The sequence below is a fragment of the Cucumis melo genome, chromosome 9 (assembly GCF_025177605.1).
Source record: "Cucumis melo cultivar AY chromosome 9, USDA_Cmelo_AY_1.0, whole genome shotgun sequence".
Taxonomy (NCBI): Eukaryota; Viridiplantae; Streptophyta; class Magnoliopsida; order Cucurbitales; family Cucurbitaceae; genus Cucumis; species Cucumis melo.
In genome coordinates this window covers 3,731,301-3,802,444 of record NC_066865.1, presented here as the reverse complement: position 1 = coordinate 3,802,444, position 71,144 = coordinate 3,731,301, and the positions used below count along the sequence as shown (strand labels likewise).

Genomic DNA, 71,144 nt, shown 5'->3' with positions numbered 1-71,144 from the left:
TATCCAAACTATAGATTGTTTTGAGCTTTCTCAATGAAAAACTAAATAAGATTTGGAAAAGATATACGATCATGGTTTTCATTAACCTAGACTCAACTGAGAAAGCTAAAAAAAATTGATGGTTCGAATATAAGATGAAAAGGTTAATTTATTTTGTATTCGAGTAAGATGGACCAAGGAAAACTGTTTTATCGAATTTTATAAAAGGATGAGAGTTGTGAAAGATGGAAACATCTTTAGGTTAGTTCAGACAATTTCACTAATTTCTTACTCTGTTTAGAATTTAGATTGAACTGTGTGACGAGTGAGTCTAAAATAACTTGATTTACCTTAAATAAACTATGAAAAAACAATTTGTGGTAACAGGTTGTGAGATTGATGATTAACGAGTCAAAAAATTGATCAATTTTTGTGCTGCATTCATACGCAGAGGCCCACTTTTTGGATTGTTTTTTCTCTGGTTCCAGTTGTAGGAGGAGTGGCACTCGCTTCTTTTACTGAAGCCTCATTTAATTGGTAAGATATAAGACCACACCTCATCTTACTTATTTTCACTGCATTCAATCTAAACAAATTGATTCTCGTTGTTTGGAAGGACTTTTTAAGTGTTTAAAAAATAATAACCTTAAAATAATGTGTAACAAGCCTCTGATTTTGGGTTACAGGATTGGCTTCAGCAGTGCCATGGCTTCAAATCTTACCAATCAATCACGTAATATCCTCAGCAAAAAGCTCATGGTCCACAAAGAGGTACGCTGAACTTTCTATACTTCAGAATTTTCAATAACACATAAATTTTCTCTGATTACTGAACTCTGTGCTAAGAAATTCCTTAGATAAAAATGACTGTATAAATTACTTTTCTTATTATGAATTTGTGTTTTGAGATGAAACATCATGATTAATTTTAAGGGGAAGATGCTTGAATTATCCCTCTCCCTGCGAAATTGTTTTGTGATGGAACTAATGTTTATCTAATATTGTATTGGAGCTGTACACCTTATGGTTTGCAGTTGAATGTCTTGTTTTATCTTATTTTATTTTTTTAATCTCTTGGACTTCAAATTATTGGGTGTTTGAGCAGGCATTGGACAACATCAATTTGTTCTCTGTAATTACCATCATTTCGTTTATCCTGCTGGTTCCCTCGGCTCTTCTCCTTGAAGGCACTAAATTTAGTCCTTCATACTTGAAATTAGCTGTAAGTGAAATGAAATATATACCTTAATACGTCCTGTATGGTAATTTGGTTTTTTCAGTTTTCTATTTTTAAAAATTAATCGTATAACCATCACTTCCATCCCTAAATTTTTTATTTTTCATCTACATTTTACGGATGTTTTCAATAATATTCAGACAAAATTTGAAAACTAACAAACTAGTTTTAAAAAATTTGGTGTTCTTTTTCAAATTTGGTTAAGAATTCAATGTTTTGATTGAAACCAAGTCAAGAGGAAGTTGCTTAATTTTCAAAAAAAGAAAAAGCAAAAACGCAACGGTTATCAAACAGGTTTAAGAATTTATTTGCTTCATTTACAATATTGCCACTAATGGGCCTGTCTCTAATCTTCTTAATTATTATTTCAGGCAAATCAAGGGTTGAATATTAGAGAACTATGCATTAGGTTGCTTCTATCTGGCATCTGTTTTCATAGTTATCAGCAGGTTACTCTAAGTTCTCATACATACATTCTTACATCTGTTTAGTTCCATACTTTTAAAAGTGTCTGGTAGAATTTTACACTGTAAATTTGATGTTTTAGTAATTTGAAAGTTCGAGGATCAATATGACCAACTAAGAGGTCCTGGATTTAATCTATGAGACAACCTATCTAGAAATTGAATTTTTTTACACTTAGATGTTGTAGGAACGAACAGATTGTTTCGTAAAATTAGTCGAAATATGCATAAATTGGCTTGAACATACACGAATATCAAAACAAGAAAAACTCAGATGACCAAATCTGTAATTTTGAGTTTTAATTTAATATTTGTTGGTTTTGTTGGTTGGGCAGGTTTCATATTCAATACTACAAGAAATTTCACCGGTGACCCATGCAGTAGGAAATTCTTTGAAGCGAGTGGTGGTTATAGTGTCTTCGGTTATTTTCTTCCAAACAACAGTCTCACCTCTAAACGCCTTCGGTATTTTTCTCACACCCTTTTCTATAATTTGCTTAATAGACTTATCTTACTTTTTAAGCTTTCTTCGATTTAAGGGAAAAAAAAAAGAAAGAAAAGAAAAGGAAAGACAAAGTCATTTGATAAATGTACAAATTTTAATAACAAATTTTTTTCGAAATTTGATACCGTTGTTATTTAAGGATCCTTGGGTAGAAAACTTGAAAACTAAATTTTGAAAAACAAGGAATTCAATAAAAGTAGAGTTGTATTTCATGTTTTCATACACATATTCGGTGGCAGATTAAAAATTGAATTCTAAGTGAAAAAAAGTTTAAATGTGTTTGATACTATATATTTATAAATAATAAAACTAGTCTTAACTATTCGTTAAGATTTAGTTCACAATAAGCTATTGTTAATTTATTCACAAATATAATCTATGTTTAAAAAAATTGGTTAAATTGCAATTCTAATCTCTATGATTTGATAAAACCTCAAATGTAGTTATGGTTTGAAAAACCTTCAAAAATAGTTCATACGAACGAGACTATTTTCTATGAGTTTATCAAATCCAAGAGTAAAGTCCAAATTATAAATATAAACCATCAAGACCGAAATCTTAATTTTAACATAAAAGATTATATATTTATTATTTTGCAATAATTATATAACTTAGAAGACATTTTTTAAAATAGTAAAATAAATTAAAATATTTACAAGTTATAGCAAAATTTTGGATTCTATCAATAATAAAAATAGATAGATTTTTATCACCGTCTATCAATACCACTAATAAAAGCATATTAGTGTTTATTAATGTTTATTATTGATAAAATCTAAAATTTTATTATATATTGTAAATATTTTGCCAGATTTACTATTTTTGACAATTTCCCTATAATTTATAATACATTGCATAATTGAAAATAACTCTATTAAAAACATAAAGAGGGCTCAATTAGCATCAGTTTGGAATAAACTGATGTATAAAAGAAAAGTTCAAGAAACAAAACCGATCAAAGTTGGTCTAAACATATCGTAATTAACTTAATACAAATTTGATCCGTGAAAAACCGATTCCAACCAACCGTTGCACACCATAATAAGAATCCTTACAACTGTGATTTTGGCACTGATTTTCTCCATTATAATAGAATAGCATCCAAAGGCTAATCAATAAAACATTTTTTGAAAAAAGAAGTAAAGAAGTTATATATAAATTTTAAATTTAAAAAAGAAATTGGAAGATTGGTGTCGTCTTTGCCAATATGTGGACAAATTTTGGTTGCAGGAACGGGCATAGCTCTAATGGGAGTATTCTTGTATTCAAGGGCTAAGCGTATGAACTCAAAACTCAAGTCTTTGTAAATTATTATTATTACTTTTTTTTTCTTTTCTTTTCTTTTTTCCTCTCTTCTTGGTCCTATAACCATATGTAACATACAACTAGTGTTTACTATACCACTAGAATTCGTAGTTATTGTGTTCTTTTTTCTGTCTCATAGTCACTATTTTTCTCTTTTTATTGTTCAAACAAGAATTATAAGTTAACAGCGTAAGCATGGTTTATCGGTAGTTGATGTATACTTTTTTTAAAAAAAAAAAAGATTGGAGATTTACATCCTTATTCCCTCTTTACACTAAATCCTAAATTCAAATTATCAATTTATATACCTGAATTGTGGATTTGTATCAATTAACTTCTAACTAATAGTTTTATCAATTTAAACTTTAAACTTTCATGAGTGTGTCTAAATAAAACATAATGAAACGCTTAAGTTTTTTGGGTTTTAAATTGGTATATTTATAAATATTCAAGATCTAAATTAATAGAAGTGTTAGTTTGAGTTTTATAAATTAATATAACTTCAAAGTCATAATTTTAAATTTTATAAATGTTCCAATTTTAATTCTTAATTCCAAATCTAAAAGTGAGGCTTGGGCTTTTTATTCTCTTCTTGAAAGAGTGGCTAGAAGTTATTAATCGGGGAATAGCAAAATATAAGGTTTATTTTGGATAAATTGCAATTTTATTTTTAAATTGGCAAAATAGCAAAACAGTTAATTTTTAAATAATAAATGGAAGGACTATGCTTTAAATACCTCTCCCTAATTGACTTCTAAATATAATGGTAACAAAAATTACAAATATCATATAATTAATACAAACTATGCACACTCTTGAATATTTTAATTTTTCCAAAAAAAAAATAATAAATCATCTCCTCGAAAACATCACATCTTCTAAATGCAACAACTTCACTTCTCTAAGAAAATCCTAGAATTTTTTTTAACCTTCTCTTTTCCTTCGAAAAATAAGATCGTTTTCTCCCTTCCTTTTTGAAACGCTTTCCACTGTCACTTAAAATATGTGTGGTCATCTCTGTTCTCTCATGTTGCGGTGACTTTTAGGATCGCTTTCCACCGGCCCTTTTTAGATCGCTCTCCACTTAAGATCGCTTTCCACCGTTCCCTTTTAAGATCGCTTTCCTCCTGCCTTCGTTCGTTTGTATTAAACCGACCCTCATTATCTGCTTCTTCAGCCGTATATGTACCTAAAAACAGTCAAATAAAACAATTTAGAATTACAGTGTATTTCTAGATTGATCGTGTGTTATTTGTTAAAATACAGAGTATTTGTTGTTTTTATACCTGGGTTGTTTCGGATCAATGCATCCAAAAATGCAGACAACATGGCGTACGAGTCTTTCGGAGTACCCCTAATGGAATTCAAAGCAATTCCACGTCCTCTCTCAAATACGGGGTATTTCCAATATCAGTAGCAGATACAGTGTCAACGACAACAAGTAGATCATTGTCGGAGAATTTCGATATGACTAACATAATCCAAAACATATGCTTATCATCAACAATCCGAATGAGGTTCAAATTGTTGCAATCAGTCCAGTAAACGGCCAACCTAGAGACAGAAAGTTATGAATTTGAAAAAAGTCTACGTTTGATGCAGTTTACAAATTCTTGAAACGACGATGAAACTGGAACATATAATTTAAGGACGCGATAGTCAATATATCGGGAGGACTCAATCCATCTACCATCGAATACAGTCTTCACTCGTTATAAAGCCATTGAAAAAATTCAAAGGGAACACGTTTATTGAGTAGTCCAAAAACTGGTAGATTCTATATAAGAGGGATGTATATTAAATTAAATTATTGTTTCATATATTATACAGACTCCATGGGTTCAATAATGGGTGTGTCTGTTTTTCTTTTTTATGTAGCCCTTACGTTTTAGTTTGATGTAGCGGTCGGGTATTAAGAAGATATAGTAGACTAGGGCGAAGGAAGAAGATGTATACGGCATTCTTAGGAATCTAATCTTAGGAAGGCAAAATTAATGATTTTTTTATAAATAATTTAGAAAATAAAAATGTTAAAATTAAGAGAATGTAAACTTAATTTATTATGTGTGTTTTTTTGGTAAATAATTTATAAAACAAAAAATGATGTTGTTCTTTCTTCCGTTGTTTTCTCTTAACAATATCCTTTACTCCGTTCTTTCCTCAAATTTTTGTTTATGCGGCCATCTGCATTCTTTCATTCGTTCCGGTTGATTGTGAATATCGTTTTCCACGCGTTGCTTTCCATCGAATCTTTTAATTTAGTTTCCTTAATTCCAGCATTTTTATCCTAGATAACTAATATTTGCATTGTATTTGGCATGATTTTAGAGAACGTGAATTTTGAATTTAAACTTAACTAATTTACCAAAAATAATTATTTGCATTATATTTGCCATGATTTTAGGGAAGGATTGGTATCTACTAGCATAAAAAATTGAATCTTTTAAATTATTTTGTTAATTTCTTAATGTTTATGCTAATAATTAATTATTGCATTATCTTTGCCATGATTTTAGGGAGGGATTCAATTTTGAATGTATAATTCCAAAAAGAAAAAAAAAATTGAATATTTGAAATTCTTTTTCGTTAATTTCTTAATTTTTATCTTAATAATTAATTATTACATTATATAATTTTGAATCTATAATTCGAAAGATAAAAAATTGAATATTTGAAGTTATTTTTCGTTAATTTGTTGATTTTTATCAAAATAATTAAGGCATATTGAAACCAATTGAATATGTTTAGGGATATATGAAGCAATATAATAATTTTTAATTTAGTTAATAATTATCATAAGTGGGTGTGTTTACAAATACACTATATTTGTATATAAACAATTGTCATCCACGGAGGGGTAATTTCGGGCCAAAAAAGTGAAAAATTGTTTATGGCGGTTAGTTTTGCCATAAATAAAAAAATAATTATAACAGTTTGCTATTTTTCTATTTTCTATTCTCATATTTGTTATTTCTGCATATTCCCCTTATTAATTAACCTTAAAAATGAAATATAATTTAAAAGGAGAAATTATCGTAAATTTAAGAAATTTTGGATGCATGGAAAATATAGAAAATATATCGAGGGTAGTTATGAAAAAAAATAATTAACAAAACTTGTTAAATATTTTTTCTATTTTTTTCTGCAATTTCTTTCCATCATCTTTCTTATTTTTCAATTCTTTATTTACGTCATTTAATCTTTCCATCGTTTTTTTTTTTGCTTTTCTATATTCTTTCTTCTTTTTTTCGCTAAGATTTCTTTCCATCGTCTTTCTTCTTTTTTCTTTTTTTTTACGTCGTGTACAAAAAATAGCAAAATTTAAAAGATCGTGGATAAAGAATCTTGAAAAAAAAATTATTTAGATTGGAGTAGCCAAATGTAAACGATCGTCTAAAAAAATAAAAGATTGTGTATAAAGAATCTTGAAAAAAAATCATTTGGATTGGAGTAGCCAAATGTAAACGATCGTGTAAACCAAGTAAACTATCGTGTAAAGCAATCTAAGCGATCGTATACCAAAAGAATTAAAAACATAGTGTACCAAATTTTGAAAAAAAAAATCATTTAGATTTGGGTCCCAAATCTAAACGATCAAATCTAAACGATCTTGTAACCAAATTTAAACGTAACAAAATTAAACGATGGAATTTAAAAGATAAATTGTAGTCGTATCTAAACAATGACGTATAAATTGTAGTCATATCTAAACGATCGCGTATATATTGAACCATATCTGAACGATCGCATATAAATTGTAGTCATATCTAAACGATCGCGTATCAAACAATAACCAAATCTAAACGATCGCAAATATATTACGAGTGCGACGACGTGGTTGGCGGGACATTTTTGGTATTTTACATGGTGGGCCTTTGGGCTTTTTCTGTTTTTGGAATTATTATATAGAGTGTAAATATTTTACCGTTTTTTTATATTTTTTAAAATATCCCTAAATTTAATCTTAGGGTTATTAATTTTATCAAATTAAATTCTAAATTTAAGTAAGTGAAAGTAATATTTTCATTTAGTTATATATTTTATTTATGGAGTTGTTTCAAATATAACAAAATATAATTGATAAATATTGATAAATTAATAGACTACTATCATATATTACTAATTGATGTTGATAGACACTAACATATGTTTATCTCTATCATTGATAGGTCATCTATATACTATAAAATTTTATTATATTTATAAATATTTTCAACAATTTTATTATTTAAAACAATTTTTTTTTATTTATATAACGAAAGGAAAAGTTAATGATCTTTGAAACAATGTTATCAAAGAAAGAAAGTGCACTTCAATCACTAGTGAATTTAGTATAGATTAAGAGTAGTTCGACCCCCTCAACATTATGTTTCTTATATATAACCGACATAATATCAAAATCATTAGTTAATTTAGTTGTAAATTGGTTTTTCAACCCCTCTAGATTCAAGTTTAAGCCTCATTTACTATATTGGTTTTTTTAAGTTATATTTATAGAATTGTAAATCCTCGTCAATAAAATTTTTAGATCGACCCTTAACTTGTGCTCATTTTAATTTGATGGCCGTATATATATATATATATAGACACACACATAAGGTTCATTTTTGTCTAAAAGGTTATTCATTCTTGAATGGTCAATATTATTGCAATAATAGTTTTAAAAAGATTAATAAATATGACAGAGAGAGAGAGAGAGAGAGAGAGAGAAATTGTGTCCAAATGAACTTAATTTTAAGATATATTTTCAAAAATGTTTTAAATAACTTGTAATTTATCTTGAGTTCGGCAAGTTTGAAGCATACAAAGAATGTATATTTTTAATTATCTTTTGTATAACAATCAATTGGAAAATTTCAAACACATTATATATTTTGTTTAATTTTTGGAAAAATTACAAAAATATCAATTTTTTTGGGAAAAATTCATCAAGGTAAAAAAAAATCAAATTATTTACGGCCCACGAAACAAAGCTTATAAAATTAGTCATTTTTTAAATATTTCAGGTTTGTCCTTCCGTCTTTCTCTTATTGCGATTTCTTTGGTCGTCTTCCTACTCATTGCGATTTCTTTCGTCGTCAACTTCTTCCTTTTTTCGCTGCGATTTCTTTCGTCGTCTTTCTTCTTCTTTTTTTCGCTGCGATTTCTTTCTATCGTCTTTCTTCTTTTCTTCTTTTTTTGCGTTGCGATTTATTTTCATTGTCTTTCTTCTTTTTCTCTTTTTTTATACGTCGTTTAATTTTTTCATCATCTTTTTTCTTTTCTTCTTCTTTTTTTTCTTCTATGATTTCTTTCCATCGTCTTTCTTCTTCTTATTTTTTACATCGTTTAAATTTTGGTAGCCAAATTTAAACTATTGTGTACAAAAAATAGCAGAATTTAAAAGATAGTGTATAAATTTGCATAACCAAATTTAAACTATAGTGTACAAAAAATAGCAGAATCTAAAAGATTGTGTATAAAGAATCTTGAAAAAAAAATAGATTGGAGTAGTTAAATGTAAACGATCGTATAAAAAAGTAAACAAAAAGTAAACGATTATGTAAAAAAAAACAAACCATCGTGTAGAAAAAATCTAAACGATCACGTACCAAAATAATTAAAAAAATCGTTTATCCAAATCTAAACGATCGTGTACTAAATAATCTTGAAAAAATAATCTATCGTGTAAAAAAAGTAAATGATCGTGTACCAAACGAAAAACGATTTGCTTACCCAAATCTAAATGATCCTGTAACCAATTTAAAATGTATCCAAATTAAACGATAAAATTAAAAAAATAATTGTTAAATTAAATGACCAAATCTAAACGACTACGTACCAAACAATAGTCAAATCTAAATGATTGTGTACAAATATATTACGCACGCATTGTTGACGGGACATTTTTAGTATTTTACACGGTCGGTCTATAGACTTTTTTCGTTTTCGAAATTATTCTATACAGTGTAAATATTTGGTCGTTTTGTTCTATTCGTAAAAAGACCCTTTTTTGAGTTAATTTTTGTATTATATTGTTTTTAAAATAAACAGTCAAATAATAAAATAAAAGTTTAATTATACATGCATATTACTTTCCATGTTTTTTAAAAATTCAACAACATTAATTACATACTTAAATTATTTATGGAATACTTTTTCCTTTTCACTAATTTCAGTATATTTTCTTTAATAATAGAGTGCAATATTGGAATGTCATTATATTATTTGAACAATTATATGAAAAATGCATAATTATTTTCGTGTCAGATTGTAAATAAGGAAGTTTTTAACATTAGTATGACATTGAGTTATATTTTGATCCATTTAAAAAATAAAAAATTTGTCAAAAATAAACATTATGACAAAATATACAAGGGTATTTTCAAAAATATAAAAAAGCGACAAAATATTTACACTCTATAGAACAATTCCAAAAACGGAAAAAGCCTAGAGGCCTACCGTGTAAAATATCAAAAATGCCCTGTCAACCATGTTGTCAATAACGCGGGCGTAATATATTTGCGATCGGTTAGATTTGGTTATTGTTTGATACGCGATCGTTTAGATATTGCTACAATTTATATGCGATCGTTTAGATATAGTTCAATATATACCCGATCGTTTAGATATGACTATAATTTATACGCGATCGTTTAGATATGGCTACAAGACGATCCTTTAGATATGGTTATAATTTATACGTGATCGTTTAGATATGACTACAACGCGATCGTTTGGATATGGCTACAATACGATCGTTTAGATATGACTACAATTTATCTTTTCAATTCCATCGTTTAATTTTGTTACACGATCGTTTAGATTTGCGGACCTAAATCTAAATGATTTTTTAAAAAAAAACTTTGGTACACGATTTTTTAATTCTTTTGGTACACGATCGTTTAGATTTCTTTACGCGATCATTTATTTTTTTTAGACGATCGTTTTCATTTGGTTACTTCGATCTAAATGATTTTTTTTTCAAGATTCTTTATACACAATCTTTTATTTTTTTTACACGATCGTTTACATTTAGCTACTCCGATTTAAATGATTTTTTTTCAAGAATCTTTATGCAGATTTTGCTATTTTGTTGTACACAGTTTTATACACAATCATTTAAATTTGGTTACCCAAATGTAAATGCGTAAAAAAAAAGAAGAAGAAAGAAGAAAGACGATGAAAAGAAATCCCAGCGAAAAAAAAAAGAGAAAAAGTAGGAAGACGATAGAAAGAAATCGAAGCAAAAAAAACGAAATAGAAAAGAAGAAAAATGATGGAAATTAGATTAAACAACATAAATAAATAATTGAAAAATAAGAAAGATGGTCGAAAGAAATCACAGAAAAGAAAAAAGAAAAGAAGAAAGACGAAATCGCAGGGGAAGACGGGGAAGATGAAATAACAGAAGCAAGACGAAATCGCAGGGGAAGACACGGGGAAGATGAAATAACAGAAGCAAGACGAATCACGAGGAAGAAAAGAAAGATGGAAAGACAAACTTAGAATATTTAAAAAATGGCTAACTTTTTGGGCTTTATTACATAAATAATTTACAGTTTTGTTACATTTATATAAGTTTTCAAAATATATATACTTCATAGGAAAATCATGTGTATTAGTGGTTTTTATTCTATAGAGTATAAATAGTTTGTTATTCTTTTTAAAAAAATTCCAATAAAAACTAAAAAAGAGTATGAGGTAATATTAAAGTTACTATACCCTTATTTCTTTTATGTTTAGTTATAGAAAAATGATTGTAAATGATAAAACTACTAAAATTATTTATAAATTTAAGAATTTATTAATGATGAACACGGATACACTTTTAAAATTTCAAGGTTGGTCTTTTATAAGAATCTCAATGCAGTTGATTGTATTTGTTTGAATGTTAGATAAAAATTAGGACCCAGAATAATGTGGATTTTAGATTATATATATATTTTGTCTTTTCTATTTTATGTGAGGAATTCTTTTGTTTGCAAAACAATCTCCACATGTTCTAATCTAAAAACGACTAGTTTAGATTGATTTTTAAAAATATGTAAAAAAAATTTATGAGTAAATAAACAAAGTCTTTTAAACACTTATAAATTAAGGTTGCTATGCGGCACGGGGAGACACTCTCCCCATCCTTGTCCCTGAGGGGAATCCCATTCTTGTTCCTACCCCATTTTTCGTTTCGGGGATCGGGTCTGTGGAGAAAAATTCACTATTTTTTTAATTACTATTTTTATTTAAAATAGATTAAAATTTACGATAACGATTGTTTCTAAAATTTAACAAAAAAAAAATCTAATTATTAATTAAAAGAAAAACAAAAAAAGCTAACAAAATCATAGCTAAGTTCAACTAAAAAAGTATATTATAAATAAATAAATATATATGTATATAATAAAAAACTATTCGAGACGGGGCAGGTATGGGGAGGGTATTCCTAACCCGTCCTCGATTGGGGGACCCAATTGGTATTCCCGATTTGACCTCATTTCTGTCGAATTGGAGATTCCTCTCTCTGAATGGGACGAGTGATTCAAAGAGATCCAAACTTGTACGAGCGAAATTTTGTATTTTTTATTATATAGTCAATATAAACCGTTAGTAGTTATATATACAGGTTTAAAAGCTTTTGTTTCTTAATGGATAAACAATTTACCGTCATGTTGGTCTTTTAACTTAATTTTAGCACAACAACTTAAGTAAAAGGATTGAATAGTTATTAGTAGTTGAGTAATTGAGCTAAGTTATTGTTAAAAAGATATTTCCTTTTGAAATTTCTAGACTAACTAGACACCTTTTGAGTGTATGTTGGAAAAAGAAAATTGAAACTATTTAAAAGACAGTAAAAATTAAGATGTTCTATAAAGAATTTGAAAGATTTTTTTATATTTTGTAAATAGCTTTTATTTTATGTTTTTATATATTTGAAAATACTCCTTAAGAAAATAGGCATTTTCAAATATAGTAAAATAAACTAAAATATTTACAAAATATATCAAAATTTTGGATTATATCAATAATAGAAATTCATAAATTTCTATCACTATCTATCAATGTCGCTTATAAAAGCACATCAGTGTCTATCAATATCTATTATATATAGAATTTGAAATTTTGCTATATTGTGTCAAATTAGTCGTTTTTTTTACAATTTCCCTTCAAAACTTGTTTTTTCTTTTGGAACTTGACCAAGAGTCCGTTAATCAATTTTTTTTAGAAAAGAATATGTTTAGATCAATAGGTGCACCCAACATCTCCACTAGGTGGTGACCCTTTTAATACTCTCATCATCCCCTTTAAATAAGAACGGAAGGGTACAAAGTTGATAGATACAAAAAAGGCTAGAGTTAAGCCCAATAAAGCAAGAAAGAAATCAAATAAAAGTACTTATATATGTTTAGTGCAACGACAGAAAGAGAATAATTGGAAAAAATCTTGCTTTTAGATGACCAAAACTCGATGAAGTTGCAAATGTCTTTCCAAGTGTTGATAGAGCTAGCATAGTTATTTTTGAAAATCCCTTTGTTTATCTCCAGCCAAATTCACCAAATGACAGCCACCAACAAATTAAAACGTATAATACCTTAATTCTTTGTCTTTGGTATTGATGGAGCAAATATATTCTTAGAGACTTATGAGGTTTTGATAGGAATAATTGGTCCAACCCGAAAGAGCAACAACCTTATTCCAAAAAAACCTAGCAGTGGGGCATGTGGAGAAGAGATGATCAGATGTTTAATTATCATTTTGGAACATCACACACCAATTTGGGTTGAGATAAAGATTCTTTAGTCTCCTTTGTAACACCCCATTATGCATAAGAGAACATAGGAATAATTTGCATTTTTTTGGGAATTTTTTATTTCCATGAATGATTAGTCTAAAATTATTTTTAAACCATAGTTATAAATAAATTGGTTTCTTTGTTTTGTTACATAGCTTCCTTTCTGTATTATTTTCACTAACTAAATTAAGTTTTGAAAACTAAATAAAGTATATTTCAAACTGCTTTATATATATATATATATATATATATATTTAGAATTGAAGAAAAAAAATACAAATGCTAATTAGTTATGAAGTATAAAAATGAAATATACTATAAAACATCCAAATATTAACTCAAAACTAAATAGTCAGATTTTGCAGACACACCATGAACATATCTTACACCAGTTTTGTCTTGCAAGCAGTCACATTTTCAATCTCATCCAACATTATATAGTTAAACATTAAGACAAAAAAGAAGAAACCATCATTGATCCATATCCATCGACCAACCATTTATCGAAATTAAACTTGAAATATAAAATCCTTAGGAAAGAAAAAGAAAAGAGGAGAGTTTCCCTTTCCATACGACGATGGGTTGAGTTTGAAGTTTTTGGTGTTTAAACCCTATTTTATTATGAAAGTTATGTATTGTATTATTGATTAAAGATTCCCCTGACAAATCAGCTCCAGCAGATCCATCTCCGATTTCATTGCATCGTTTTGTTGCAACAGATTCAAACACTCCAACTCCGATCCCGATCCAGATCCCATTCCGAACCCGAAGCAATATCCACCACCGTCGTCGGGGGCAGGGCTGTGTGTGTCCACCAGCTGCGGCAGCGAGTCCGGGATTTGGTTCGGTTCTTCGGCGGCGGTGAGGGTTTTAATGTAATTTTGAAGGATGGAGCCGCCGCCGCCGTTGGGATTGTTGTTGTTATTATTGATGGAATCGGCGTCTCTGGCTTTGAATTTCTTGGAATTTTGACGGCGTTTTGTGGCGTTCCAGTGGTTTTTGATGGTGTTCTCCGTGCGGCCGGGTAGCCTCCGGGCAATCTCCGCCCATCGATTTCCAATGTCTTTATGAGCTTCAATTAGTATTCTGTCTTCCTCTTCACTCCATGTGTCTTTCTGCATCCACACCGTTCATTCCATTTTTTATTTGGATATGAATGAGCATTATATTGTAGTAATAATTATAATGTATTACCATTGTAGAGGTCTAAAGTTGAAATGATCCTCATTACTTAAATAATAGTATAGTAATAGTAATAGTAATAATAATAATAAAATAGAACTTACCAAAAACCTACTCTAATAATAAATGGCTAGCTATTTTATCAATGAATATGTGATATACTGTGTTTTCACTATTACCACTCTATATATGTTTCCATTTCAAATAACAATAACAATAATAATAAATGGCTGTTTTATGGTAGGAAATGTTTGTTTAAGGTTTTTAACCCTAAGGATGAGTGTATATAATATGAGGTAATTTTAGAGATGTAATTAAATTACTTTTTTTCTTATTATTATTTTAGTTTATTATCTAAATGTATAAAATCCTAGCTTCAGGTTTTGAATTAAATTTCAAGTTTTAATCAAAGTATGAGGTAATTTTTAATCTCTCACTCCCATATTATCATGGAGAATTAAAATATTTACAAAAATATATAACAAAATTTCAAATTTTATCAATGTCTAACATTGAAATATGATTGATAGATATGTTGTAAATATTTTAATTTATTTTTACTATATTTTAAAATATTCCTATTATCATTCTAAAAAATATTAAAATGAGATTTCATTTAGAACAATATGAACATATCCCAACTCTCAATCACATATCATTTTCTCTTCTCTTACATTTCTAAATCAATCTCTGAAATGAGATTTAAATTTATTTGGATAGATAGGAGAAAACAATGTATTTATATTAAAACTCTTTTTAAAAACCATTTGAAATAAACTTTGAAAATTAAATCGATTTAAATTAAATAAATGTTTCCAAACCATTTATATTCATCCCCCCCCCCCCCCTCCCCAATCGATTTAAATTAAATCAACAACATCCTAAATGAAGGTATGTGGATGAGAATAATAGAATATCCAAACGTTAATTACTTTTCAAAACCATGCCACTAAATATATATGATAATGAGTTTGTTCATAGTTTAATAATTTGTAATTTTCCCAAAAAACTTTAGAACTATTTAAGCTTGTAATTGTTTTTTAAAAAAAGAAAATTAAAAGCTATTATAGCTTCTTTCTTTTCAATTTGACTAACATTTGACCACATTTAAAAAAGAAAAAATAGTTATTTGAGCGTTACTCTATTTGTGTTTAGAACAAAATTATGAATCCCCAAAAAGCCAAAAACCCAACTTCCCCTCATTAACAACCCTTTGATCTTTCATTTACAACAATTAACTAATGAAAGATGGATTCAAATGACTGTTACAAAAGAAAAATGCTCAAATAAAGGCAAACTTTTGGAAGGAAAATTAATTACAAAACACTTGGGTTTTTTACATCAAATCATCTCTAATTGGTTATTTTTCATCAACCTCACATAATGACTCATGAATACTCACACAAAAGGGAAAAACAATGACTCCAGTTATAATCACTAATATGGCCTTTCCTTGGAAACAATGGAAAGCTAATTTTCTTACTCATAAACCCTAAAAACAATTATGTTTGTTTCAATTTGTCCATGAGTTGTCAACTAGAAATAGACAAATGGTAGACATGGAAAGTATTTAAAACTCCATAAAATTGTGTCGAAAAAGATCATACGTCTTTTAATAAAAACCAAAACGTTCACGTCATATTTCGATACGACGTGCGACACGCGTTAAAATAGCGAATCATTCAATTTTAAATTCAAGAATTAAATGATATACTATATATTGTGTGTTGACATATATGCAAAATGTATGGTATGCCGGTACAAATATACACATGTAATGTGTGATAGACATGCATATATGTGTACGGAAATCAAATACAAGAAATCACTTATACATCTCCATGTATCTGTATGTATGTATATATGTATATATGTATGTATGTGTATTGGATGAGAAAAAGAGAGAAAGAAAACAAACCCTAATGTCTGGCCTCAGGTGGTTGTGCCATCTCTCTCTACACTGCTTCCCAACTCTTCCTTCCAGCATTTTTGCAATTTGTGACCATTTTTTTATGCCATATTCATCAACCAATTGGACCAACAATCTATAAAATTAAATAAAACACATAACTTCAATCACCATGATTTAAGTTTTCTGATCAAGAATAAAGAAACCCTAAATTGAAAAAAATTACAAAAATATTTATAAAAAACAATTAGACGAAAGGATTAGGAGGTACACCTGAACATTTCAACTGAGTCGACATATATATTCTTAGCACCTTCATCATACTCAAAGACCGAAACAAACAAATATATATATTTTCTTAAAATTGGACAAAAAGACTTAAGAGGTACCTCAAACATATCTCAAATAAGTTAGATACATTCTTAACAAGTTCATCCCATCGAAAATAAAACACATGAAAATATCAAAGAGTAAATAAATTTAGGTTAAATTATTGGTGTACCTGTCTTCTTGAGGAGTCCACTGTCCCTTAATTATGTTTGGAAGCTTCTTGGGAGGCTTGTTTTCTTTTCTAAGCTGAATTCTTTTTCTCTTCTTGTTGTGATCATACCCAATAAAACTGAAATTACCAGTACTGCTAGATGATGATGATCCCAACCCTAAATGGCTGTTTGGGAGCTGAGAAAATTGAGGCAAAAAGTTTCCAGGAAAATTTGTCCAAACATTATTCCCACACCCTAGAAAGCCATGCATGAACTTATTGGCCCCAATGTTTTCAAAGCTTTGATCTTTGGAGAATTCATTATTGGTGAAATCAGGTTCAATTTTTGGATCAAAATATTGGGTTGTAATTGGAATTTCAGAAAGAAGGTTTTGTAAGGACCCATGATCAATATTGGAGAAATGATTATTGTTATTGTTATTATTCATTGGATGATGATGATGATCAGATGATCCATTGATGGGGAAATATTGATGAAGATATTGATTATGGTTATGATTTTCAAAATTATTGTGGAGTTGTAAACTATGGAACAAACCCTTGGATGATGATGATGGGGAAGAAGAGCTGCCTAATTCCATGCCCGAAAAGTCGCCGTGATCGTTGTCGTTGTCGTCGAGTACTAGCTGTGGCTTCGACTCCGTTTTATCGGAGAAGAAGCTCGAAAAGAGGGGAAGATCATCTTTGAAGTTGGAATCGAACTCCATGCAAAAAAGCTTCTTCAACCAAAAAGAAAAAAAAGAAGAAGAAAAAAAAGCTTCAAGAAAGAAGAAAATAAGCAAAGGAGAGGGAATTCTTTTTTCTTTTTGATGGAGTGAAAATGAAAATGGCTGTCTTGTAATGTTATTACAAAGGGTTTTATTAGTGAGGAAAGGCAATGGGGTAGTGGACCCCATTGGATCTTAAACCGTTGGTTAATTTTTGATCCAACGGTTGATATTGTTTGTTGATTATGACTCTTGAGCTCTCTCACTTAAGTATTTTTAAGGGACAAAATAAATAAATAAATAATATATATATATATATATATATATGTATATATATATTTTTTAAATAATCATGATTAGGTCGTTATAAAGTCTTGTATTTTAGGAAAAAATATGGGATATGCATGTTGAAGGAGACGTGGAAGACATTGTTATGTTCTTCGTTAACTTTCATGATTTTTCTTTTTTAAAAAAAGGTTAATGTGTTTTAATTAATTAATTAAGAAAAATTATAGGTTTTGATAATGACCATAAAAAATTGGTAATGAAAACAGTTGGGTGATCGGAGGGTGGGGAGAGATTTGAGGGAGATGGATATGGTACAATGGAATGTAGCGAGAAACTTTTTTCTTTTCTTTTTCTTTTTCTTTTTGGTTTTAATTAATTAATTAATTAATTATTGCTTGTATAAATCAATGCCTTTTTTTCCCTTTCCATTTATTCTTTGTATTAATACCAAGTAATTAGAGGCATAAATCCCAACCTCATTTTTATCGGTTATTTTTAAAAAACCTTTATTGAGAGCTACAAGATTTAAAAAAAAAAGTCAGCATCTGAAAATTGGATTTAATTTTGTTTTTAAAATAAGGACATGTATTGTGAAAAAGAATGTGTTTGATGTATGATTCAAATAATGTAGTAGATAACTTTAGTATCCTACTCCAGCATTCTTCGACGTATAAAACTTGTATTATTAATTTTAAAGTCTAAAGTTTAATCTATTACGTGCTCGACCAAATTGTCATAAAAGAAAAAAGATAGTGCATATTGTAAATATAGTTGCCCTATATTTTCCCCCTTTTTCATTATTTTTTACGTATTATTATAGGGTGTGTTTAATATATTTAAGTCTTGGTCGTTTTTTAAAAAGTAGATCGAGCATAACATATTAATATAATTTTCACCTATTAGTTTCAATGTTTTTGTTCACCTAATTTTAGAAGTATTGTTTTTAAAATCAAAGTTAAATTCTAAAAAGTTAGAAAAATAAAATCATCTTGGATCGGCTCCGCGCTCAAGTACTCTTGTACCCTATTACTTGTCCATTTTCTTGGATGAATTATGATATCTCTCACTTTTGGCCTTGGAAAATGACGAACATACTAAACACGTTGTCAACCGTAGTTGAGATATAACCTAGGTACGCCTACTAACTCTACTAACTCGTTCTTTTATGATTTGTTAAAAACATCGTCTTTAAAAAGTTATTTTTATGTTTTAAAGATTGGCTAAAAATTCAAACACATAATTCGAGAAAACTAACAGTTACCAAAAGAAGGTAGTTCCACTTATTGGTAATTTGATGTATCAAATTCAGCTGTTTGTGAAAAAAAGAAAATGCTAGATGAGATTTATGGTTTTTATTACAATATGTCAGTCCAAAGTTAGAGTATATAAAGACATAGCCAAAATAAGACAATGGACAAAAGAACAAAAAGAAAAAGAAAGCATGTAACAACTCAGAATACATACAAAGAAACCCATGTAATTGGTTGGGAGACAGAGCTAGGCTTGTAAATGGTCAAGATCATCTTAATTTTCATTCTTTGGTCTCATTAATAATTAAATCAATGCAACTTTATTATTTATTATCCATCAATTTCTCAAACAAAAAATATAAATAATATAGTAGCAATATATTTCTACCCTCATTTTTGTAACTGTTCCCTTGGAAATGGTTCTATGTCAATTTAAACCCTAGTTTAAGAAATTAAATTGTTATAATAAGTGAATCCATTTACATCTTTTATTTTATTAACATTGTGATTGAAAATTCATTCAATTCTTATATATGCACAAAGATTTTAGAATTTCAAATATCGATTAATAAAATGGATGATTAGGATTGATGGGGAGGAAAAGGAAAGTTGCTTAGATTAGTTTAATCGAAAAATTATGTGTTTAAAAAAGGATGATTATCCAAAATAATATTTATAAGGCCGTGTCAATTGATATAATATATTATATTTCAATAATTTTTGTTTAATCAAGTTCATTTTTAAAATTAAAATCCATAATTTCTGTCCCATTTTACTTTTGCATGTTTAATTTCTTGCGCATTTATTTATTTATGTATTTTAAATTTAAGCTAAATATATACAATTTAAATTAATATGATTTATTGAATTTCATTAGAAAAGTTTAATCTTTTAAAGAGATATTAAATCACGTTCTTTAAATTATTTATAGGTTCAAAAAGGTTTCATACCTTTGATTTTTATTTCATTGTTACATTTTTAATTATCATTTGTTTTTTCAATTAAAAAAATATTATATTTTTATCCAATATCGTTCCTTGGGCCATAATTTATTTATCAAAAGCTTTTCAATTGGATTTTTTAAAAAAAAAAATCAACTATTGATCAATAAACCATATTTCTTTATATGAAATTTGCACGAAGCATCTCAGTGTGAATTTTGCTCACAACCTTTTCACGGTTTATGAATTCAATGGGTGCAAAGGAAGAGATGTCAACAATTGTATTTAATCTGTTCCTTGTGTAGAGATTGATAACTTTTTGCCCTAACCCTAGGTTGATAACTTTTCTAGGGATGTTTTTCTTAATCTGAGTCTCGCTACACCTCGTTGGTTCATCCTTCCTTTATTCAAATGACGTATTATAAAACTTTTTCAAAATAATAATTATATTGATAGACGATGTCAACTTTTGAGATAATAAAATCTAGTCTAATTTTGGGAGGAAGATACCACCTGAAAAATAGTAAAAATAACATACTAGTGTGGTGTTTGCCATACGTACTCTGATGCTTAAGTTAGATTTCAATACAAAGGTCGGAGCAAGTGGCTTTAGGAAATTAAAGAAGATTAACACATACTTCATATGAACTCACTGGTTTATTCCCCGCCAATTTTGGATCCGTTCTAAGATAAGATAACTCTCTTTCTTTAGTCTTTTTATCGGTCCAAAATTACCTACAACAACCTTTAAATGTCATATAATGATTTAGGTACCAAAGAAAAGAACTTTTTCCTTTATCTCAAATGCATAAAATATGTTTTTTTAGTAAATATCTAAAAATAGTTTTTTTAGAAACACATAAAAATAGTTGGTAGGAACAAATGTAATTAACAAGCAACTATTTAATAAAATATATTCTAAAATTAAAATAAAACCAAATAATAAAAAGGATTTTCCAATTTTACTCTTTACATATACATAAGAAATTTTGGTCAATTAAATCGCGTCACGTCATCACAACAAACTTATGATGATTATATTTTGATTGGATTTGGGTAGTTAAGTTTTCTCATTTTCAACCCAATTCAAGTACCTGATGAAAAATTGGGCTAAAGAAACAATGACCTAAGCCGCCAAATAAGTGGGTCCAAGCATGACGAGAAAATGGGCCCAAGCCCAAGTCGTCAGAAAAATGGGTTCAAGCTCAAGTCTGCCAAGAAAATGGGCCCAAGCCCACCTAAACCCCATGAAATTTCTCTATAAATAGAGATCTTTGCCATTCATTTGGGAATCTTTGGTTGAAGGAAGAACTTAAGCTCTGAAGAATCGAAGATCTGAAGAATTGAAGATTCAAACTTCAAAAAGCTTTTAAGAGTGCAAGTTCTTATCAACCTCGAGATCATCATCTTCTGAAAGATTGAAGACTTGGAAGATCAAACTTTCCTCGAACACTACAAGAAATCGAGGTTTTCCTGACGCACAAAAACGCGTCGGAAGAAATGACGTTGGAAAGTACGTCTTATCCTGATGACACTTTTTGCACGTTGAATAAAGGAACTTTTCGCGACGCCGTGATAGAGTCGCCGGAAAAGATGACAACATTTTCGACGTCTGGGTGAATAGCGTCGGGAATAATAACTTATCCCAACGTCCCCTGCACGCGTCGGGAATTGTCAGTCGAAAAAGTTTAAATTTTTTAAATATATTTGACTTTTTCCGGTGCAGTACATAACGGCGTCGGGAAAAGTTTATAATTTTTTTTAAATATATTTGACTTCTCCTGACGCTGTACATAACGGCGTTGGAAGAAGTTTATAATTTTTTTTAATATATTTAACTTCTCCCGATGCCATACATAATGACGTCGAAAAAAGTTTAGAATTTTTAAATATATTTAATTTCTCCCGACGCCATGCATAACGGCGTCGGGAGCTCCCCTTTAAAACCCATTTTTCAGATTTGTTTGACAGATCTAAAAGAAAACCGAAAAATGAGAGAGAGAGAGAGAGAGAGAGAGAGAGAGAGAGAGAGAGAGAGAGAGATTCCAAAGTTCCAAAATCTAAAACTGAAACTTTTTGCACGTCGGGTAAAGGAACTTTTCCTGACACCGTGATAGAGTCGTCGGGAAAGATGACAACATTTCTGACGTCAGGGTGAATAGCATCGGAAATAATAACTTATCATGACGCCCCCTGCACGCGTCGGGAATTATCAGTCGAAAAAGTTTAAAATTTTTAAATATATTTGACTTTTTCCAATATCGTACATAACGACGTTGGGAAAAGTTTAGAATTTTTTAAATATATTTGACTTCTCTAATTTTTTTTTAATATATTTAACTTCTCCAACGCTATACTAACAACGTCGGAAAAAGTTTGAATTTTAATTTTAAATATATTTGATTTCTCCCAACGCCGTTATGCATGGTGTCGGGAGCTCCCCTTTAAAACCCATTTTTCAGATCTGTTTGACAGATCTAAAAGAAAACTGAAAAATGAGAGAGAGAGAGAGAGATTCTAAAGTTCCAAAAGAGGAAGAAATGTCATCCACCATCCGGTCTTCACCGTCAATCTTCATCGTCCGATCTTCACATTCGCCCGCCTCCCCTCATCGTCGGTAAGTGAATCCCTTCTTTTTTTTTTCTTTATTTTGGTTTAGGTATTAGAAATATAATTAAATTTGTGATTGTCTTGTGGATTTGTATAAAAAATGTTTAAACTATGTTCATTTTGTTGTGGATTTGTTGTTGATTGTGTAAATTTTGCTCTTATTCTATTGATTTTTTGTTATTGTTCTTTATGTTCTCAATCCTCCCTTCCAGTGTAATTTTTTTGTTATTTTGTTGATTTTGTTATTGTTTTTATTGTTCTTTATGTCATTTATTATTCTTTATGTTTAAACTATGTATCAATAATGTTGATTGCTAAATTTTTCATTCGTTTGTTTAGATCTCATTCTCGGTTGTGCAAAAAAAAATAGTGGATCTCCCGACGCACAAATATAGCGTCGGGAGATCCCTTGACATCTTCCAACGCTATATTTGTGCGTTGGGAGATGTCAAGGGCTCTCTCGACGCTATATTTTGGTGCGCCGGGAGAGGCTCTCCCGACTCATTTCCCCCAATGCCGTTCCTGACGCAATTTATGCGTCGAAAAAGGATATTTCGACGTATATCACCTGACGCTTTTGTGCATCAGGAAACCTTCATTTTCTTATAGTAGAATTCCAAAAGAATGAAGCTCAGACTTGCAACCACAACTTCCTGAAGATCAAAGATCAAAAAGTTCTAAGTCTTAATTTGTATTTGAGAGAAAACATCAAAAGAGTAAATATTAGAGATTGTATCTTCAACACAACATAAATCAATATATAAAGTTCAATTCTACAAATTACATTTCTCCGAAAATCTTATGTGAACAGTTTGGCATGTCCAGTGGGACAGTCTCTACCTTTCATCTCTTTCTCTTTTTGAAGAACATCTAAAGAAATCATGACATCTCAAGGCAACATTTTCAAAGCTCTAAGCGATATCAGCAAGCGGCCAAATACTCGTAGCCACTCAAGGGAGACTCAATCATCTAATGATATGCCACCCTTTGAGGTCACCTAAGCCACCAAAAGGTGGAATTGTGTAATCAAGGAAAATTCTGTGATTGACGAACACAACTCGTCCTTTGAATGCTCAAATAAGGAAGTGTCTCATTCAAATATAATGTTAATTATGGTGACTGATATGGAAACAAGCGAAGACAGAATGACTGAGCTTGAAAAGAAGATCAACATGCTCATAAAGGCCGTTGAAGAAAGGGATTATGAGATTGCATCTCTCAAGAATCACATCAAGAGTCGTAATGTTGCTGAATCAAGTCATACACATACTGTCAAGAATATTGACAAAAGGAAGGCAGTTCTGCAAGAAAGACAACCACAAAATCCGACCTCAATCGCATCGCTGTCTGTTCAGCAGTTGTAAGAGATGATTGCAAACTCCATCAAAACTCAATGTGGTAGACCTACTCAAACTTTCTCTTGTATTCCAAGCCATATACGAAGAGGATCGATAATCTCAAAATGTCAAATGGATACCAGCCACCCAAGTTCCAACAGTTTGATGGAAAGGGTAACCCAAAACAGCATGTTGCTCATTTCATTGAAACATGTGAAACTGCTGGTATACGAAGGGATTTGTTCGTAAAACAGTTCGTTTGAACTCTCAAAGGAGATGCCTTTGACTGGTACACCGATCTCGAACCCAAATCCAGTGATAGTTGGGAGCAGCTTGTGAGAGACTTTCTTAACACTGCTTCTACAGCATTCGACATATCGTCAACATGATGAAGCTTACAAACACAAGACAACGAAAGGGAGAGCAAGTCATCGACTACATCAACCGATGGAGAGCTCTAAGTCTTGATTGTAAGGATCGACTCACTGAGCTCTGAGTCTTTATGATTTTTTAATTTTTTTTTAAATTAAGCCTATAAACTCTCAAATCACCTCTAAATTTTTTGTTTTATTATTTACTTTTTACCAATACCTTTAAAAACATGTCAAAATTTGGAAACAAAAATAACAATAATAATAAATTTTGTTTTTGTTTTGAAATTTGGCTAAAAATCTAACTTTTTGTTACTCGAGAAATATGCAATGAAATTGAAAGAAATTATGCTGAACTGAAAAGAAATAAACTATATACCCAATTTGTATCCATTTTGTTTTTTAGACAACAACATAAATAAAAAAAATTAGAGATAACACTTGGAAAAATAGCAAAATGTGGCAGGAATAAGAAAAATAGCAAATTCAAGGCGTGTCCATTTATTTAATTATATTAATCCCAACTCTGCCTCTCATTATAGGATAATTCGTAGATTCAAAGTACAATATGTTAATGGATCCAACATGAAGTAGGATAATTCATTAAATGTAATTTTCTTAGTACGAAATGAAGGTGAGAGATTTATTCCTCGAACCTCATGTTTTTTGTGGGGGTGTAAACAGGTTGAGGTTGGGTTAGGGGACATTTCCAATCCAACCCATATATTTTTGGGTTGGTTGGATTGCCAACCCGAATAACCCGGATAATATTCCTAACTCAACCCTTAAAATATGGGTTCGATTGTGTTGGGTTGTAATTTTTTTCTAATCCTAATGAATAATCACTAACATTCGAACGCTGGAGACTGAGAAGGAGACGATGAACGCCGGTGATGATAGGCGAGACGAGAGGGAGAGGGTGAGTCAGAGAGTTTGGACACAACGTGAAGATTGAAGTTGAACAACGAGGAAGAGCCTAAATTTGTGACCTACTTCTTTTTCCATTTACTAAATTAATAATATAAATATAAATATAAAATTAATTCAGGATGGATTGGGTTGAACCGAATTTTTCAACTTCTAACCTAACCCAAAAACAATCCAACTCAAATAAAAAACAAAGAAAATAACCCAACAACACCCAAATTTTAAATTGATTTGAGTAGAGGAAATTATAAAAGTAATTTTTGAAGTATATATGATAATGATGATGATTGAATATATATTTAATCATTAAAGATTACCGAAAGTTGTTTTAACAGAAGAGCTGAATAAAAGGGAAGAAAGTGAAAGCGTTAGAGCCATAAAACTCAGCTCCCTCATACTTTGTTTTACCCTTTTGCCCCTCTTCCTCTCATTCACGACCTTTGTTTCTTCATCATTCTCCACCTCCGCTATTCTTCCAATCCAAATCTCTCTTCACTTTTTCATATCTTCATTCAATCCATCCCTTCTCTTTTCTTATCGCTTCTGTAATCTCTTCAACTTTTCTTCTCATCTTTTACGGATTTTGTGATGGGGATCTCGATTTCCCGATTCTTCTAATTGATATTTGTTCATCTTTTCCTGATTTCTTGTTCTCTTTTGCTGTCTTTGTTGTTTGTTAGACTGCTTGATTTGATTACTTTTGTGGGTTTCTTTTTGTTTCCTATCAGGTTCTTAGACAAATTGAAAATAGCCTCCTAAGGGAAAGGAGAAATGGGATTGACCTTCACCAAGCTCTTCAGTAGGCTTTTTGCCAAGAAGGAGATGCGGATTTTGATGGTTGGTCTTGATGCTGCTGGAAAGACCACGATCTTGTACAAGCTCAAGCTCGGAGAAATTGTCACAACTATTCCTACAATTGGTGTGTTATTTGATTACCAACCCTTTTTTCATGAAATGTCGAGTTTTGATGGCTTAATTTGTATTATTGTTACTCATTTATGAAATTGCTTCACGTGGTACGCATTGGATTGGGAATTTTTTTTTCTTTTTTTAGTTTTGTACTTTTTTTAGAAAAATGAAAATTACTGAAGTTTTTCTCTATAACTTTGATTGTGTTCAAGGTGTCGATGGCTCTGTGCTTAGTATTAGGATATTAATTGCGCGCAACTTGATATATTCCTTGCATTATGTTGAAATACTATTTCAAATCATATAATATAGGCCATGGAGTTGCTGTGTTATTTATTTATTTATCAGGACTTTTTTTTTTTTTTTTTTTTTTTTGTTGAGAATAGTGTGTTTATTTATCAGGATTTAATGTGGAGACTGTGGAATATAAGAACATCAGCTTCACCGTATGGGATGTTGGTGGTCAGGACAAAGTATGCATCTCTCTCCTCTCTTCTTGCTTGTCATTCGTGTGTGTTTGTCAATTTTGTTGCTGGATTTGGCCTTTGGGAGCGGAATATATAACTTGGAAGACATTGCTGATTAAGCACCCAATATTTTGTAGTCAGCAGTCTGATTCTGCTGTCTAGATTTGAACACGACTTCTGAATATAATTTCGTAATTACATTTTTTTATCTTACAATGTTCTGTCCTTTTCTTCAAGTATGACTTAAGTTCATTTCAGAATAGTACATCACTTGTTAGTGGTAGAATTCCTACCTATGACCTTTTAAATGAAATAGAGATGCTTCCAAGATGCATCCATGTTGGTTTGAAGGAAGCTTTTTATTTTTGTTTTCTCTTGTCTTGTTTCTTAATTATTTATTATTATTTTAACCTCTAGATACCATATGGTTATCAAAAGATGCGCAAAGCAGGCATTCTTGATTATATGCTTTGGAGGTGTTTATTTGCTAGGAAAATTTGAAGTTTTTATTAGGTTTTCTGAATGGCTTTGGTCTTGAGAGACTCTATAGGAGATCTTGGTCATATGCTTTAGGTTTTTTTACCTTATGTTGAAAGTCGATAAGGCAACTTAAGTGTATTTCGATTGGTTAAACCATCATATCCCTGACTAAAATGTTAGTGGTTTGAATCTCCAACCTCAAATGTGAATGAAAAAAAATTACATAAAACAACAAGAGCATAAAAAAACCCGGCCTACAGAGGAAGTTTGGCCTCTAGCTTTAGAGGAGTCAACTCCAATCCAAAAGAATAAGACCTAGTTGATAATTTCAAATTCCTGAGAGACCAACGCCCACAAAAAAGATTTAAATCTAATAATATTCCACCCTCTAACTCTTCTAAGAAACATCCACACCTCTGAGCCCTCAAACCCTTTGAAAATTCTACCATTCCTCTCAATCCAAATGCCACAAGATAGCAGGGGAAAGAAAGGGAAAAAAAGCCAAAAAAAGAAACTTTGCTCTTATCAGAAGGAGAAAAACTCCTGCCATCACTGAATGACAATCTTATCTCTGGGAAGAATGCTTTGGAATGGGATCCAAGGTATTCACTCCATGATGCAAGACCTTTCATGCAAAGAATTTGACCTTCTTGATGACTATAACCTAGAGAGAGGATAAAGAAAGAACATTAGGGGGACCAAGGGACAAGTAGGAGATAGAAAAGTGAGCTACAATCAAGTTGCTTGCTAGTTGCCACCCCTGGGTCTAAAAGAGGAGAGAATTTTTTTAGGGAGGATGGTGTTTGGAGTTTTACTTCCTTTGATGGCTTCATTTGGGCTGTTGGGCCCCTATTTTTTACTGTGTGTGCGTGTTATTCCCGTGTTTTTGATACTCAATAGTTGGAAGTGCATACTGTAATTTTTGTTCAGTGGCCTGTTTCGCTCTTCACTATTGCTTGGAGTTTTTCTTTCTCGATGCCTGTGTCATGGACCAATTATGTCTCAGTTTCAAGGTGTCTAGCTTGCTGGGCAGAATCATAATTGAGATTTGGGAAGACTCTATTATTCATTACATGTTTGCTTTTTGACAACTGTGACGAGATATTGTTATGTACAGTGTATCTGGATAAGTTTGATGGTAACTGATTCATGTATTATTAATATTTACCAATTGAATAGATTCGTCCACTGTGGAGGCATTACTTCCAAAACACACAGGGTCTTATATTTGTTGTGGATAGCAATGACAGAGATCGTGTTGTTGAAGCAAGAGATGAATTGCACAGAATGTTGAACGAGGTGTGGCCCTGTTCTATTTTTCTTTCCATACAATTGAACTTGCTTTCTTTTTCGGAATAAAGCTTGTGACTGAAATTTCTTAGGTTGCTTCCTGCTCTATCATGTATATGCATATAAAGTGAGCAAGTGTGGCACTGTTCTATCATATCATAGTTCGCTTCCTGCTTGAAATTTCTTGGAACAGATTTGATGTTCATTATATTTAATTTATATTTTTATAAGAATATTAATTAGATTTATTGTTACACGCTTTTGATTCATTTGCTCACTTCAGATGCTAATGACAGGATGATTTAGAAATTACTGATCTGCATGTTTCTTACTTTGGTCTTAATATACATACCAAATGAAAAATTGGTGATGCAGTGTAAGGTTTCTTTTTCTCTATGTATTCCACTGCAGTCCTAACAATGCTTTTTTAATCCTAAGCTTCTTATTGAGGCAGCAATTATTTTTCCTTGTAATATCTGAAACTTCTCTGTTGCGTTAGCTGTATTCATAATTTGTTAGCTTCTGCCGGACCTAAAGAAAATAGACAATGAGTTTCCCAACTATTCTGGCTTCAGGATGAACTGAGAGATGCTGTGTTGCTCGTATTTGCCAACAAGCAAGACCTTCCAAATGCGATGAATGCTGCTGAAATTACCGACAAGCTTGGTCTCCATTCACTCCGTCAACGCCACTGGTAAAATATGTTTCTTCTTTTTTTTCCTGAAGTTATGATTTATTTCCTCAAGATATGGCATCTTAATGTGTCCATTTTCATTTTAGTGCTTTCTTAGATTTACATTTTGGGAGAAACCAGTTATACTAACTTTTGGTTCATGAATGAGTGGTTTAAGCCTGGGCCTATTGATTAAGTATCTATTATTCAAGTCAAAGATTACCTGAATGTATATTGTGGAAACTTACTTCTATGCTGTTAAAATTTAAGAACCATGGTCTACCGGATGTGTGCTAATATATACATTAACATTTCATTTCAGGTACATTCAGAGCACCTGTGCAACATCTGGAGAGGGTTTATATGAGGGTTTAGACTGGCTTTCCAATAATATTGCTAGCAAGGTCAGTCAGCACAAAAATCTATTTAGACCATCTTAAGTCTCATTTTTCCACAATATTTTAGTTAAAAATTCTGATTCATATTTGGATATTGGCCTTAATTTTAAATTGTGGGAACTGAATATTTACTTTCAAGATGGCAAAGAAAATCTCCACTTGTTTAAAAGACTTCTAATCTGAAAAAAGGATAACACACACTTGCACCAATAAAGAGGCATAAAAAGAACTGAATCTTGTAGTCCTTTTTGCTTGGAGAGCTCCATCTCTCCCTCTCTTTTGTATATGGTTATTTTATGAATAAAATATGTGCTTCTCTTCAGAAGAAATATTCATTTTGAAGATCATTTGTAAATCTAGTAGCCTCCCTTCCTTTTACAGGCATGAGGCAGTTGAGGTTTTTGGCTGTCGGACTCTGGACCGTGGGTGAAGTTTGGTGATGATAGGGGTATAGTTCGTTTTTTCTAAAGAAGTGTTGTTAGCAGCAGAACAGTTTGCCAGACTTCTATATGTACTCTCTGTTTGTATACTTGCGGCTTGATCTAAAATTATCTAACCTTGTTATAGTTTCTTTGGTGAAGTTAATCTTGTCATAATTTCCATCACTTTGCTTTAGAGATCTCCATTGTCTCTCTACCTTGGGTATGGAGTTCAGTGGGAGAATCTCGTCTGTGCCAATCTGGCTCATTAATTTCCTCTGTGGTACAAAATGTCGTGCGAGGTTAGCTGGCGGATGCTGGCTCACCAATACAGATCAGACCCCTCTTCCTAAATTTGGTGAAGTTCTAAAATCAAGTGCAATAGGTTTATCTTTATGAAGTTGCTTTCTCTTTTTGCTTGAAGGAATGTAGGCGGAACTTTCAAGAATCCATTAAAATCTGAATTGTCTCAATTCGATGTAAATGCCAATGCCCTCTTGCCTTTAACTTTAATAACATCGTTTTCTTTTAGGGTCTTGAAAAGATGGACACCACCCACACCCATTTACAAACCTGATCATAGGTTCCTTAAATTTGCTTATGAATAGTGTTGCCTCCATTTAACTTCAGCCATTGACTTTTGAAACTGCTTCATAGATGAGTAGTTTTTTTTTCCAAAATTATCAGAAATATTATCTACTTTATAATCTATGGACAGCGGAATTATTATTCATCCTTGTTCGGTTTTACTGCTGTGTTTCTGAATGATATGGGTTCAAGCCATCGACATTATGATTCTATATGCAGTTGTTAATCAGGTAGCACTCTGGAGACATATAACCAGTTGTATCTTTGCAACTCAAAGCCAGCCAACTACACGAATTTGTAATAGCTAAATTTCATACAAGTCGAAGTTCAGTTTATAGCCGGTTTGGTATGATTTTTTAAGTGCTTAATTGAAATTAAAGTGTTTTTTTAGTGAAAATAATGGTATTTTTAAGTACTTAATAAGTCGTTTCAAACGGAGAGTTAGTTGGATGGTTGATGTTTTTATGACATATTCAAATGCTTAATTTGATGTTGTCTTATGCATATAGGATTTTGGTTGTTCAAACTTTGGAATTTTTCCCCCCTTGGCTGTGTTGCGTTTAAAGTTTTGTAAGTAAATATATTAACCATAAGTCTATACTTTTAAGAATAACTTTATTTTTATATTAGTTACAACTTTTCTTTAAAAAGGAAATTTTATTTAAACCCATTTAAGGGGTTTTGTGTGTGTGTGCACGTTTTTTTAAGGTAAATGTACATTTGTTAGTGAAGATTATTCTAATTTGTTCATAGTTTTAAAAATTAACTTTCGAAAAACCTTGGGATTAGTACATCTCTTCAGTTGAAATTTATATTCATTGTTGGCAACAAATGAACACAAATTCTTCAAAATCTTTTTGTTTTCTGTTTTTTTTTTCTTCAAATGATGTAGATGAATCTTAAAAAAAAAAACATTTATTACCATTACAATATATCAATGTATTGAATACCATTATCCATTCATTAACACCATTGCCATCCTTTTTTCTTTTAATTCATAAACATCCAACATGATAAACGAGTGTTGAAAACGATTTCTGTAAACTTCTATTTAAAACCCTAGTGACCTAAAGCCTACTATATTGATTGATTACATAACTCTCTATATATATGTATATGCATAAAAAAAAAAGTCATATTTATCCTTTAAACTTTACCTCCTTTTTCTACTTACCTAAAAATTGCCTTCCCCATCATTTGACCAATTGATGTATGTCATGCACAGAATGGAAAATTGGAAAACATCATGTTATTCTATAGTGAATATTCATACATACATACATACAAATTGAGAGTTAGGTAAAATATTTTAAAAGGTTTTTAAAATTACATGAAAAAATGAACTGTTCTCTTCCTATGGTTTGGGTTGCCTTGTCTATATATAAGCCACTTAACCCCATCCCTACATCTTATTAGTAGCTTCCTACCACATCTCTCTCTCTCTTAAGGAAAAAGCAGAAGAAACTTTTGAGAATAGAGAAAATGGGTACAGAGAGATTAAGTTCTTCTCAGGATGATGATGAAGTGAGAAAGGGGCCATGGACAATGGAAGAAGACTTAATGCTGATGAATTACATTGCCAATCATGGTGAAGGTGTGTGGAATTCACTGGCCAAAGCTGCAGGTAAATTCTCTCTGTTTCTTGGCATAGCAATCTTTGCTTTCTTATTCTGAAGGGGAACTTTGTTGTTTTGAATTTGTAGGTCTTAAACGTACAGGGAAGAGTTGTCGTCTCCGGTGGCTGAACTATCTCCGGCCTGATGTTCGGAGAGGTAATATAACTCCTGAAGAACAGCTATTGATCATGGAGTTGCATTCTAAATGGGGTAACAGGTCAGTTTTCTTGATCGTGTGAGCTAAACTTGTAGAAGCCTATTATCAAAATAGTTTTTGTAACTTCATTTTTCTTATGTTCTTTCGAGTTAATGATGGTTATTGATTGTACACTTAAGAGGACGACGAGTATCTTCATTAGTTTTGAAAATTAAGTTATTTGTGAGAACAACTAAAGAAAAGTTTATGGTCGTCTGTTCTGATAATGCCTAGTTACCCGAACTTTTTATGGTCTTTCTGTTCTGAAAAACAGAGAAGAGTTTTGGAAAAACAGTTCCTAATTGACATATATCTGTCATGAACATAAATGGTTTTGTGAACATACAAATACAAGTTTTTAGGAATGTATGACATGGAAAGCAAGATCTTCTCTCTGTACAAAATACCATTTTGGATGGCTTTATTGCACGTTTTAAAAACCTTATAAAGGAAGAATAAAGTAATGAGAACTTTCCATTTTTAGCTGAACCCTCTGCTGTAGTTGGCATTTCCTTTTCACAAAAAGGAAAAAACAAAATGGCTTTTTGCTATTTTTATTTTTTATGTATTTCTTTATCAGAAGAATATGGGAAATAGTGAAGATAAATGTCATCAATAACAGTATTCAAAGCGTCAATGATTTCGTAATTGCTTTCCCAATGTGTTTAAAGCTAAATGTTGAAGATAATACAGGTGGTCAAAAATTGCAAGACACCTCCCTGGAAGAACAGATAACGAGATAAAGAACTATTGGAGGACGAGGATACAAAAGCATATCAAGCAGCAGGAGGAAGTTGAGAGAGTTCGTGACCAGATGATATCAATTGGTAACTGTTCAGAGACGAATGACGACTGTGCCATCAGTCCGTGCAGCCAAGTTTCGAGCTTTTGTAACGTTGCAGAGCCGATGGAGATCAGCCATGACTATTTCCCTTCATCTCAAGGGGATATGGAGGCCATGGCCTATCAACACACAACTTGGGATCGTGGGGATGGGGCAAATGACAACTACTGGAGCATGGAGGATCTTTGGTCAATGCAATTACTTGATTGAATGTTTGCAGAGAGGAACAACTTGAACTACCTAGTATTGGGTTTAAATCATGTATAGTTGAATCATGAATAAAAATTTTCCTTATGTATATGTGTGTGATCTTTTCATGGGACGTTTGACAGAAGCTCAACTGACAGCTAAACTTGATAAGGACAACAAAATCTCTTTGCTATCTCTGCCATAGTATAATATTGTCCACTTTTCGAACCACCCACAATCGTTCCATTCTCTAATTAATGTAAGATTTTGTTCGTATTCCAAATAAAATTGACAATTGAAATAGATCTTAAATACTTTTGAGTGATCTCTTACGACTTACTCAATACATCTAGTTTTGATTCCACTTGGCGGATTAATTATGAGCTACTTCGACGATTTTCTTTCACTTTTGATTATAAATCAATGATCAAACAACATATAGTAATTCCTTTTAGAATAACACAGATAAAGAAAACTGGACAACACTTAGGTCCATAAGTCGTTTTCGTGTATGAGCATAAGGAAGGGAGTAGTTGAGATGTTAGAATGGCATCTTTTGAGGAATTTCCTCACATGTTTTTATCATCAAAGTTTTGACAGCTCTTTTTGTAAATGTGATAAAGTCTACATGTGGTTCATTATGCCTAAGAGAGTTGGAGGATAATGTTTTTTCATGTTGAGCTTTAAATTTTGTAGCTTTTACTTTTAAATTAGCCTAATCTCATGTGTTGCTTTTAAAACATGATGCCATTTTCTTTTTCCTCTTTTAGTAGTAATTTTGAAATTATTTCCTCAAAATATGGAAAATTTTGAAAATAAAAACTCTATTGTGTGAAGAAAATAGTAAATGAATTTCCACATAAATGTTATTTCAACATTTCCTTTTCAATAGGTTAAAACAATTACAAATTAAGTAAAAGAAAGTATTCTCCTTGTACCTCTACTCTATACTACTTTGTATTCTCCTCAATTTATTTCCCAACTTTTTAAATACATTAAAAATTAACATTGTCTAGAGTGATTAATCCTGATATACATTGATAGATAATAGTAGTTTGTCGGTGTTCATCATTGATATTTAGTTATATTTGAAAATATTTTTAATAATTTTGTTATTTAAAACAATTATTTGTAAAAAATAAAAATAAAATTCCTACGTATATTTTCAAAAATTAGGGTTGTGGAAGATAAGTAGAACCATATACTACAAAATGATAATACTAAATTAAAACAACTTTATTCAACTCACTTAAATGTGATAAGGAGGGTAGCCTCATGCTACAACCCTTTACTAATATTTTTGGACTTTAATGATCTTATTTAATTATAATTTAAATAGTAATAAATACACTCAGTTTACAAATTAGAATTTTTATCAAGTGGAGAAGAATTAACAATTAGTAAATGGTTTGTATATTTGTGTACTTCATTAAATTCAAATTTATGATGAAAGAAAATGAGATTTGACTTAAACAAAATGCCAAAATTTAAGTCTTCTTCTTCTTTTTTTTTTTTTTTTTTTTTTGTTGGGTTAACAATTAAATAAGATTCACTTTTCATTCCAAAAACAAAAACAAAAACAAAATAAAAAGTTAACTTTTATTAAGTGGAAATATGTGGCCTATATTGCTCTAAAGAAAAATGTTGGGGTGCAAGTGCTTGTATGTTGTTACCATGTGCACTCCTTCAATCTACCCATCCAAATTTGATCATATCTCAATCTCATAATTTGTAGCAACCTAGTAAAGCTTTTTGATCATTTTAAATAACAAAATTAATGAAAATATAACGAGGCGATAAAATATTTACACTGTATAGAACAATTTCGAAAATAGAAAAAACTTACAAACAAAAATATAAAAAATGTCTCATCAACAATGCGCATAATATATTTGGTATACGATCGTTTAGATTTTGCTATTGTTTCATACACGATTCTTAAAATTTGGTCGTTTAGATTTGGCTATCCAAATCTAAACGATTAAATTTTTTTCAATTTTTTGTACGATCGTTTAATTTGGTTACACAATCGTTTAGATTTAAGTAGTTAAATCTAAATGATTTTTTTTCAAGATTTGGTACACGATCGTTTCGATATGACTAAACAATTTTTTCTGATAAACGATCGTTTAGATTTGTTTACAAGATCGTTTATTTTTTTCAAGATTATTTGGTACAGAATCGTTTAGATTTAACTACCCAAATCTAAACAAGCTTTTTTTTCTTCAAATCTTTTATATTTAGTACACAAGAACAACCAAATAAAAGTTTGAAAAAAAAATAGATATTTTATATTTGATACACGATTTTGAACTAAATAACAGTTTGGAAAAATAAAAGAGGAAAAAAAGAAAGACGATGGAAAAAAGAAAAAAATTCGCAGAGGAGAAAAAAGACGATAAAAAGGAAGGACAAACCTGAAATATTTAAAAAATGACTAAGTTTATGGAATTTGTTATACGGGCCGTAAATATTTTATCGTTTGTTATATTTATGAAAATTTCTCATGAAAATATTTATAAATATAGCAAAATTATGTAATTTATGATATAAATAACTTACTTTATTGGAAAAATGCCTTCAAGAATAAGTGTTTTACTTTTATTTATAATTTTTTTTAATGGGACCATACTTTAAAAGGGTGGTTTGGGACCAAGACTATCTAACCTCTATAATAATCTTTTCTTACTACAGTAAATAATCTTTAAAAGTCTCAAATTAGCTACATAAATACTATTCTAAGGCTCTCTTTTTGTTATAGGTTTTACTATTTTACATTAATCATTTTTTATTATTTATTATAGTATTTACTATTTTCTTATCAGAGTACACTAGTTTGTATACTAAACACAAATTAAATTTATATATACTTCAAACAAAAAACTGGAGGAGTGAATATGACACCATCTTAATATCTTCCACGTGAAACATTATTTTTATTGATCTGATTGTCATATATAATGTTTTTCAAACTAAAAATTTTATTCATCTGAGGAGTTTAGTTATTTCCAAAATGACAAAAAGAAAAAAAAAATTATACATTGGGTACAAATTTAATTTTAATTTAGTTCTTGATGTATAAACAAAAGCGGATAAAAGTATTTCTTTAAGAAATTGTTTTAAATTAAAAAATTAAGAAAAAATATTTACAAATATAACAAATATTTCATAGATGTATATTAGTAATAGACCGTGATAAATATCGAGTTAGATATCTATTAATATGTATCAATATTTATCAATGATAATAATCTATAGTTGTCTTTTAACATCTATCAATAATATTTTTTTATATTTATAAATAGTTTTGTTTATTTTACTATATTTGAAAAGAACTCTCTCGATATTGTTACATTATTTTGTTTTAAAACTTTTAATGGGGAAGTAACTAAGACTTTAATACTATGATCCCATACGAAAGAAATCAGATTATTGTAAGTTGTAAATGAAGTTAAGTGCTCCTCAATGATAATAATAAATAACTAATAGTTAATATCAATTTATATTTTTATATTTTAATTAATAATTATGTCAATTTAAATTCTAAATTTTGACGAGTGTATCAATGATATTATTTTTTAAATTTCATTCAACAAATACCGTGCGAAATCTATAATTAAGTAACCCATTAAATTTTTACATCTTCTTCGTTAGCAAATCAATTTAGACTATTTATTAGTTACTTTTGAAAATCATTTTAGACCATTTATTACAATTATCCTTGAAAATTATTCAATTTATTAATTCTCAAATGTACGTAAAATTTTTCAAATGTCGGTTTACAAAATAGGCGAGTAAAGTAATTACATAGATATTTTTCAAAGAAAATTTTGTCTAACAATCTAACTTAATTTGTTTATGAAAGTTTAATTGATTCAATTTAAAGATTTACCCAATGAATTTTTTGAAGAGTGTAAATCGTAGGGGTTTGTATCAATTTGAACCTTAATTAAACTAATAATTTTATCAATTTAAACCTTAAACTTTTGTAAATGTATTGATTTAAACTTTAAACTTTAAAAAATGCATCCAATTTAAAGTTGGACTTTTATAAAAGCATTCAAATAAAACATAATGGAAGGTTGAAGGGTGTAGGATGAAATTAAATTTCCTTAAATCCATGGTGCAACCCCAACTCTAGATTTTATTTTAATTAAAACAGGATAGATTAAAGATGACAATTTAGTTCATGGCTATTTGTTGAAAATAAATAATAAGCTATCAAATGGTGTTCATTATTACCCTCAACTAATTTAGTTTTCTTTCCTTTAGATACCAAAAGAGGTTTGAGAAATATACCTTTTCGGTCCTCAATTTTGGATGGAAAAATAAAATTTTAATCATAAATTATTTTTTTTTACTTTTTTTTACGTCAATACGAACATAGCTGACATCACATTTGTATAATTAAGGGTGAAATTAAAGTATTTATGATCTAACTTTAAAAGAGATAGTGAAATTAAAGTATTTATAGTCTAACTTTAAAAGAGATAGTATAAATATTTTTGAGTTACGCTCATTTTTTTTAAATTTAGTTCTTGAATTACAATAACTATATTCAACTAAGTTCATTGAAATAAATAGTCTTTAAAATGTATAACTTCTTTTTAAGAATAATGAAAGAAAAAAAAAACAAAATATCTATATTGACAAAAGTTGAAGGACAAAAACCCACTCTACACCAATATGAGCCCAACTCTGTTGGTTGTTTCTGAGGGCAAGAGATCTCGAGTTCAAATCTTCTCATCTCATGTTGTAGTTAAAAAGACTTTTAGAAAAACCACTTCACACAAGTACGAGCTATTAGTAAATATAATTAATTCAACCTCTTTTGGGATAAAATCAATCCAAATATGTGGTGAACTTCCATTAGATGGATAAATATTTATTATCATTTAAGATATATCATAATATATTGAAATGTGTTTCAACCATTCTTATGTTATCACATGTCAAACTAATCTAAAATCGATTCTATAAAAAGATTTGTGTTATTAATTGATTCAAAACAATCATATTCAAAAAATTGGTAAAAATATTTGAGTATGAAAATCTGAACATTTAACTTAAAAATAAAATAAATCTTTAATTTTATTTATTTGTTCGCGTAAAAATTTAAATTGGTGTAAGAATATAGAAATATATTCATTCAAATTTAAATAATTAGATAAATTTAGTTATTGATTGATTTTTGTTTGTGTATGAGAACATATTCTAATTTAGTAGTACATAAAGTTAATGCTCTAAAACGTGATGTTCAAAGTTTTGGAATTCGTTTAGTTCCAATTATATGAAATCCTCACAAAAAGTAAAAAGTTCCATGTTTGCTTTTCTTTTCTTTTCTTTTTTTTTTTCTCGAGAAATTGATTTTATTTGAAAAGAATATATTGAATAATGAGTTACGTTTTAAATATAGCAAAATGAATTAAAATATTTACAAATATAACAACATTTCAGACATTGTTAATGATAAAGACTAATTAAACTTTTATCGATGTGGATTAGTGATATTGAGATGAACATCAATAGAAGTTTTTCAATATGTATTATTGATAGATTTTGAAATTTTAATATATTTATAAATATTTTAAATAATTTTATCGTTTGAATTTCTAAAAAACAATTGTTCTAGGTGAAAAATGTAAATAAATTAAAAAAAAAAATTCTAAATTTAGAAACCTTTTTATAATAATGTTTAGATTGCATGAACCCATTGTTCATGTTATATATAAATACAAGTTAATATATTAAACTTATTACATCTTTCGATGTGAAACTTTATAAAATAAAATTGTAAATCTCCAAATCAACTTCATGTTAGCTGTAAGAATTGAGTTCCTTACACAATCAAATATTATAAAACAAAGAATCAAGTTTCCTAATCTAATATTCGAACACTCCACAAGAAATTCTAATTTATCAATTAAAACTTAGTTTATAGACAAGACTCTTAAACCATCCCAACAAAAACCATAATATACCACATCATAATTCATAATAAAAAGACAAAAAAAAAAAAAAAAAAGTCCTACTTAAAATGTCATGATAAGGATAGAATTATAAAATTTTAAAACTAATCAAAATTAATAAATAAAATGTGAATAATAATTTGATGTCTTCATAGTGATATCACATTTATTTTTTATAAAGAAAAAAAAAAGGTTATCAATTATGATATGCATCCAAGAAAAAGAAAAAGTACTCAATTATGATTTATTCTCATCCATCGCAACCAACATGAGATGACACTTTTTTACTAAAAACATAAAGCATCTCAAAAAGTCCTCAAAAGTAAAGATGTCAAACTCTCTAAGTTTATTGAGAGCATCATTTCAATTAACAAAAACTTAAAAGACCTTCCAAACAAAACAAAAAGACGTATTTGGTGTATTTTAAGTTGCACCGATCTTCATGTCGTGCATTTAAGTTTTTAACAATTATATAATTTTGAGATTCGTTTTTTTTATATTTGAAACCTTAAAGATGAAATTGTAATTACGACCATAATTCAAGGATACATTTTACAAATTTGTAAGATAAAAAATGTGGATAAGAGAGAATAAATATATAAATTAGGCAAAAACACAATTTTGGTTCTTATACTTTTAAGTTTGTTCAACTATAGTCTATGTACTTTCAACTGTTCAATTTTAATTTATGTATTTTCAGTAATTAGTCCCTAGAGCTAGTTTATTGTTAATTTTTTTAAAAAGAATTTTGGTTAGTTACTAACATTTTTTTTACGAAGCCAGAAAACATTTTTACATGTTGTATTTTCTTATATGAAAATTAATATTATTATTAAATCAATTTTGATAAAAATTAACTTTGAGACACAACATATGAGATTTACTTATAAAGACTAAAATTGAACAAACATTAAAGATACGAGGTCGGAAAATGCTATTTTTGCCCGTAAATTTATAATTGTGGGGTAGGGTGTCGTGGATTTTTTTTTTTTTTTTTTTTTTTTGTTGAAATTACTTCACAATTGAAAAGGCTAAACAAAGGACAAAAGGTAAAAGGGCTAAAGAAAAGGCTCTTTTTGCTTTTTTTTTTTTATAATTGTTCACAACACCCATATCTCTTCCAATGCAAAAGATCAAAATCTTCCCTCTCCTTCTCTCTTTATTAATAAGCACATGTTATATGAGCCACATTTTTAAAATCATGAAATACATGATATGCACGTGGAACATTTGCAAAACTTTCATCACATGTTAGGTTCGGCCATATATCAATTCTATATTGTCGTCTTTTAAAACGCATATATATATATATATATATATATATATGATATTTATGGCCACTAGATTTTTAGTTATATATGTGTGTGCATATTATATTCACTTATGTTTGCATATATATGCATGTAACCTATCAATAAGTTTAATTATCAATTGACATCTGTATATGTGTTTACGATCACGAAATCGAAATCTACGGTTCGAATCTATTTTGTCCTATTGTTGTTAAAGAAAAGAAGGAAAAAAGAGGTCTTCATCTTTTATATATATATTGAAGTTCGTGTTGAAGAATTAATCTTTTAAAATGGGCCAATCTCTCCTTTGGGTTGGGTTTAGGAATCAAATAATGGCTATCTATATATGCTTGGCCCAACCTACACATTCAAGCCTAAAAATGGGCTGTTCCACACCATTTTGGCTCTGCCTTCTTATTTTAAGAAAAATAAACCATGTAGCCTAGTAGGGTTAAAGATATAGGAGGTTATTGGTATAGGCTATTTTGTTCCAATCCATCTTGTCTAATTTGTGGCAAAAATAATCTTTTGGTGTTTGGAGGTTGGAATATAAATTCTATTTGGTTCCTACAATTAGTTCTTAAAAGTTTGTAAAAGTATCTAAAAAAATAAATTTATAATTAGGTCATTCGATGGTTAGATGATGGTTGTTAAGTCGTAAACATGGTATGTAGTTCTTTCAACAAAACATTGTAGATAGGAGATTTGGATGACAAAGAGGATCAATCACCATATCAAGGATAACGAAACAAAGGCTTCTAATATTGAATGATGGATGCTGGAGATAGTGGTTGTGGCTAGAACATGCAGCAAAGGTAAGCGTATCAAACATTCTATTAGATTAACTAATTGTCTCATATGACTTTGAAGATTGTTTTAAAATATTTTGAGACTCAAATGGCATCTTTTTTAAACTAATGAAAGAGATTAAACTTTACTTATGTATCTAATAACCAACTACTAATTTTTTAATACACCCATAAATTTTTAATTCTGTGTCTATTATAAAATATTTGATATAAACAACATTAATATTTCCTTAAAATAAATATATATTAGACATATAATTATAGTTTTTCTAGTCTTATAAGACTTTAAATCTTCCATTTTGTTAGAGTAATTTATAAAATTTAAGATTTATCCAAATAGGTCAAATATGTATATTAGATCAATTTTTAAAGTCAGGACATTTTTAATGGATATATAGTTTTTTTTTTCTGGAAAAATGTTTTAATGGATATTTTAGGACATGTTAGAGTTCATAAATGTGGTATACACAAGCTAAAAGGTTAAAGAGACCAATTAAAAACTTTTGCAAGGGTTTGATGTATTGAATACACTACAAGAAAATGGAGGTCTCCTGACACACAAAAGCGTCGGGAGATATATGAAAAACATCGAAAAATCTTTTTCCAACACATAAATCTGAGTCGGAAACAGCGTCGGGGGAAATGAATCGGGAGAGGCTCTCCCGACGCACAAAATATAACATCGGGAGATCCCTTGACATTTCCCATCTTCCGACACTATATTTGTGCGTCGGGAGATCCTTTATTTATTATTTTTTTTTTGCAAAACTGAGAATGAGATCTAAACAAACTAATGGAAAAATTAACAATCAACATTATTGATACATAGGTTAAACATAAAGAACATAAAGAACAATAACAAAAAATCAACACAATAAGAACAAAATTTACACAATCAACAACAAATCCACAACAAAATGAACATAGTTTAAATATTATTGATACAAATTCACAATACAATCACAAGTTTAATTATATTTCTAATACCTAAACCAAAATAAAAAGGAAAAAAAAAAAAGAAGAGATTGACTTATTGACGGCGAGGGGCAACGAACGAATGTGAAGATCGGACGACAGAGATTGACGGCAAAGACCGGACGGTGGATGACGACGGAAATCTTCTTCCTCTTTTGGAAGTTTGAAATATCTCTCTCTTCTCATTTTTCAACTTCCTTTCAGATTTGTCGAACAGATCTGAAAAATGGGTTTTAAAGGGGAACTCCCAACGTCGTTACTCATGGCCTCGGGAGAAGTTAAATATATTTAAAAAAAATCATAAACTTCTCCCGACGCCATTCCCGATTAATCACCAATGGCATCAGGATCTTCGATTACTCCCGACGATGTCCTCGATGTCATGTAGGATGCGTCGGAAAAACCTATCTGACATAATTAATGTATGAAAATTTCCAACTGATAGTTCTCAACGCGTGCATGTGATGTCGGGATAAGTTGTTATTCCCGACGTTATTCACCTCGACATGTAAAAAGTTAGATAAGGTGTATTTTTCGACGTCGTTTCTTCCGACGCCTTTTTATGCGTCAGAAAAAACTTGATTTCTTGTAGTAATAGAAAAATAATAGTTCAAGCATAAATTTATTATTTGGCTAAGTAATAAAATAACCGAAATCTATATAATTAAATCTCACATAGCCTAATTGGTTGATTTCAATTCTTACTATTATATATATCTTATCTGCTCAATCACATTAAAGGTGAGTGAATATTCAACCTCTGATTTTTTTTATGGATGATATATTGTTTATTTAGTGAGTTAGAAACATGGAGAATTGAGAATATATTTGACACCTAGCAAAAAATCAAATTAAACTTTTCTTTATTTTAAAAGAAAATCAAATTAAATCTTGATTATATGAAGATGGAGGTGGTGGGAGAATATTCATAAATATAATATATCCTTTCACACTTAGCAAAAGAAAAGAAAGAAAAGAAAGAAAAGAAAAGAAAAGAAAAGAAAAGTAAAGAAAAGAAAAGAAAAGGTAGTATGCGGCAGAGATAGAAGAAGGAAGGGGTATCATTATCGTTATCCTTTCTCCCTTCTCACCCCCATGCTTCAATTTGATCTATCTATCTCTCACCAGCTTTGTTGTCACCACAATCCACGTGGCATCCTTTCCTTTGTTGACCTATATCCTCCTCTCCTCCCTCTTCCTCTTCCTCTTCCTTTTCTTGGTGTGAAAGAAACACTTTTTACCACTTCGGGATTATGGACTAATTATATTCAATATTTCTTTTTAACTCTCACGTGTCGCCTCTGTAGCATTGTTGTTGTAAAATGGATTTTGTTATATTATTATTTCTATTATTTTTGTTTTAAAAATTATCTTCACCTCTGTGTGTTGCCAAAATAATATTTAAAGGAGTGTTAAATGACGTTTTTGCCCTTCATATTTTAAATTGATTTTCTTTCTTTTTATTAATAATATTTTGGGTTTTATAAGTGTAGGAGGTTAATACATCAGTATTTTTTTTCCAATATATTTTAATTATTACTAAACACAATATTTTACTCACCAAACTAGAACAAAAACTCATCCCCAATAAACACAATATTATTGGACCATGCAGTGACAAAAAAAAAAAAATGAAATAGAAGAATATAACAAAGAAGAAGGATAGATAGACGAGGGATGCATACAAACAAAAAAGTTGTAGATTAAAATTAAAATTAAAATCAAAATCAAAATGAGAAAGAAACATCAATACTGATATTCTTTAGAATCATGTCTGTCATCGAATTCTACGATTTATCAGAAATTATTTTAGTCATATACTAGACGAAGATTCTCAAAGTTATGATCATAAGATTTAGTTTAGAGAGCATTTTATCATTTAATATTTCCAATATCTTCTTAAATCTAATTATTTTGAAGCTATAACCATCAAATTTGGTTAAGAAAGCATCTCATCGTTTAATTTTTGCAACGTCTTCTTAGATTCTAATTGTTTTGAAGATATGACCATAAGATTTGGTCTAGAAAGTATTTCATTATTTAATCTTTCTCGATATCTTTTTAAATCTAAATATCTTCTAATATTATTTAATCTAATTATTTGAAGGTTTATAGACTTATCTAATTTTTTTTAATAGATGAGATAATTCAAATTAGAAACAATAAAATGAGAATGATATTATATATGTTGATTTGACTCATAGTGAAAACAACTATGGAGATAGTCTTTAATTCCTTAAATTAGAGATAACTGTAGTAATGATTTATTTATTTCTAATTCAAATGAATAAGAATGGATGAGAATACAAAATTAGGCATAGAAAATAAAGATAAAAATATTTTAACAATGTGAATAATCATAAAATAAGGTAGAATAATTTTGGTATTTATTTAAATAATCGAATAAATCATTTAGATTAACTAATAGAGGAATCAAAATTTAGGGACACACGAACACAGAAATTTTTTTTAAAAAAATTTAACATGACACAACTTATTTGGTATACTCAATAAATGTTAGCAAATTTTGTTTTTAGAAGAACTTGACATTTCCTTACATTGTATAGTGCAATGTATTTGGCCTGAGCTGACCTGAATATTTACTGTATTTACTCACGGAGTCTCATGTGTTAATAGTTGTATGATTATTTTGTTCTAACAAAAAATAAAGAAAATAAAAAAAGATGGGAGAAATAAAAGTGAAATGGTGTGTTTATAATCAAAGAAATTTTTTTTTCACAAAAAAGGTGAAAAAAGAAAACACTCTTTAAAAGCTAATATTTTTCTAAAAGAAAAAATAAAAGAGTATATATTAATTATTGTCTCAAAATAATTAAAACAAAATTAAATACAAAGGACTAAAATAGTAATTTAATCTAATAAAGAAAAAAAAAACAAATAATAATAATAACTATATCTTCTTCTCGGTTGGAATGCTTCCAAAGGAGGTGATGCTCAGAATCGCCTACACCTCCGAACACCAATAACGATTAAGAAAAAGAGAGAGATGGGAAGGGCTTTCGTATATGTAATTCTCGGTGGAGGTGTAGCAGCTGGTTATGCAGCCCTTGAATTCACCAAAAGAGGTGTCTCTCATGGCGAACTTTGCATAATTTCGGAAGAAACAGTGAGCAATCATCAACTTTACTTCTTCTTCTTAATTTTTCTTCTTTGCACTCATTATCACATGTCATCACTACCCATTTCCCCATTCCACTTTTAACTTTAATTTTAATAACTCCATTTTCAAATTCCTCGTTCAGCCTTTTCTTTCACAAATCTCAGATTTCGTTCTTATTACCTGTTTTGTATTTAGCTGTTTGTCATCTACTGGAAAATTACCTTTTTAAACGCTGGTTATGGAACAATCTGATATTACTCTTTTTCGGTTCTTGTAATTCTGCTGGTGTTCTTTTCTTTACAAATAGAAATTCCCTTTTCCCCCCTTAATAATTTGGATGTCATGGATTGCTATATATGATACAGAATTTCTCTGCCGAAGTGCTGTTCCCCTGTTGTGGTGGAGCTTCTGAGTTGGATTAAACATGTAAATTACAAGATAAAGATTTGGTTTTTATAATAAAAGGAGTAAAGTTAGATTGATAGATTAATGGTTTTTTTTTTCATTTGTTAGCAATATGTCAAGTGGGCATTATCTTTATGATATAAAGTTTTTTTTTTAATCTTGATAGGTTGCACCTTATGAGAGACCTGCTTTAAGTAAAGGGTATTTACTTCCAGAAGGTAGGGATTTTTATCTTGCTCCATCACTGGCTATTTATGTATAATAGAGCAGAAAAGGAAATAGGACATATAACGTCGTTTTGATGAGCATAACTCTATGTTAATTGACATGACCTCTTTCCCTTTAAGTCGAATGTTTAAATACTCGCACCCAATTTGTTGTACTTGCAAGTTAGAAAAAACACGTCATTTTGAAATAACTAGAGCTTTTAGGATACATTTCTTCAAGAATTGTTGAAAACCTGGCGCTGGTGGTTGCTTTGTCTAGGTAGCATTGTAACTCTTGGGAGAGAAAATCAATGTTGGTTTATGGATATTTTTCTACCAGCATTGTTCTTTTAATCATTCAGCAGGGTGCTAGGTTTTGTATTCAATCTTCAGTAGCTTCCAGCAGAAACTTTTGAGTTTGTGCCATGGTTATTGCTTTTTGCCTTTCGCTTTATAGGACACTTATGTAATGTGGAATTCTATGCTAATTTGCAGCCCCAGCACGCCTTCCAGCATTCCACACATGTGTCGGTGCTAACGAAGAACGATTGACACCAAAATGGTACAAAGAACATGGCAAGTATTTCGTATCTTCCTTGCTTCGTCTGCATATCTAATATGCATAGATGTGGGAAGCTTATGAACTGTATGACCATGATAATCTTTTTTCAACTTGCGCTCACCTCCATTCGAGTCATTTCAGATCAGTATATACCTTCTACCCTTTGTATACTTAAATGCACACGACCTTTGACATCATAAATCTAAGGGCATGTGAATCATTTCTGCCTTATAAAAATTCAAATTAGTGTATCATGATTTAGGCAGGTATAAATTGTAAAGCCTGTTAACCATTTTCTCTTTTGTTGTAATATGTTTTTGCCTTTTTTTTTGTCAGGAATTGAATTAGTTCTTGGGACACGAGTAATATCAGCTGATGTTAGGCGCAGGACCTTGTTAACAGCAGCTGGAGAGACTATTAGTTACAAGATTCTCATTGTTGCAACAGGTGCTCGGGTATAAAACCAATCTTTCAAGGAAGCACCATTTTCTTATATTCACCTGTTCCATGAACTCATAGTCTAATATTTTCACTATGTTTAGTTAATATCTGAGTTTAAGTGGCCCAAACTTGTTGCATATTGTGGAGACGCATTTTACTGATTTCATAGATCTCAAAGTTCATGGTAGTCTAGAATCATAGTTCGTGGCTTCAATACCCAAGTAGCCACTGTGTAAATGATTTCTTAATGATGGGTTGAGTAACTTTTATTTTCTTTCTTTCGAATCTAGGCTTTGAAGCTAGAAGAATTTGGAGTGAATGGATCAGATGCTGAAAACGTATGTTATCTACGAGACCTAAATGATGCAAATAGGATTGTTGACGTGATGCATTCTTGTTCGGGGGGTAATGCTGTTGTAATTGGTGGTGGTTACATAGGAATGGAGTGTGCTGCATCTTTAGTGATTAGCAAAATTAATGTAACGATGGTTTTCCCTGAAGCACAGTGCAGTAAGTAGCGTTGTTATTTGACTTTCTTCTGTTGATTAGTTATTGCAATTGATCTTGCCATATATTATATTATTGAGAAATGAATAGATGATCGGTAAACTTGACGATCTTTTCGTCTTTATAGTGCCTCGTCTATTTACCCCCAAGATTGCAAGCTTTTATGAAGATTATTACAAGTCTAAAGGAGTGGAGTTTGTCAAAGGAACTGTCTTGTCATCATTTGATATGGACTCTAATGGAAAGGTACTGCGTATTCAACTTTAGTCATTGGAATATTATTGGGTGAAAAACTATGCATTTGATGAGAGAAAGAGCATTTGATCTCCAGAAAAGAATCGTGTATTGTTCATTTAGCTTGGATGCCCTAGAAATGTTTGTTTCTTTTAAGTTTTTCCAAAACAATCCTTGTAGAATGATAGACAAGTTATAGCAATCGTATGCCGAACTAATTACACTAACCATTTTCAGGCGGTTGCTGTCAACCTAAGAGATGGAAAACGTCTACCTGTTGACATGGTTGTTGTTGGAATAGGAATCCGCCCAAATACGAGCCTCTTTGAAGGCCAACTTACCTTGGAAAAGGGTGGAATCAAGGTAAATGGAAAGATGCAGTCAAGTAATAGCTCGGTCTATGCGGTTGGAGATGTAGCAGCATTTCCTGTTAAGATTTTCAGTGAGACTCGAAGACTCGAACATGTCGACTCAGCCAGAAAATGTGCCAGACATGCTGTTGCTGCCATTATGGAACCAGAAAAGACAGGAGACTTCGACTACGTACCATTTTTCTATTCTAGAGTCTTCACACTCTCGTGGCAATTTTATGGGGACAACATCGGGGAGGTTGTACATTTTGGGGATTTCTCAGGAAACACATTTGGGGCATATTGGGTAAACAAAGGTCACCTAGTTGGATCTTTTCTTGAAGGTGGAACAAAAGAGGAGTATGCAGCTATAGCCATGGTCACTAGTCTGAAACCTGCCATTGAAGATTTGGCCGAGTTAGAAAGCCGGGGACTGAGTTATGCTATGGCGATTAGTCGTGAACCGCCTCCATCACAGGTCACCAATGTTGATGTCTCTGGTCCTTCCCTTGTTCTAGAAAAACCCATGTATCGATGGCATGCGACTGCTGGGGTTATCCTTGCTGGATCCGTAGCTGCATTTGCTTATTGGTATGGGAGAAGACGCCGCCGATGGTGAGAAGATTCGTTTCCAGAGTTCAGCAAAAGCATCAAACATTGAAGTTTTGATGATGTACCAATCATGTACTTGGTATCATTATTAACAGTAGTGAATATTGAATGCTAGAAAAATTATATTCAATCATAGAATGCTATAAAGTTCATAATTTACATACTTCCCCGGTGAAGGTCATTAGCTTGTTTGTAGTGTTCATCATCAATCATAGTCGCTTCACCGGGAAATTTTTCCCCACAGTTGAAAACGACTTTGTTTCATAATGATTTCAGATGTCTTGGGGATCATCTGTGAAGGATTGAATTCTTCAAGCTTGAAATGAAGTTTGAAGTTTGATTCGCTATTCATTCTAATATTCTCTCCAATTATTTCTCCCCACATTTGAAGTTTGAAGTTTGAAGTTTGGAAGAGCAAAAGCAACTATGAAGATGATAATTATTGTAAATTAAGAAAATGAGAATGGTAAGCGAGAGAAATTGTGTGGGCTGAAAAAAGTAGTTTTGGAATTAAAAACAATGATGATTCCTAGGCTAGTGAGAAATGAACTAAAGTTTCAAATGTCTTCATTTTACAAATTTTTGATGCAATATTCAGGATATAAATTTAATTTAGTTACAAAACATTTGATGATTCCTAGGGAAGTATTTTTAAATATATGTCTATTATAGTCATGCTAATGTCTATTATTTATATCATAACTATATTAATTGTTTTTTCATGTTAGAATTGATTTTCTTTATAATACAATAGAACTATTGATACCGAATTCATGAAAATATGAAATATCGTTGACACATATTTCATATTATGAAGTTAGTAAGGAAAAGTTTGTCCTAAGAAATATTCATTTCATTTGATTCTATATGTTTTGGTTCACTTTAGTTTGAATATTTTTAAAATATAGTTTTATAACTGCCCTTTTCTAAACTTTTCATTTTTACTTTTATCTCATATGTTTCAATTGAGATTTTAGTATTTTACGTACTATTTGATGAATAGCGATTGAAATGATTTCTTCTTAAATACAGCTAACCAAAATGAATCAAAATACCATTTTTTTTTCTTTTGTCATGGTAAGAGATACTACCAAGTGATTATTCCTCCCACAACAAATCTTATTTCTTAATAGAAAATAACAATCACAAATTAAAAACATAAATCTTAATTCCTTTTTAATAATGAGACAAATAATATTACAATGATAAACTTAAACAAAACTGGGCATTTGGTCTAGTGGTATGATTCTCGCTTTGGGTGCGAGAGGTCCCGAGTTCGATTCTCGGAATGCCCCCTTTTTTTTTTGTTTTCTTTTTAGTTTAATTTCTTTTTTGCTAAATCCCTATTGAATAAAATAAAAAATATATATAAATCCAATTCTCCCAACCAACTCCTTATCCTATCTTCTTCTTCTTCTTCTTCTTCTTCTTCTTCTTCTTCTTCTTCTTCTTCTTTCTTTCTATTCAATTCTTCACCAAAAGAAGAAGAAACAATGGCTTCTTCACTCTCAACTCTCACCCTCAATACCCCATTTCCCCTTTCTTATTCCCATTCCAAGTTCTCCCCTCATTCCTTCAGATCCACAACCCTCCATTTCCCCTATCGCCGCGCCACCCTCCTCCGTCCCATTGCCGCCGTCTCCGCCCCGGAGAAAATCGAAAAACTCGGCTCCGACATCTCCAGCCTCACCCTCGAAGAGGCTCGGCTTCTGGTCGACTTCCTCCAAGACAAGCTTGGCGTGTCTGCCGCTGCCTTCGCCCCGGCTGCTGTGGTGGCAGCACCTGGAGGCGCTGTTGGGGGGGACGCGGCAGCGGAGGCAGTAGAGGAGAAGACGGAATTCGATGTGGTGATTGAGGATGTGCCTAGTAATGCAAGGATTGCTGTGATTAAGGCAGTGAGAGCGTTGACAAGCTTGGCTTTGAAGGAAGCTAAAGAACTTATTGAAGGATTGCCAAAGAAGTTTAAAGAAGGGGTTTCAAAAGAAGAAGCTGAGGATGCTAAGAAACAGCTTGAAGATGCTGGAGCTAAAATTGCAATTGTTTAATCATTGGGGAAGCCAAAAACAAAAAAAATGAGTTCATTTGTTTTAGAGAAACTTACTTAATCTTGAGGATTTTTTTCTTTTTTTTGCTTGATGTGAATTGTGAAGTTGTTCCTGACATATGCCCACCTAGAATCTTTGCTTGTTTTTGTGCTGCTATTTGCCAAATTGTTGTCTTTTTTCCTCTTCCTTTATTGGTTTGTGAAAACAATTACATAAACTTGTATTTCAAGTTCTACTTTATGTGGAATTTCATACAAATTACCTGTTTTCTAGGAAGAGAGAATGGTTTTAGCTAATATTCCACGTAGAAAGATGTAGAGAGTACTAATGCAAGGATACAAGATACAATTAAGCAAAGAATTTTTCACTGAAATTCAGGAGATAATCAAATGGATTAGAATTCAAACATCAAGATGTAGATTACATGATTCTAAGGTTTTGCCCTTTTGTTATCTTTTTCTTTTAGTTTTGGGTTAGGGCATCAAACTTTTTAAGTAGGCTCTTAGTTCTATTCTAGAAGGTTAGGAGTGTGTGGCATTTGATATGAAATTGATTCCCAATGTATTTGTTGCTTCATAGGAAAGGATGTTACCAATTCCCAAATGGGTCATCAATCAATCGAGCAAACAATGGTTGACTGTATATTTAAACAAACCACAGAACAAGTACAAATCAACGACGAATTGGCAACTTTTACACACTTGATACACAAGACACTCACCAAAAGTTTCTTATTTATAAACAACAGGATGAAACGAAATCAAATATGTCATAAGTTTTAACGGCTGGAAGGTCAGTCGTCGACAGGATCATCGGGTGTCTCGTCCTCCCTGCGTTTAATTGTGATGACGGGGCACTCAGCATGTTTTGCGCAGAATTCACTAACAGTGCCCACAAAAACCCTACACACATCCACAAGAAGAATTCCAGGCAGTTAGGCTTTCAATTCCATAAAAAGACAAATAGTAAATATAGGCTCTGGGCAGCTCCTCTAAGACTGGAGATTGGAAGAAATGAAAACATGTGCCTTGTGCTTAAGAATCAGTAATGTAGAAGTACTAATAAAACTAAAGCATACTTTTTGAATGGGCCAAGTCCCCTGCTTCCAACAACTAGAAAATCGGGTAGAACACGTTTCACCTCTAGGCAAATTACTTCAGTTGGATCGCCTTTCTTAAGCCAAGCTTCACAAGCAACCTATAAAAATTGCCAAATGAACACAACCAACTTGCAAAAGAACTATACAGAATGACAACTATGTGAATAAAATATAAGTAATTGCAATGAGTAGCCCTTTTAAGGTTAATAATTGTTTGTGTAGCGTAGCAACATATTAAAAGAATTACAAATATAACAAAATTTAGGAGTGATCGACTCTATCGTTGATCAACTCCTATTAGCAATATGGACTATTACTTAGAAAGAGTTGGATTTCAATTTTACTATATTTGTAAATTATTTTTCCATATGCTACCTCTCAAATAATTTGGCCCTAATTGTTATATTCGCAACTATCCTTAACATTATTGAGTCATGGCAAAGAAGAAAAAAAGGGGGACAGTTGTAAATATAGTAATCACGTCCAAAGTATATTTGTAAATATAGTACAATGCAAAAGATTTTGTAGTCATGACAAAATTTAGTTTAGCTCTCGAAGTTTAACATTGATACACCCTATTAGGTAGAAGCCTATCAGCAATAGAGTCTATCACTTATAGATTTTGTTATATTTGTAATTTTTCCAAGAATGTTGTAATATGCTTAATTATTATCCTTGAAAGTATTATCCAATGTAATTACTGAAAATAGAAAAGAAAACCAAAATTGTTTTCTTTTTTGAGTGTTTAAACAGACACGGCAACATCGTTTGGTATTTCAGGAATGTGAACAGCATGTAAAGGGTGACAACACAATGTACATATTTAGATTGACAGATCACTCCACCATGAGAAGTCGTATAAACATGAATTACATTACCCCAATTTCGTGGCATCTATTGACAAAGTACTCCAGTAGATGAAGCCCTCTTGCGTTGTCCCTTTTCTTCAACTCTTTAAAATCATCAGGTGATGCAAAGATACTATCTACCTCATCAAAACCTACAAAATAAATAAATAAATAAAATGAGCGCAGCAGCACTGTTGCCATTGGTATTTATTTTTTAACATATGATATATGAATCAGTATCATTTTGAAATATGGTACACTGCCCTCCCACATCAGTTCTCATTGTAATTATATAAGAAAAAGAAGAGAATAATCCAAGAAATGGGAGAAGTTGTCCATAAGGTTTAATTACTGAACATGTTCAAGAGGTGCAGCAGCATTATATTAATATTGGGAAAAAAATTTATCCACTTCTTCAAGTCATGGTACCTACTAACGAAGCCAGTAAACATTATGTTGAGAACTATTGTAGAACAGTGTGAGAGAGATGGTCTTCCTCAAAAATGACCAATGGACTTAAAAGTATCATAAATAGGGTAAAAGTGATAAATATGTCTACATTATGACCACACAAGAAAATTAACAATTGGCAATTTATCTTGTACAAATTGCTGGTCTATGACTCTATGAAATTTATGGTAAGTATTATTGTTAACTGCAAAACATTCACAGACCAACTGAAGGAAGCACATGCATCATGTGGTGTCTGGTTATCTAACATAACGATGAATTTAGGATGTCTTTTGAGAAAAATAAATGTTTTTTGGTTAAAGCACATTCCTAAATGTGGTTATACAAGAAATACTACAAGGCACATTGAGTAAGGTTTTTTTAGTGCTTTTCGAAATTTTAAAATTCCTTTTGATAATCAAACGAAAAATTAATTTTGAAGAGTACTTGTGATGGGTTAAACGCACTTTTCACCCTCTTAAAAGACATCCTGAACTCATTCTAAGAAAAACTTCCAATTACGACAGAAAATTCAAATTCAGAAAACAAATACAAAGCTCAGGGAAGCACAAACATCAAATCGAGCAAAGTGTTCCTCCACAGCATATCTATAATATCTATATATATATATATATATATGCATGCTCTTTAAGTGAACTAGAATTAAATCGTTTTTTATTATTATTACTATTTTAAATTTAGGCATGTTTGGAACATGGAAGCATGCGATGAGCCTTATTACTAGAATAGGATAACAGTTTGTACCTCTGTTTATGAGTCCTTAAGTTCAATAGGACTCGGGGCATATTTTAGGCACATAGAAAACATGCTCAGAAGAGAAAACGAAGGAAAAGAGATCATCAATTCTTCAATAATAGTATTAAGAAATAAATAAACACCTTGTAGAAACTAAACAGACGGAAAATACTAGAATAAGGCAGGGATAAGTTTACTTGATAAATCCAATGAAGTTACGTGAGAAAACATGAAGATTAATATTAACTATAGAGGTTTTTTGTTTGTAGGACATTTGATCGTATTTTACTGAAGGAGAAAGATGCATGCTCCATTCACATGTATTATGTTTGGTGGTTGTACGGAATTTTGTATATAATTCTAAAGAATATGTGTCATATAGTTGTGTGAGTGAATTATAAAAATTAGCAAAAACTTGAAATCACTGTTCTGTTCACAAGTTTGATAGTTTCTAAAGAACTAAAACATCTAGGCTTGCTCTACAATACAAGTCATCAATGAAACCAAACTAAGAAAGCAAGATTTCATAGGCGGTTACTTTGTTCTAGAAAACTAAAAGACTAGTTATTAAATCAATTTTATAGATCAACCACTTGATCTTCCTTACTTCTGAAACAAATTTGATTCAACCCGTCTCTTATACGGTCATATTCTAAACACTTTTTTTTTTCTTTTGAAAAGAAACATCAGGAACTTCATTCTGAAAAAGGCAAAAACAGCCTAAGGACTGGAGTAGGGAGAATCTCCCCGCTCCCCCCCACCCCACCCCCCGGAAAAAGAGACTGCCAATTGTTAATGGGCCATGTACTAAACTTCTATAAAATGGCTGGTGAGAAGTGTTTGCATATCACAATCCATATCTGAATTCTGAACTAGGTAAAGTTATGATCAACAGTAATAGAAATGAAAGCAGGAAGCATGTGCTACAATACTGCAAGAAAACAATACGTTATGTCTTTTTATTTATTTAAAGAACTTTTGCTTTTCAAAAAGCTACTCTTAACTAACCTAAAACACTTTTCAAAATTTTCAAATACAAATATATATATATATATATATATTAGGACAAAACAGCATCTATTTCTCCCAAAAATGTTAATGAAAAAAATTAGTTTAATCACCTAACTAACATGAAAAATGCACCAAGAAAAGGACAGAGGAAGCTAGTTTCCTATTTAAAGATTCGGAACTTAAAGAACTTTCAAAACAGAGAATCAATCGTGCACAGGAAAATCATCAAAATCAGTCAATAGTCCGATCACTAGATATCTTATTAACTAATTTACACAATTTCAGATCAGGTAAGACGACTGCATGATAGCAGAAAAGAATTTAGGGCATAGATTACAATAAATAAATAAAAAGTTATATAAACAAACACTTAGAAAACAAAAAAAATCACTCCTCTTCTCCAAATTAACTAAAAAATCAATCAAATTAAAGGTCAGAATTGATCAAAACAGAAGAATAACATCGCATTTTCAGAAAGCGATTGATCAGCATCGGGAAAAAAAAGGGGGATGGAGAAAAGAAGAAGAAGAAGAAGAAGAAGAAGAAGAGGAAGAGAAAGAGAAGGAACCGTCTTCGTCAGGGACAAGGACATGGAGGAAGAGGAATTTGAAACCAGAGGTGTTGGAGCGGACGATCTTCTGGAGAGTCCACTCAAAGGCTCTTTTGCTGCTAATGGAAGGATGGGGATAGCCTTTGATGGTAGATTGATTCACTGCAAGCATTATTCGAGTAGGTTCTTCCTCCATTGTTGTGTAAGTAGTGTGGATTGGGTTTCTTATACGAAAACAAGCTCTATGTGGATGCTTTAATGGGGGTTTGAGCAACCGCACAATTTCTTTCTTTGTCTTCCCAATAATCCGTAATTCCACGGGGTGGCATTAAATTTTGTGTTGTATTAGATAGGGTTAGAAACTTGGAGAGAAAAAACGTTTGTGTCTGAAGTCGTGCAACCAACGGGTCCTACATCCGACCCAATCCCATTATATATAATATTTATATAAATTTATAACCTAAAATTTAAGAAATTGAATGTACAACCCAACCCCCCCTTCCAAAATGATCATTTGTTTTATTGTTTAATATAAAAATTTATCTAAATTATGAACACATTAAAAAAGAAAAAGAAAAAAAAACCAAACCCACCAATCCAACTTCAATTGGATTGATTCTTGTATATTTTTAATCAATATACATAATTTGAATTTTTTCCTAATTTTCTTCCAATTCCATCTACTTATATACCTTCTTAATTTTTTTTCTTTTTTTTTTTTATATATTAGTGGAACAAAACAAGTTTAATTAATTCGTCAAAATTACTTTTTAATCTAAAATGTTATTAAATATTATTTCAATAAATTTGTTGTTTACTTTTTTTTTTTAATTTTTTCCTATTTGTGTAAAATAATTTGACATTTTTTAATGATAAAAATTTCTCTAAATTTTATTTTATTTATTAAATCATATTTAACTGATATGTTTATAATGATTTAGTATATATACCAAAAACAATATGTTAGAGTTGACATGTGAAAAAGAAAAAATATGGTTGAAATTAAATTAAATTTCTTCTTAGATTGGATAAGTTAAAAAATTATGGTCTATTTTGTTTCATATATTTACTTTTTTTTTCCTGTTGCTTTCGTATTGTTCTTATTTTATAATAGTTTTAAAAATTTTAATTTCTTTTAAATCTTTTAATATGGTTTACATTTTCTTAGATAAGATAGTTTAATTTTTGTCCAAATCCCAAAAATTCCAAAAACAACAAAATGTTTTAAAAATACTTTTAAAAAATTAAATTGTGACGAATTTAAATTTAATGGTGGAAGATCTAACTTAAAGTTTAAAATCAATTTTAGATGATGTTTAATACGTTTCAAAATTTTCAATTATAAGTAAAATAAAAATTTTAAATATATTTTATTCTTTTAATAAAAAACAAGTCGTCACGAAACACAATATTTACAATTCTATTAAGTATAAAATTCAATTTTTTATCGAACCAAAATATTTATAAATAGCAAAATCTCATATTCTATCAAGGATAGACATTGAACAGATACCAAAAAACTTTTACCAATATTTATTTGATGTATTGCTATAAGCGTATCAATGTCTATCAATGTCAGAAATTGAAATTTTGTTATATTTTGTAAATCGTTTTAATAATTTTACTAAAAAATGAGTATTTAACTTATATTAGGTTTTTAATTATTAATTTTTTTGGAGTTTTTGTTTTGTTCAATGTTTTCCTTTTCTTTTTAATTTTGCATTTCCTGTTTTTACTTTATATATATAGATATTTTTTTTTTTTTACTTTTGTATTTACTATTTTTCATTTATTCTATTTAAAATTTGTATTTAAGTCGAGATGAGTTCACACTATCTCATCCTTATCTCCACCTTTCATCAGCGTGGATGGAGATGGTTTTGTCTACGAGGATGAGAATGAAAAATTATCCTTTGTTGTGTCTCTCTCCATACTCAATTTTATGATATTTAGTAAAATATATGTAAAACTGTAAATCTTGAAATTTAAAAATAAAATTGAAATAAAAGTCCAAACTTCCGATAGTAAAATTATAACAATTCAAAACCTACCGATCTAAATTAAAATCAAACTCAAAATTACTTAACAAATCAAAAGATTAAGGTTTTAAAATTTAGAAACTAAATAAAGAAAAACCTAAAAATCAAATGGATAATCCTCCGATATTCATTAAAATATAAAAACAATGATATATATATATACGTGTGTGTAAAAAAGGTTCTAAATCCCTTATTTGTCCCTACTCAACACCTCATACATAGGAAAATGATGCACAATCCAAGTAATGTAACAAAAAAATTACAAAAGAGTACAACATTTCCAAATTTGATTATAATTTTGAGGTTTTTCAAATCATTTTATTTTAAAGTTATTTTTTCTTAATTAATTATTAATGGTGAAATTGTATTTTCATTAAATTAAATTTAAGGGTGGTTTCACTTTTGAAAACACATGTTTGTATGTACCATTAATCTTTGACTTAAATGGTTTTGAATGAACTAATTCAAATGTGTGTATAATAGTTTTTTAAAAATGTTGTTTTTTATTACTTTTCATGTGGTATTTAAATTTCAAAACATTGCACTTTTAGTTTTTACATTTTTTATTTGATTTTAGCATGTTTAGATTTTAATATATTACGATCTTATCATTGAGATTTGAAAATTTTACTTTTAAAATTTGAGTTTTGTTTCGACTTGGACTCTAAATTTCAAAATTTATATATTAGAATCTTGATCTTTTTGCTAAATATTAACTTTTACTCTTTATGATTAATGTATATTAATTAATTAAAAATAATTATACAGTGAAATTTTAAAATTAATTTTAAGGTTTGTAAAAAGTGAGTGAAAAAAAAAGTGTTTTTACAAAAACTCACTTTCTACCTAAACTCTTTTAATTTGATAAAAAAAACGTTGGATACACTTTACAAATTATTTTAAGTCTTTATTTGAATTGACTTTCTAAATGTTTGTGAGCGCAAAAAAGTGATTATAAATACTGAGAAAGTAGATGGACTAAATGGTCGTAAAATACTCAACTTTTTCTTTTTTTTTTAAATATTTTTTTTTAAAACCAAATACTTGAAAAATGGTAAAAAAATTTATGCATTTTAAAATATAGTATAAAAAACTATAATATTTACAAATAACAAAAACTTTGATAGATATCGATAAAATTTTACTTTTATGTCTATCAATATAGATGGATAGAATATGATAGTTTATTATATTTTATAAATATTTTAAAAAATATTACTTTTCACCATAATTTTCCTAACACTTAGACTAATTATAATTCTTTTAAATTAACTAACCGACCTCGAAACGAAACTAAACGCTCAAACATGAGTATTGAGTAGTGTTCGCAAAAAATATATTATGTTTTTAATTATTAATTTTTCTGAGTTTTCGTTTTGTTCAATGTTTTCTTTTTCTTTTTAATTTTTCTTTTCATGTTTTTACTTTATATATATATATATATATATATATATACATATTACTTTTGTATTTACTAATTTTTACTTATTCTATTTTTATTTTTATTTAATTTTTCTATTTAAGTCTAGATTGAGTCCACCCAACGAAAAATCTCATCTCCATCTCTATCTTTAATGGGTGTGGATGGGGATGATTTTCTCTATAAGGATGAAAATGAAGAATTACCCTTGTTTTGTGTTTCTATTCTTGACTTTATGATATTTATTTTAAGTGAAAAATAGGCTAAAAGTGTAAATCTTGAAACTTAGGAACAATATTGAAATAAAACCCAAAATTCCAATAGTAAAATTATAACTCGAAACCTATAAGTTAAATTAAAACCAAACTAAAAACTTAACGAATCAACCTTGTAACATTTTGAAATTCAAAAACTAAATAAAAGAAAAACCTAAAAACCAAGAAGATAATTCTCCAATATTCATTAAAATATAAAAACAATGATACAAAAGTAAGAAAGAGTTTAAAATGTCTAATTTGTCCCTACCGAACACACCTCATACATAGGAAAATGATGACAAAGAAAAAAAAAATCAGAAAAGAAATAGTGTTTCTTATTCCTTACTACAAAAATGGCCTAAAGAAATGGGAAAAGATATGTTTTAGTTGCAAGGATTTCTCAACTTGGAATAATGTGTTTAATCTAACACACACTAAAGAAGAAAAAAAAGGCCAAAGTGTGTGTTATCCATACAAAGTTAAGAGAAGATATGCTCACTATTGTAGCTCACATCATCAAACCTCTTTGAATAAGAAACAACACAATGCATGTTCTAACATCACCACATCATCTTCCTCTAATCTACACTTAACTTCAACAATACCTTTTTATATAAAATAAAAATAAAAAACATATCTTATTTCTCAAATATACTAATAACTATGACTTTTTTTTTTACCTCTCAATCAAAAAAAAAAAAAAAAGATCTTATAAACTCAGATCAAAGAATCTAAACAAAAATCAAAAGAGACAAAAAAAAAAAAGAAACAATCACGAAAGAGAAAGCCCATACAATTGAAGAAAATAGATCCTATGAAGAAGAGCCAACATGAATCTATAAGAAGCATCGTTCAAATATACACTTAAAAGTTAAAACAACATAAACGTACCTCTACACAATTTGGCTAATCACCTCATTAGTTTGTTTGGTGACACATGGATATATAAAGATTAAGCTCTCTCCAAATATGATAAATAATGGTACCCCAATGAGCTACTCTATAAACCTTATGCTACATTGATTACATCCACTCATATGATAAATCCAATCAAATCCAAACTTGACTAAAAGGACAATCAAAAGAATAATTGGTCTCTAGAGACTCAACCTCACTACTCCAAATCTCAAGACTCAATGATAATGTCAATTTGGTAATGTGATCACGAGGTTGTAGTCGATTTTGAACAAACTAGACGCACCGAAAAACCATTTTGAAAAATGTTTAGAAAGCAAGGACTTTTCGAACCTAACAAATATGATAAAACCCATGTGTCATGATATTTGTAAGTGAGTGAGTTAATTATAAGGTTAGAATAGTAGAAAAGATATATTAAAAAAGGTAAAAGGAGCAAAAATAGGAAGTTATTTATGGGATTGGGAATGGAAATGAGCAGATGCTATTCATTTGAGCATCTTACTATTCCATCTGCCAAAGGCTTAATGGAAATTCATGTCCCCTCATTAATTTACTAAATGTTCTCTCCCCTCTATCACTCTCAACTTCCTATCCCCAATTTCATAATTGGGAAAAATATCCTAATACATTCCAACCTTACATTATTCTACTAAACAATTTGAGTATGACCCGATTAGCTAAATATCGATAAAAAAGAACGGTTCAAATCTTGCCACTTTCTATATCAACATACTAGTTTTACATATTAATTGTTGTTAAGTTAGCATTTTTTAACATGTTTGTTTCTTTTCTCAAACTATAAGAAAATGTCGCAAGTACCTAAATATTTGTAAATATAACATGAATGTTAAAATAAATTTGTAAATATAGCTAAATCTAGATCAAAGTCTAGTTAAGATGTATTACTAATAAACTTTTTTATATTTGCGATCATCTTTTTCATTGGTACATATTAATAATAACTTGACGTGCTGATAAATGTTATCGAAATCTACTATATCAAATGCAAAGATATGAGTAAGTGGGGTAATTTGTTTGTTAATGATATTAAGAAGAAGGATTAAGGAAAGATATTTTTCCAATTTTGAAAATGTGTAGTTTGAATATATATAGACCAAATAAACACAATATTTGAGAAAATGGAATGCTAAATTAATAATTTAACCTTATTAACTAACTTTACAAATGAGAGTAATTAAATTTAGAGAGATTAATTGGAATTAGGCCAAAGATTTGAATTCCCAGTGAAAGAAACTCTTCCAAATCCCAACTGACCCACTTGATACAATTGCAACCAAATCCTCTCTGCTTCAAATCTTGCACTAAAATTCCCCGTCGTTTCATCTTCCTCGCCCGATCCCGGCGAAATTTCCGGCAATCCCTTTTCATTTCCCACACACCCACCGGTTTCCGCCGCCGTAGCGCCGTCGCATTCCCCTCTCCGGCGAACCAATTTCCTCTTCTTCCTCTTCTTCCTCGCCTGCTGGAGACACCGCCGTCCGACCATCCACGGCAGTTTGACCAAAGCCAGAGCCAAGAAGCTGACCACCGAGCACGGACAGCAGCACACGGCGACACAATCCGCCACCAACCCGGCGGTGCACGACCGGCAATGCTTGCCGGAGCAGTCGATTAGATCAGCGCCGTCGTCCACGGCGAATCTTCGTCGCCGTGTGGCTCGTGATGGGCTTTCTTGCATTTTTCTTGATCGGAAGGCTGCAAGAAATTTTTGATGAACACTTTGGAATGTAAATTCCCTTTGGAAAAAGATTTTATGGCTTTATTTATAAGTGGAAATATAAGAAATGAAAAAATAAACACATAAATAAACAATTGCTCTCTCTCTCTCTCTATCATTTAATACCCTTTTGTTCATTTCATGAATGACTCTGTTTTTGCATGAAGAGAGAAATTTTGCCATAAACTGATGCAAAGGTAAAAAGTGTTTTTAGTTTAACCCATTAAAACCACTCCTCAAAAGTTTAAGTCGAAGACCAAATGGTAAAAAAAAAAAAAAAAAAAAACCCAAAAATAAAATAAACACCATCCTTCCAATTATACCTTAATATTTTCAATCATAAAATAATTCGAGCAATCTTCAAACCTACACAATTTTTAAAATTGGATTCTCAAATTTACATAACAAATGGAACATGTAACAAGAATTACTAAGAATCTCAAAGGTGTTGGAATGAAAATAAGATCGAGAAGGCATAAAACAGAGGATTAAATTGAAAACTATGGAAACAAAAAAAAATGAGTTTGATATTACAAATAGTCTACGCATAAACTTGGATGGATGGACAAAAAAAGAGGTGGTGAAAAAGGGAAAAGAGATTGAAAGAAATAAAAAAAAAAAAGTTACTAGTTTGGGTAAAAAGTGTGGTAGGGCATGAAAAAGATAAAACGGTTTTGGATAAACGGGTTTTAGGAATTAGGGAACTTCCCTTGTTTTTTTACTGTCCCATACTAATATAGTACATACTATTACTAACACAAATATCCCTTCATTCTCTTTTCCCTTTTTAAAACTTTTGTTTAGGAAATAATTAAACATTATTTGTTATTTTAAACTCTCTTTGAATTATATTTCATTCACTTACTTGTTTTTAATTTTAAATAAAACAATATAAACCCAACCCCTTATCAAACCTCTTCATCTCCCCCTACTTCCTATTGAATAACTCTTCTCCATAGAGCACCCAACTGCATATATTTTGAAACTCAACTCAATGTCCTAACACAACTTCTTAGTGTAATTAATATCTTATTTTGTACTTAATTTACCCATGACAAACCTTTTAACACATGTTATGTTATTAACAATTAAGAGGCCGGATCACTAATTATAAAACACATCAAAATCCGATAAAAATCAATTTTAGTCACCAATTCAAAAGAGGCCCATCTATTTGTTATTTTTTTCCCCCCCAACACACATGAATAAGGAAGAAAAAGAGAGAGAAAAAAAAACTATGAAAATAGAGGAGAGAGAAAAATGAGTAAAAAAAGAAAATAAAGAAGTGAGATGTGGTGACCACATTAAATTTATAAGAAAGGAAAAAAGATGTATATAAGACATTAATAACAAATTTCCATGAATGAAAAAGGTGAGCTATGAAATAGGGAATGTGAGTGAGACTACACAATTCACATCACTCCCTAAGTTTATGAAATATATTCCCCCTTTTGTTGTTTAGGTAAATGGAATTATTACTTCATGTCACATTCTTATTTTAGCTTTCCTTACCCATTTATCACCTACTTTTCATTTTTCTTTCCTTAATTATTTATAATGTTCCGCTCAATACTTTAACAAAGGTTATGTTCGAAAAGCATTCCATGTATTGTGTTTTTACATTAAAGTTGAATTTGTAAGTTCTTTTAGAACTACTGTGTGCAAGATTGAACTTGAGCGGCCAAACTCACTTTGATAGATAAAATTTATAAGTTTTGTTAATTTGAATGTTTGATTTTTAATTAGGGTTGAGCATAGATCGGTTAGAGTCGGTTTTTCGACCAAATTGATATGAACTAGCTATGGTGAGTTTAGTAAATGTTCAAACCGACCTTGATTATGATGGAATACACAAATGGATCAATGGTCAGCTGATAGAATTTTTTTTGTTGGTTTGGATTTTTTCCAAACTGATACAGGTTAAATTCTACCTTATTTACGACCTACTATCGACGGTTTGGTTGGTTTTGATCAATAGGCTTGATTTCTTTTCGATCTCTAATTTTAATATAATTTTTTAAAATATGTTTCATAAGTGTTGAGATGAATATCCGATAGTTATATTTCGTTTTTAGTTTTGGAGTTTTTTAGTTATGAAAATATTATTATTTATTTTGTTTGGTTTGTGTGTTATTCTATGCTTCTCAGAAACATAAATCAAAATGTTGTTTTATCATTTTGACTTGCAAAATATAATCAATAAATTATTGAATGGACCAAATAATTTTGAATAAATTATTTTTAACAATTTCTATGTAATTCTCTAACAAGCAATTATAGGTTAAACCAAATCAAATTAAATTCCAATTTTCTTCCAAACTATTGGATTGAAATTTGCAATGTAAACAACAAATACCAATATCTATGAGAGAAAAAGGAAGAAAAACAAAATTTTATAAAATATAAAAACTCAACCTATGTAGATATTAAGTTCATTTACGTATATGCTAAATTAAAAACACAAACATCACGAAATTCTAATTAATATCTAATAGCTTTTCTGCTTTTAGACTTCTAATTCCATTTACATGTTTTCGATATCATTAGGAGTTTTAATAAATACAAAAAGCATAGGTCTAAAAACTCAAAAAAAATATAGTAATATCTTACAGATGGAGCAACACATTTTTTATAATATGGAAAAAAAAACCATATATATATATATACAAAGAAGAAGGATAAAAAAAGGACAAGCCCCATGTTCCTTTTTTTTTTTTTTTTTTTTTAGAAAAAAAAAGAGTAAATAACATGACATTAAAATAGATAATTTGTTTTGTTATGGGCAGCATCAAACAAGTTATGTATATGTATATGTATATATATATATTGAACAATAATATGAAAGTTTTTTTTGCTTCCTTTTATTCACATGTGCTGATGGGTCAAACTTCATGACTAGGATAGCCCAACAACATGGCCCACCCAAAATTACTCTCTATAAATAAACAAACAAAATAAATAAATAAATATTCCTTTTTTTTTTTTAAAAAAAAAAAAAAGAAAATTAATTTATATTTGGTGCCATCCACTAACACACCTATGTATTTGTTTTTTAATATTTGATTAAACTATGCTGAGAATATCTCTAGGATTCAGAAAAATGGAGTTGTTTTAATTTCCCCAAGATAATATAATAATGTTGAATTTAAAACTTTATTTAATACCAAAGAACTTGTATGACTGACATTATAATTAATTATACTTTGTATTTTTTTAATCAGGGAGGAGATCAGGCACTTTTGTTTCAATATAAAAATAAAATGTACCTTATGCTTTTTTATTTGTTATATCATTTTCTTTTTGAAAAAAAAAAATCTTAGTTAATTGCCAGTCAACTTTATCAGTAATTTCAATTAAATTAGATCTTTCATCATTTTCCTATTAATTTTTATGATAATAGTTAAATGTTTCATCAATTTTTATGATTATTATCATTTTCTTTAGTTTTAAGGATTAAGTATTTATACTTGTAATGTGTTTTAAATAACATTTGTTTTTTTAGGAAAACTCTAAAAATTGGCCAATAAAATTGAGTTTTTATAGGGTTTAGGGGTGTAATTAAGAGTTATTTTCAATAAAAGCAAAATAAATTAAATATTCGCAAAAATATAATAAAATATCACTAGATGGTATGTTTGTTAATATTTTGAAAATAATGTGTGGATTTTTTTTAAGACTAATGGTTGGTTTTGTAATGCAATACAAAATACATAACCCACAAAGCAAAAACAAACTTAAAAAAGAACAAATACATAATTAAATAAAACTATGTTTGGTATCTATATAAAGTCTTTGACACTAATATATATAGAAATTCAAATATTTGAACAGCCCCACATTTTGTTTATTAAAAACCTCTCATCTCTTGACCTTTATAATTTTCAAAACACTTAAAACGAATGAAAATGTTTATTCATATATAAATATATGTATTTTTCTTTTGCATATTCATGAAAGTATATTAATATGTAAGAAAAATGATAGGGCCACAATAGTGATTGAAAAAAAATGAAAAGGAAATACAAAAAGTAGATGAAAAAGAGAAGAAAAAAAAATTAAATATTAAAAAAGAGAGAGAGAAAGAAAGAAAGAAAGAAAGGAAGAAAGAAAGGGTAATGGAATATGGGTGGCAGAATTTCTAAAATAGAGAAGAAAACAGAGCAACATAGAAAGAACACAAATTCAAAAAACAAAAGCAGAAAATAGAAACACACAATTAATCTTTGAATATATAATTTTCATTTCAAATTCAAATAAAATCGCACAAATAAATAGTAATGTATGCAATAATTACTCCAAAATAAAAAGAAATAAGATCTCATAATTAAACTGCATATAAATTTAAAAGAAAAAAAAAAAAAAGAAAAGAACTGACCCGAAGAAGAAGAAGAAGAAGAAGAAGAAGAATGCGGGAAATCCTGGAAAAACGACGTGGTTGTGGATAGATCGATTAATTGTTGTACGTAGTTGAGCAATATGATCTGAGGAAGTGCTTTTAATTTGATCACTTGCTAGCTAGTGCTTCTTGATCAGTATTCTGTCTTAAGAAGAAGAAGAAGAAGAAGAAGAAGAAGAAGAAGAAGAAGAAGAAAGGGAAATGAGATTTGATGAGTACCGATGGGGAGTGACAGCGAATATTGGGAACTGCTTCTTCTTCTCTCTTCAAAAACCCGCCTTTCTCTTATTTATTTATTTAATTCATATTTAAAAAACATTAAAATATAATTTTTATTTTATTTTATTTTGCTTGAAGATTTCGATTTCAATGCACTAATTTTTAGGAGAATCTAAACTTGTGAGGGCTGACTAATTAATTTTATATATTTGGCCAAAAAAATATATTCATCCATTTATTCACTTTTTATATACTTCTCATTAAATCACCCTAATAAAATTCAAGTGAAATTCATGAGATGCAATTAAAAAAAAAAAACCCGTCTCCCACGTCTTTTTTACGTATTACAAATATGACAAAGATATATCAAAGGTAGCTCAAAGGATTATCAAAAGATTATCGGATGGATACTCGCTTTTACATCGCCTAGAAAATGGACTAACATCAACTTTATTATCATAAATTGTTTTTTTCTTCTTTTGCAAATGCTCCTAAATTAAATATCTGATTTGATTCAAAATAATTAGAACTTAGTTCTTGTTTGATGATCCTTAAAATCATTCATATAGTTTGATAAAATTATAGTTTATGTCATGTAAGGACTATTTATTTACGAGAGGTATATCGTATCAACCAAGTTATAGTTATAAATATTTTATTTAAAAAAAATTATTATGAAAGTGGTATTCTTAAGTTTGTGTATATATATACACACAAAATATTGCAAAATTTTAATTTTATCCGTGTGTCTAGTATTGAAAGAATTTAAAAATTTACTACATACCGTAGATATTTTCTATAGTTTTTTCGTTTCCAACAATTCCTCTTTATTATACTATAGTAACTAAATTCTAATTTTTATTTAGATTGGTATATTATTTATATATATATATATAGTGATAGGGATCTCTTGTAAACAAAGCCCTACTAAGGATATATTTTATCACTAATAGACTCATATGAGTGATATGAATCATTGATTCTAAAAAACTTATTCTAAATTTTGTTATATTTTTAATTTTTTTATTTGTGCTATATTTGTTATGTATGTTCGGGGATTATAGGTTCAATTTAACCTATATATATATATATATATATATATATATATAAAATAAAATTAGGTATAACTGACAAACTTATTAGATACCATGATATATTTTAGGTTAAAAAGAATAATGTATATCATTAATGTGTATTATGGTCATATTGACAAAAGCAAATAATGTCAATAGCAATCCCCTTTGTTTAAAGTGATGTTAATTATCATATTTTGAGTTTTACATATAGATAAAATTGACTTTGATGGATCATTTATTTTCCTAACATCTTTTCAGTAATTAAATTCATATGATTTTACATTAGAATATAACGTCTGGACAGTTACATACTGTATTGTGCTCTTATTTATCATATATTTACAATTTAAAGTATTTATCTATTCTTTTAATTAAGTGGGGTTTTTTTTTAAAAAAAAAAAAAAAAAATTGGAACATGTCAGGTTTATTTTAATTTTATCAGATATTTACTTACATTTTATTGGGTAAGTGAATTTTAATATTTTACAACTCCCAAGGAGACTTGATTAATTATATATTTATTTATATAAAAAAAGAAAAAAGAAAAGAAAAAAGGAAAAAGAAGATTAGAGTGAGAGATGAAGTTTAAGAACATAAGGCAATTAAGGGAATGAAATAAAGAATAAAAAAGAAAGAAAGTGTGTTACTTTTAAGAAGAAAAGAAAAGGGTTTAAAATTAGTTAAATTTAAGATAGTGCATAGTTTGATGGATGGGTGCTGCAGTCGGAAGGGACGCCGCGGCACGTGCACCCACACGCCACAACCAACCCGACCCACCCTCTTCTTTTCTTTTCTTTTCTTTTCTCTTCTCTTCTCCTTTTGCTTAAATTGGTATGTCTAGGTTCTCAAATTAATAATTAGTCTCCCTTTTTCTTACCATTATTTTACTCTTTTCTATTCATATTTTCCTTATAAAACAAAAGTGTTTTTGTTTCGTAGATTTAAGAAGAGGGTTGACGTTCATGTGACAACGATACAATACATTTCTAATTTATGGAAATAAGTGACTTGTAAGATAAAAATATCTACATACTTTGCATGGTTTAATGCTTGACATATAGAAACTTATGCTAAGTTAAAAAGTTTATCGAAAGTTTAATAATTAGAATAAACTTACTTTCTTCTATATATATGGTTTATTTTTAGTATTTGGTTGTCTCGATTAATTTGGTTTTTCAAATTCTCCTTTTATTTTATATCCTTGTTTCGATTGTTAGGTGAGTTGTTTGGATGAACTTTAGGATGGATGAAGGAGGAGCAAACAAGGCCATGCCACTTTCCTTTTTTGGGCTTTAACTTGTTTTGGTTGGTTTTCCTTTGCTTGTTGTTTTGGTGTTTGAGACCCAATTACACCTTCTCTTAGTCATAAGTTGGGTCTACATTGATCTCTTGGGGTCAAAGCATAGGTGAGACATTTCTCAAGCCAAGATGAGAACATTGGCTTTTCAAACCCCCATTTTCTAAGTCCATTTTGATCAAAAACTTTACCACTTCTAACTCGAATATCTTGTTATTTTCTTGACTATGTGTTGTTTCTCATTTTTTTGGTTTAGGATTTGGTCTAGTTTAATAAAAGCTTACTAGATAAAAAAAAAAAAAAATCTTCTTTTTTAAGTGAAATGTGTAATAATACCCTAACATGCAATGAAATTTATTATCAATGTCATAGTAGCCTAATTTTGGCTAAAAATCAAACACTAATATCGTTATTATTTTGCTACACTCTCATTTTGATCATAAACTCCAACTTTTCCCATAATGTTATGGGTGAATTAAACTTAAGTGTTCATAGCTAAAACTATACGAAGGAGAGACAGAGATGATATATATGCTAGGGTTATGGGTTGCCATAATGCTTAAGATAATTATAATGTCTAATCTAAGGAAAAATTAGGGTTTAAGTTAGTTGAATGTACTTATTAGATTTATCAAACAAAATTATTTCAACGTTTGTCATGATAAGTTAATTAGTGAAATGATTCTTATGAAACGAGAAGATATTTCTATAGGAAAAAAAACGCTATGCATTTAAGGTATGGACGCCAAAAAAGCAATCAACTCACTATAAAAAACTAATATCATATTAACAAACAAAAGAGATTATGATTTTCTATAATTTAGACCTACTGCAAACGTTCAAACAGTGTGGCCAAAGATAAAATGTTTAACTTTATGAAAGGTCAACAATCAAATTAATTTCTTTCTTCAAATTGGCAAGAAAAAAATAATAATAATAAAGGGTTGTGCACAAAGCAAAATTGTTCCTTGACCATTGACAAATACGACCATTTATGAGAAATTATGGTATAATTAATACACAATAATGGTACTTTTTTGTGTAAAAGAAAAAGAATTATCCAAATGTGTATTGAGAAATATATAATTTTAAATAACAAAATAACTAAAAATATTTATAGTTGCAAGTGGATTTCAGAATTAGGATTGAAAGAGTCCAAGAAGAGTAGAAGAAAATTGAAGCAATGGACCAAAAAACAATTGTGCTTGGTTAGAGCCACCATCCAAGATAGCTTAGGCCTTAAAGGATGAAACCCTAGCACACCTAGCAAGAATGTTAGGTCAAAGTCACAATATTTGTATTCAATTTATCCAATATAAGATAAGAGGAAAGAAATAATTGATGAAAATAGGCTATTTTGACTCTATGAAGGATGAGGCTGAGGTCGACCTTCTTTATTCAAAGATTGGGTTGTACTATGACCTGAGTCATGGAAAGATGATGGTATGAGTCAAAAACCCAAGCTAACCTACTCCTCGACTTCAACCTCAGCCAAGGATGAGTCGGGATGAGACCAAGGTCAACCTTCTCTATTTTACACACCTGTTCTATTCAACCTAAGAGATAACCTACCTTATTTAGGATTAGGAAACTCATATCCCAATGTTAGTTGGCCAATGATAAATTATAGCTCAAAGCCCCTATAAATATACCATTCATGGCTCCCCATATAAGATAATTAAGACTTTGGCCTTCTTCTCTATTTTATAATTCTCTTATTGACTTAGGCATCAAAGACCATTTTCTTTGTTTTGCAAATTCCCTCTCCCAAATTACAAATTCAACCTTTGATGGTAGTTTTTCTTTGCCAAAATTAGGTACTAACATTTACCCATATAGTAAAAATTATTGTCGGTTTGAAATGAAATAGACTATTATTTATGTCTCTCATGATACAAATAGATACATATAAGTAGTCTATCATGATTTATTACATATAGATTGTGATATTTTGATTAATTTTATTGTACAACATTAAAACAAAATATGTAACAATGAAAGGAGATAAGTTCTCCTTAGGTAAAATTGATTAAAAGTTTAAAACTTATGTTTGATAATGATTTTATTTTTAGTTCGTTTGTAGCAAAGGTTTTTCTTTTATCTTTCTTTTGAAGTAATAGATTCTTAAAGAAACAAAACTACATATTTTTAGATCAAACGAAAACAAAAACAAAATTTAAATAGTAAATTAAA

The 71,144-nt window shown here is 29.9% G+C and overlaps 8 protein-coding genes and 1 non-coding gene across 10 annotated transcripts in view; 6 read left to right on the top strand and 3 right to left on the bottom strand.

Moving 5' to 3' along the window:
• LOC103498084 (phosphoenolpyruvate/phosphate translocator 2, chloroplastic) overlaps positions 1-3,604 on the top strand; it is a 9,334-nt gene extending 5,730 nt beyond the window's left edge. The window contains exons 4-9 of one of the 2 annotated variants that reach the window (XM_008460560.2): positions 431-516; positions 666-750; positions 1,085-1,201; positions 1,588-1,665; positions 2,016-2,145; positions 3,416-3,604. In XM_008460560.2, the coding sequence (XP_008458782.2) occupies positions 431-516; positions 666-750; positions 1,085-1,201; positions 1,588-1,665; positions 2,016-2,145; positions 3,416-3,492 (573 nt within the window). In that variant the 3' untranslated portion in view covers positions 3,493-3,604. Of the gene's footprint in view, positions 1-430; positions 517-665; positions 751-1,084; positions 1,202-1,587; positions 1,666-2,015; positions 2,398-3,415 lie in introns of those variants that run through there. The other variant, XM_051089641.1, reaches the window with a different exon arrangement.
• A 10,299-nt stretch (positions 3,605-13,903) lies between these two features.
• Positions 13,904-17,556, bottom strand: LOC127150985 (transcription factor MYB98). Its single transcript, XM_051090064.1, has 3 exons — positions 16,850-17,556; positions 16,357-16,483; positions 13,904-14,371 (listed from the first exon to the last, which is right to left on the bottom strand). Exons 1-3 carry the CDS (start codon positions 17,554-17,556, stop codon positions 13,904-13,906), a joined length of 1,302 nt encoding a protein of 433 aa, XP_050946021.1.
• Positions 17,557-25,588: 8,032 nt separating this feature from the next.
• LOC103498083 (ADP-ribosylation factor 1) lies at positions 25,589-30,077 on the top strand. Its single transcript, XM_008460559.3, has 7 exons — positions 25,589-25,825; positions 26,009-26,199; positions 26,592-26,662; positions 28,316-28,435; positions 29,002-29,120; positions 29,422-29,503; positions 29,879-30,077. Exons 2-7 carry the CDS (start codon positions 26,052-26,054, stop codon positions 29,882-29,884), a joined length of 546 nt encoding a protein of 181 aa, XP_008458781.1. The 5' UTR covers positions 25,589-25,825; positions 26,009-26,051; the 3' UTR covers positions 29,885-30,077.
• Positions 30,078-30,581: 504 nt separating this feature from the next.
• LOC103498082 (MYB-like transcription factor EOBII) lies at positions 30,582-33,580 on the top strand. The gene is made up of 3 exons (XM_008460558.3): positions 30,582-32,128; positions 32,208-32,337; positions 33,010-33,580. Exons 1-3 carry the CDS (start codon positions 31,987-31,989, stop codon positions 33,368-33,370), a joined length of 633 nt encoding a protein of 210 aa, XP_008458780.1. The 5' UTR covers positions 30,582-31,986; the 3' UTR covers positions 33,371-33,580.
• An 11,719-nt stretch (positions 33,581-45,299) lies between these two features.
• LOC103498081 (monodehydroascorbate reductase 4, peroxisomal) lies at positions 45,300-49,183 on the top strand. The gene is made up of 7 exons (XM_008460557.3): positions 45,300-45,521; positions 46,087-46,138; positions 46,622-46,702; positions 47,025-47,143; positions 47,420-47,639; positions 47,764-47,882; positions 48,108-49,183. The coding sequence occupies exons 1-7, from the start codon at positions 45,402-45,404 to the stop codon at positions 48,837-48,839; spliced, it is 1,443 nt and encodes a 480-aa protein (XP_008458779.1). The 5' UTR covers positions 45,300-45,401; the 3' UTR covers positions 48,840-49,183.
• Positions 49,184-50,055: 872 nt separating this feature from the next.
• On the top strand, positions 50,056-50,127 carry TRNAP-UGG (transfer RNA proline (anticodon UGG)). Its single transcript has one exon. It is a non-coding gene; the product is annotated as a tRNA-Pro (tRNA).
• A 74-nt stretch (positions 50,128-50,201) lies between these two features.
• On the top strand, positions 50,202-51,033 carry LOC103498080 (50S ribosomal protein L12, chloroplastic-like). Its single transcript, XM_008460556.3, has one exon. The coding sequence runs from the start codon at positions 50,326-50,328 to the stop codon at positions 50,875-50,877; it is 552 nt and encodes a 183-aa protein (XP_008458778.1). The 5' UTR covers positions 50,202-50,325; the 3' UTR covers positions 50,878-51,033.
• A 460-nt stretch (positions 51,034-51,493) lies between these two features.
• LOC103498079 (universal stress protein A-like protein) lies at positions 51,494-56,000 on the bottom strand. The gene is made up of 4 exons (XM_008460555.3): positions 55,610-56,000; positions 52,855-52,976; positions 51,956-52,074; positions 51,494-51,779 (listed from the first exon to the last, which is right to left on the bottom strand). Exons 1-4 carry the CDS (start codon positions 55,785-55,787, stop codon positions 51,671-51,673), a joined length of 528 nt encoding a protein of 175 aa, XP_008458777.1. The 5' UTR covers positions 55,788-56,000; the 3' UTR covers positions 51,494-51,670.
• A 5,397-nt stretch (positions 56,001-61,397) lies between these two features.
• On the bottom strand, positions 61,398-66,610 carry LOC103498078 (uncharacterized). The gene is made up of 2 exons (XM_051089640.1): positions 66,339-66,610; positions 61,398-61,941 (listed from the first exon to the last, which is right to left on the bottom strand). Exon 2 carries the CDS (start codon positions 61,922-61,924, stop codon positions 61,436-61,438), a length of 489 nt encoding a protein of 162 aa, XP_050945597.1. The 5' UTR covers positions 61,925-61,941; positions 66,339-66,610; the 3' UTR covers positions 61,398-61,435.
• Between the last annotated feature and the right edge of the window lie 4,534 nt (positions 66,611-71,144).

What these genes read in the sequence shown, in the direction of transcription:
- LOC103498079 (XM_008460555.3), bottom strand. Translation starts at nt 55,787, where the DNA reads ATGGAGGAAGAACCTACTCGAATAATGCTTGCAGTGAATCAATCTACC. An exon ending in ATAGATGCCACGAAATTGGG is followed by an intron (nt 52,075 to 52,854) that starts GTAATGTAATTC and finishes CAATTTTTATAG; the next exon opens with GTTGCTTGTGAAGCTTGGCT. An exon ending in GGACTTGGCCCATTCAAAAA is followed by an intron (nt 51,780 to 51,955) that starts GTATGCTTTAGT and finishes GGATGTGTGTAG; the next exon opens with GGTTTTTGTGGGCACTGTTA.
- LOC127150985 (XM_051090064.1), bottom strand. Translation starts at nt 17,556, where the DNA reads ATGGAGTTCGATTCCAACTTCAAAGATGATCTTCCCCTCTTTTCGAGC. An exon ending in TGGACTCCTCAAGAAGACAG is followed by an intron (nt 16,484 to 16,849) that starts GTACACCAATAA and finishes TTAATTTTATAG; the next exon opens with ATTGTTGGTCCAATTGGTTG. An exon ending in ACCTGAGGCCAGACATTAGG is followed by an intron (nt 14,372 to 16,356) that starts GTTTGTTTTCTT and finishes GTGTGGATGCAG; the next exon opens with AAAGACACATGGAGTGAAGA.
- LOC103498080 (XM_008460556.3), top strand. Translation starts at nt 50,326, where the DNA reads ATGGCTTCTTCACTCTCAACTCTCACCCTCAATACCCCATTTCCCCTT.
- LOC103498078 (XM_051089640.1), bottom strand. Translation starts at nt 61,924, where the DNA reads ATGCAAGAAAGCCCATCACGAGCCACACGGCGACGAAGATTCGCCGTG.
- LOC103498081 (XM_008460557.3), top strand. Translation starts at nt 45,402, where the DNA reads ATGGGAAGGGCTTTCGTATATGTAATTCTCGGTGGAGGTGTAGCAGCT. An exon ending in GCATAATTTCGGAAGAAACA is followed by an intron (nt 45,522 to 46,086) that starts GTGAGCAATCAT and finishes TAATCTTGATAG; the next exon opens with GTTGCACCTTATGAGAGACC. An exon ending in TTTCCCTGAAGCACAGTGCA is followed by an intron (nt 47,640 to 47,763) that starts GTAAGTAGCGTT and finishes TCGTCTTTATAG; the next exon opens with TGCCTCGTCTATTTACCCCC.
- LOC103498082 (XM_008460558.3), top strand. Translation starts at nt 31,987, where the DNA reads ATGGGTACAGAGAGATTAAGTTCTTCTCAGGATGATGATGAAGTGAGA. An exon ending in TTCACTGGCCAAAGCTGCAG is followed by an intron (nt 32,129 to 32,207) that starts GTAAATTCTCTC and finishes TTGAATTTGTAG; the next exon opens with GTCTTAAACGTACAGGGAAG. An exon ending in CATTCTAAATGGGGTAACAG is followed by an intron (nt 32,338 to 33,009) that starts GTCAGTTTTCTT and finishes AAGATAATACAG; the next exon opens with GTGGTCAAAAATTGCAAGAC.
- LOC103498083 (XM_008460559.3), top strand. Translation starts at nt 26,052, where the DNA reads ATGGGATTGACCTTCACCAAGCTCTTCAGTAGGCTTTTTGCCAAGAAG. An exon ending in CACAACTATTCCTACAATTG is followed by an intron (nt 26,200 to 26,591) that starts GTGTGTTATTTG and finishes TTTATTTATCAG; the next exon opens with GATTTAATGTGGAGACTGTG. An exon ending in TCACTCCGTCAACGCCACTG is followed by an intron (nt 29,121 to 29,421) that starts GTAAAATATGTT and finishes ATTTCATTTCAG; the next exon opens with GTACATTCAGAGCACCTGTG.